This window comes from Zeus faber, assembly GCF_960531495.2.
Source record: "Zeus faber genome assembly, chromosome: 1".
Taxonomy (NCBI): domain Eukaryota; kingdom Metazoa; phylum Chordata; class Actinopteri; order Zeiformes; family Zeidae; genus Zeus; species Zeus faber.
The window spans coordinates 930,074-998,113 of NC_137193.1; the positions used below are offsets into that span (position 1 = coordinate 930,074).

The 68,040-nt window shown below is 46.8% G+C and overlaps 2 protein-coding genes across 2 annotated transcripts in view; both read right to left on the reverse strand.

Moving 5' to 3' along the window:
- Positions 1-2,469, reverse strand: part of LOC307238514 (uncharacterized protein) — a gene marked incomplete at its 3' end in the record, with an annotated part of 13,388 nt that extends 10,919 nt beyond the window's left edge. The window contains exon 1 of the mRNA XM_080011532.1: positions 2,200-2,469. The remainder of the gene's footprint in view (positions 1-2,199) is intronic.
- A 46,187-nt stretch (positions 2,470-48,656) lies between these two features.
- LOC307235205 (uncharacterized protein) lies at positions 48,657-57,518 on the reverse strand. The gene is made up of 3 exons (XM_080007229.1): positions 57,228-57,518; positions 55,134-55,532; positions 48,657-49,916 (listed from the first exon to the last, which is right to left on the reverse strand). Exons 1-3 carry the CDS (start codon positions 57,505-57,507, stop codon positions 49,054-49,056), a joined length of 1,542 nt encoding a protein of 513 aa, XP_079863355.1. The 5' UTR covers positions 57,508-57,518; the 3' UTR covers positions 48,657-49,053.
- Between the last annotated feature and the right edge of the window lie 10,522 nt (positions 57,519-68,040).

Here is a 68,040-nt window from a genome sequence, read left to right on the forward strand (position 1 = left end):
CCACAAAAGGACCTTATTAAGACCATAAAAGTCAAAGAGCTACATGATACTATGGAATTAGAGACAGGATACTCTGATGAAAACAAATTGTTAGATTGGATAAGGTTCACCGCCATGTCGTAAGCCAAGGACGACTGCTATGCATGATCTACTGCCAAGCCTAAGTTGGGGACCATAACTTTTCCACTACATTTTGAAAATTCGGACCACTGACTCCCCTGTATGGTTAAGTTATATGAGAAAGCAACAATACCTACCGACCCAAACTGTACTGATTCATATGACCTATTTCCACCAGTGACAAACACCAACACCACCACCATTTGAAGTGACTAACGGCAATTACACCCGTTTAACTAGGTTCGTAACCCCGGGACATCGAATGGAACAGCTATCAGGATGTAGCCAAGTGATCAACGTAACTACTGACACCGCTATGGGTAACCTTCCTTCTGTGTTGCCAGCCTCCCCCTTTACAAGGCTGTGCCAAGACAGGGCTGACCTCTGGTGGCTGTGTGGGGGAAGACGGCTTAGGTCTAACTTACCAAGCGAGTGGACAGGGACATGCGCCATAGTCCAGCTGGTAATGCCTTTCACCTTGATCCAGCCCCACACGGTACATGACGCTGCACAACAGCACTCTGCTAACGGACGACAAAAGAGAGAGGTAGCGCCAGGTGGATCTCTTGATACACAGGTTTACATCAACGCTATTGGAGTACCCAGAGGGTTACCTGAGGAGTTCAAAGCTAGAAATCAAAAAGGTGTAGCTTTTGAATTTGCACTGTTGTGGGGGTCCACGATAAATAAGAATGTGGACTGGATCAATTACAACCAACAGAGGTTTATAAATCACACTAGGAACACAGTTCAAGGCTTGGTAGAACAGACGGCAGCTACTAGTCTAATGGTGTGGCAGAACAGAATGGCATTAGACATGCTCTAAGCTGAGAAGGGTGGGGTATGGGTGATGTTTGGGTCGATGTGTTGTACGTTCAGTCCCAACAACACCGCTCCAGATGGCTCGGTGACCAAGGCATTGCATGGGCTCACAACATTAGCTGAGGCACTGGCAGAGAATTGCGGCATTGACACCTCCCTCACTGGCCTCTTTGAATCATGGTTCGGCCAGTGGAAGGGGGTGATGGTGTCCATAATAACCTCTGTAGCTGTCATTGCAGGTGTGATAGTGGTCTTCGGAGGCTGCATCATCCTGCATCATCCCACCCCAACTTTTCCAAAGGCTGATTGAAACTGCAATAACCCAGAAAGAACTAATGGTGGTTGATGGAACAACTCCTCTTCTCGACGGGGACGAAGCCTACGATTATTACCCTTAGCATTATGACTAGCACGTTGAAAATTGTAAGAAGTGATGTGTTACGATGTTACACGCTCAAGGGAAGTAGTGCATTAATGAAGCATTGCTATATTGTACATACATTCATCCATTAAAATTTTCATTTATGTTTTGAAGAAGAATCTTTAATCGTCACCGACACACCACACTATAACACATGCACACACACACACACACACACACACACACACACATGCTTTGGTGGTGCTGGTGAAATGGTTCCTCTGCATTTAACCAGCAGTGGGCAGCATTCGTCGACGCGCGGGGACCTGGTACCAAGTGTCCATCGCTGGTCAGACCATGATGGTGCATGTTTTGGGTGGGGGTCCTTACTGACGTGAGGTGGAGGAAACCCCATGTGAGCACGGGGAGAACATGCAAACTCCACCCAGAAAGGCTCCTATTTGGGAGATAACCCACCGGAGCACGGTGCCAACAGCGCCCCAGGCGGGAATCGAACCCAGAACCTTCTTGCTGTGAGTGTATTGCACTGTGCCACTGTACAGTGCATGTGTGCTATTCATGGCTTAATAAAATATTTTCGTTTTATTTTGGTATAAACAGGTGGGAAATTATGGGAATTGCATTCATTACTTTCTATGTTGTGAAACAATATAATCACTTTAATCACATGCGTTTTACTGCACATATCTGTATATACAAATGTGTATAAGTATGTGACATATAAACCTCTTGGATCTTAAATGTTGAGACTTTGCAGCTGAAAGTGTTGCTTGCAGGTGACGTCACGTAAAGCACAAAGAGCCTCCACCCAAGAAAAGGTGTAGAAGCCGAGTTGGAGCAACAAGAAGGAAATAAAAGCAGTGATCAACACTGACCTCAGCTGAGCTGGGCTCAAAGCGCCGCTGTCTGGCTGCGGGACTCCCCGCTCTCCGGTGCCCCCTGCTCGGGCTCCCTCTGCAGGACGGGTCGGGGCTCCGCGGCGGCCTGCTAGCATGCAGCTAATGCTAAGGGAAGCGATATAGCGCTGCTCGTTGCGTGGGAAATGAAATGAAGAAGCCAAAGGATCCACAAGTGAATGGAGCTTTTGTAAAGGTGTGTAAGCGTTTGAAAGCTGGAAGAGATAAAAACAAATAAGTAGGGATGGGAAGCTTGGTTGACTCTGCTGCTGCTGCTGCTGCTTCTTTACTCTTTATTGTGGGTTGGCAAAGCAGCTTGGAGGCGCATTACCGCCACCAGCTGGACTGGAGCGGCAAATACTGCACTGTACTGCACTGTACTACACTGTACTGCACTGTACTGCACTGTACTGCACTGTACTGTACTGTACTGTACTGTACTGTACTACACTACACTGTACTGCACTGTACTGTACTGCACTGTACTGTACTGCACTGTACTGTACTGTACTGTACTGTACTGCACTACACTGTACTGCACTGTACTGCACTGTACTGTACTGTACTACACTACACTGTACTGCACTGTACTGTACTGCACTGTACTGTACTGCACTGTACTGCACTGTACTGTACTGCACTGTACTGCACTGTACTGTACTGTACTACACTGTACTGCACTGTACTGCACTGTACTGCACTGTACTGTACTGCACTGTACTACACTGTACTGCACTGTGCTGCACTGTACTGCACTGTACTGCACTGTACTCCACTGTACTGTACTACACTGTACTGTACTACACTATACTGTACTACACTGTACTGTACTACACTACTATACTACACTGTACTGTACTATACTATACTACACTGTGCTGTACTATGCTGTACTGTACTACACTATACTACACTGTACTGTACTACACTACTATACTACACTGTGCTGTACTATGCTGTACTGTACTGCACAATACGGCATGGTTTTTTTTTTCAGGGGGTGGTGTTATTGCTGGCTTATTTTGTGTACTGTACTGGGGTCTGCATATGTGCCCCCAAAATTACCCCAAATATTAGGAACTTGAAATACCGTAAGGAACAACAAGGTGCCTCGTGGTCCGCAAATCTGCCTGAAGTGGTGCCAGCCGTGCCGTGTGGAGCCGACATCATTATACAGGGTGTACTAATTCGCTTTGGCTGATGATGGTTTGGGTTCCCTGACTGGTTCAGTTCCTGGGGTTGTCCCTTTCAGGTGCTGTGCAATCTCATGGAGAGGACGGCTGGGTTCCTGGGCTCGTGTGCAATGGGTCAAATGGAATCACAGGTTCTTTCCTTGGATACAAGCTGCAGTGGGGGTTAGCAAAGATATCTTAAAGGGTCCTCGCTGTGGGTCATCCCACTTGTACTTGTGTACTTTCAGATACACCCAGTCTCCGGGGTGGAGCTGGCTTTGGACTGGAGCAGGTTCGTCCCTAGGCTGGGTGGTCTCTCGCGTCTGGTTGTAGATTGCAAGGTGGAGAGTAGACAGATGTTTAGCATAGCTAATCAGTTCGTTTTCACATTGTTCAAGAGCTGGCCCTGGGTGGGGCCCTCTTAGATACAGGACCGGCATCGGTCTTCTAGTCATCATCTCGTGAAGTGTGAGATGGGTGTTTCGGTTTTTCTGGCTCCTCATTCCCATCAGAGCGATGGGTAGGGCGTCTGCCCAGTTCAGGCCAGTTGCCTGGCAGATTTTGGCGATTCTTGCTTTGAGTGCGCCGTTGGCTTTTTCCTCCATTCCCTGTAACTTGGGGTGGTAGACACAGCCTTTAAGGTGCTTAATCTGGAGCTATCAGAGCACTTCTTCAAAGAAATTGTTGACAAAGTGAGGTCCATTGTCTCAGCAATTTCCAAATCTTAGTATGATTTCTCGACACAGGAACTTCAGGACTGCTCCTGCATCTGCATGCTTGGATGGGGTTGCCTCAACTTATCTGGAGACATCGATGACCACGAGCATGTATTGTCTGCCTCCGATTGGGGCGATCGTGTCGATGTATTCGATCTGGAGGTGCCAGAATGGTCTGGTGGGGACCGGGATGCGTGCGATTTCTGCCTGCGCTGCTTTTCGGTTGTTGTAGGTCAAGCAGGTGACGCAGCTTGCCATGGCATGCTCAAGTGAGGCGGTCATTTTTGGGATCTTTTTAGTACTTCCCCCCTCGCATTATGGTCCTGACCATGTGCGTCCGAAATGAGGGTGTGGAGGAGCTGGCTTGGTGCGACAAACCTTTCTGATGGGATCATCCACATACCCTTGCTTGGTCCATCCGTGCCTTGGAACGCTCCATGGTGGACCCAAGAGTTATGTTCATAGATGCCAGCCACGGTTTGGATGGCAGCAAGGTCAGAAGAAGGTGGCAGGAGTGTCAGGATGCCCATGTTAACAGGCTGGAGACTCGCTGAAGCTTCTTTGGCTGCCATGTCGCCTGCAATGTTTCCATGCATAATGGCCTGGCCAGATGGGCTGGTCATTTGACAATTGCCAGTCTTTTTGGAAGAATCTTGGCAGCTAGTAGGGTGTCGATTGCCTGCGAGTGAGAAATTGGGATTCCGTCTGTTCTGCCGAATGCTCATTGTTTCCAAACAGTGCTGAAGGCGTGACATACACCGTGGGGCATAGGCTGAATCTGTAAAAATGTTGGCAATGAGTCCCTTGGCCATCTCACAGGCTTTCATCAGAACTTAAATTTCTGCCCACACGGTCTCTTGGGCTGCTGTTGTGTTCTCTTTGAAGTCAGGGTCCTGGCTTACCACTGTATTGCAAGACCGGGAAACCATGGTCGTCTCTAGAGCAGGAACCATCAATGTACAGCGTGAGGTCGGGGGTGACATCTGTGATGGTTTCGGAGTGGAGGTCAGGTCACACCATGGTGAATGTTGAGACCGTAGCTAAACATGAGAGGCCTTCATCATCGTGAGGCGTTCAATAATTTGGTGTGGTCATTCTCTCAGCCGTGTTGACCGTGGTACATCTTTTCAGGGTGATGGTGAAGTTGGCATGAAGATATGATTGTGACTGGGTGTCCCATCGTGAGCACTGAGGCTTTCTCATAGGCAAAAAATCAGGGTGGCATGCCCTGTTCCATCCTGTCTAACATGGTGCTGAAGTGGTCTATAGCGTGGGCTCCTTCCGGGTACAACTGGTTCAGCACTGAAAGGCAGTGTCCATCTCATACTCCTATGTAGAGGGTTAATGGAGTGGAGTAATCCGGTGTTTTGAAAGCTGGTGCTTGTTGAAGCCTGACTTTGGTGAGTTTGAATGCTGCGTGAGCTGCTGGGGTCCACTCTTGTGTAGGGGGTGATCGGAGCCCTGTGCCGCTTTGACAATGTCCATTACATTACATTTCACTGCGTATATGTATGAAAGTATGTATATGTATGTGACAAATAAACCTCTTGAAATGTCTCTGAGGGGATTTGTATGAGCGCGTAGTCAGCGATTCATTGATGACTGTAGCTGGCCATTTCGAGGAACAAGAGCATTTGCGTAGGAGTTTCGGGCTTGGGTGCTTTGGTGATGCCTGTGACATGTTCCACACCGATTCTGGATCCTCCTGCCTCGAGCAGGTTTCCGAGGTATGCGACTGACTTCTGGCAGGCCTGGAGCTTGGTTTGATGGTCCTCTGGTGGCAAATGTGGTGAGGAGAGTTTTAGTGTCTTGAAGGGACGTGAGCCTGTCTGGACTGCACAGGAGAAGATCATCCACATACTGCAGTCGGCTGCTGTTGGGCAGGGACAAGGAGCAGAGATCTTCCTTAAGTGCCTTGTTAAAGAGATGGGGCCTGTCCACGGGGACCACTGTGTCTTAGGTATGACAACACTGTTGACGCTCTTAAGTCATGAACAAGGCGGTAGTTTGTTGAATGGGGGTTGGTACAGGTAGGATGGGGGTCTTGCATGGGCTTCTGTTTGCATAAAGCACTCCTGCCTTGACCAGACCCATGATGACTGGTCTGATGCCTTCCACGGCTGCTGGGGTGAGACAATATTGCCTCTGGCACAGTCCTTGGGCATCAGGTTTGAGTTTAATGACAATTGGTGAAACAGGTGAGGAGCCCCACATCAGTCCTGTCCAGGTGCACAAACACATTGGGTTGGTGGTCCTGTTCCATTGAGGCTGACAAATGACATTGGCCTGGGTTTAAGGTGACACGAGGATCTGGGCGGTCAGGGTCTGGTCTTCAGTGGTCAGCTCGAGGGCCGTGGTTGGGTCATCCCAGAGAATCCTAAAGTCTCCATTTGCCATCCGGAAAGGGGTAAGGGTGGCTGTGTTCTGGAGATACAGGTGTAGGTTGCACCGGTTTCAACCATGAACAGGTGATATTTGCCCATTATAATCACTTGGACCATAGGATTGGACTAGGGGGTTAGGGACAGCTATGGAAGCATTAGCCTGTCATTCTCTAGGCCTCCCTGTTGGCGGAGCGGTGGTGCAAGGGACAGTAGTATTAGATGTGACCAGATCCACGGCAGTTGTAGCAGATGATTGGGTCACGCGGTCAAGCATTTTGCTGTCCTTGTGGTTCTGGCCCTCCGCATCCTCTTCCCCTTCCTCCTTGTGGTCTTTGAGCTCTGTGTGAGGCATTTGGTTGGTGTCTCCAGGGGTAGGGGTTTGTAGTATAGTACCTTCAACTGGAGATTGGTCACTCTTTCCTTTGGCTCTCTGGCGGCTCCTCTCAAGGTGATGAATGACGTGCTCCTTGTACTGGGTCCATGGCATTGAAGAGAGGTAGACCACGTTGTTGAGGGACTGCTGTACATCTTGGGTCGGGGTGGCTTTCACCCTGGTGCGGAACATTGCTGTGATGAGTGCTGATTTGTCTGTTTTCTGGCCGGCCACTGCCGTTGCATGTGGTGGAGATGGACTGTGGGATCATCTTTTGGTTCCAACTTCATGGCCTCCAGGCCACTCAATTTTGCCTGGTCAGGGAATTCCGCTTGCAGGGCCGTCCGCAGTCGATTTCGATAGTGGTTGAGGGGTTGAAACAGGGAAGCTGTGATTGAACTCAGCTTGCATGTTGGGGCGGGTGGCAATCTCGTGGAGTTGGCCTGTTTCCACTAAGGGTGTGAGCAGGGCTTTGATGTCTCCCAAAGCATGTCGCTGTCCTGATGTAGCTTCTTCTCGGGCACCGATCCACTTCCGGGCCTCATTCTCCAGGGTCGGGAGGCAGTTTGCCACGGTCATCATGTCCTGGTGTCCCCAGGGGACACACTTAGGGGTTCCGTGGGTGTTTCCTGACACCGCCAGCAGGGGGTACATGTTCCAGGCAGGGTCGGTGTGGGAGCGAAGGTGATAGAGGGACTTCCCGCGGGATTTCAACTTTCGGTGTTTGGTTCTGGATGGGCTGGTTTCAATGGCGAGTCGATCGAGGGCGGTGGGTGAGAGGCCTCTGCAAGTTTTGGTGAGGTTGCCGTCGTACTCGGTAAAAAGCTTCTGATATTCCTCTTCCAGGACACTGTGGGAGCGTCGAAGGGCATCTTCACGCCTTCTATTGGTGCGACGTCTTTGGTTTCATCGACGCTGCAGCTCTGCAAGTGAAGGCCTTCGTCATCTTCGGACTCAAAACTGGATGCATTGGTCTCGGTAGCAGATGAGTTGGGATCCGCGGGAGTGTACCTATACTGGGGTGGTCTCGTCGGGGGTGTACACTTGGGCCGGCCTCTGCTAATGCCTTGACCTATGGTGGCGCCTGCATCTTCTTCTTGGATGAGACGGGCAAATAGAGGTTCTGCTGGATTTTTCAGGAACCAGTCATCGGTGGGGCTGACTCATTTTCCACTTTGGGAGCATCGTCGAGCTAGAGGGTGAACAGCATTTTTCCTGACAGCGGGGCTATGCTAACTGGGGCTTGGAATGCGGGCTGAGCCAGACGAGATGGTATTTCTGCATATGGAGGGGGAGCTGTGGTTATGGAGGCCCTTCCTCATCTATCAATGGGGAAATGGTTCCTTCTCATTTCAGCAGATTCACGCACTCTATCACCGACTCCGGAGGGACACAGACTAAGCCCTCCTAGCTTTTTACTTACAGTGATGGCAACGTGGCCCCACAGTTCTGGTTGTTCATCTACTATTCCAATAGCAGTAACAATTCCATCTTAAACACTATTGTCCTTTATAATTGTTGGCCTCTTGACCGGAGCTGGATCCCAATCCTTTTCTGCTAATCTGCCCGTTTTCCATTAATTACTGTCTGTCTTAATTATCGTTAATTTATCGTCTCATCAATTATGAATTACAAATTTGGTAATCCAACCGAATTCAGAATTTAGGTTCATAAAGGAGGCACGAGATCCCCAAGATAAACTCAGTCAACAGCTCCTGACAGTCAAACATGAAAAAGGGTCTGCTCACCGATTTTTCCTAGTATTGTCGCTGGCTGACTAGACCGAAAACCAATGTGTGTCCGAGGACGGCGGCACCTCCTGGCTTAGCTCACTAGAAGGCAGCCTGTAATTTACTGCCTATACAACTGAGGAAAGAACAAAAAAAGTCAGTAAACTTTGTATAGTACTTAGGTAGATTTATTACAACAGGTACAGCAATGGTGCACTCTGGTCTGTACCAAGGTACGAGCCATGAGACACGGTTCTGTCTCATCTTATCGCCCCCCCCCACATATGGAAAACTACTGGCAGGCCAGCACAGAGTCAAGCGGAAAAGTACTGAACAATATCGAAACATAACATGACAGAGTTACAGGGTTTGTACAATATCAAAACTGAAAGTTACAGAGTTACGCACTATGAGAGAGAGAATGAGAGGGGGAGTGGGACAGAGAGGCAGAGAGAGAGAGAGAGGGGGAGACGTTTGACCGAAGCTCGAAAAGTAGACTTAACTACAAATAGAGAAACAGATCTGGCTAAAGTTCAATTCCATCTTGAATAAAGAGCTATTTTTTTATTTGACCAGTGTCTCAAAATACAATAAAATAGAAATGAACTGGAACAAAAGGAGAATAAACAGTATTCATTATTTTTTACAAGAGAATATTGAAAAGCTCTGGGTACCATGTTAGTGTTATGTTATCTGACATGGGGGTGAGTCTTGGCCGTGAGGGAGGTGTGGCAGAAAATCTGTGATGGACTGTCTCCCAGTGAACAGGATCTACTGTGGCAGCTCCTGCTGGAGTTTAACAACTGATTTTCACTTTAAGAGGACGATGTGGGCCAGACAGATCTCATCCAGCACCACATCAAAACCGGAGATGCACAGCCCATTAGAATGAGGTGCCAATGTCTTCCCCTGGCCAGGCATACAGCGGCGGACAAAGCCCTTTGAGAGATGATACGGGCTGGACCCATTGAGCCTTCAACCAGCCCCTGGGCCTCCCTGATCGTCATGGTACCCAAGAAGCTGAAGGATGATTGGTGGTTCTGCGTGGACTTCAGACACCCAACAAAGTGACCAAAAAGGATCCCTACCCCCTTTTGTGCCTTTGGCACAGTGGCAGGGTCTTCTGGGTTCTCCTCTCTGGACCTGTGCAGTGGATAGTGGCAGGCCCCTCTCGCTCCTGAGACGAGACCAAAACCTACCTCAATCACCAGCTGGGGCTTATGGTAATATAAGGTCCTTGTGTTCGGTCTCTGCAATGACCCCGCCATGTTTAAGAGACTGATGGACAAGGTACTTGACAACGACCCTGCCACGAGTGTGTTGTGTACCTAATCAACATCCTTGTTCATGGGAGTCCTTTGAGTCTGCTCTCGGGGCCCTCAGGTGAGTGCTGGAGAGTGTGGCAGAAGGGATTGAAACTGCACTCCCAGAGATTCTGCTTTATGAGACATGAGGTCACATTTCTGGGCCACAGGCTTGGAGGTGGTGGTGTCAGAATTATGGATGAAAAGATGCAAGCTGTGAAGGACTGGCCTATCTCCAGCTCTGTGCGTAACCCAAAGAGCTTCCTGGGCCTGCCCCTACTACCAAAGGTTCATGAGAGGGTTCTCCTGCATAGCTTCGCTCCTGTTCTAGCTGCTGCAAAAGGGGTGGCATTATTGCGGACAGAGGAGTGCCATGTGGCATTGGCTTCACAGATCTTTTCCCACTTGACCCCACCCTGCCTTTCATCCAACGTGTCGGCTCAGGCGCTGTGCTGGCCCATGTGATGCCTGGAGGAGAGAGAGTGGTGGCATACCACAGGAGGACATTCAACAAGGCTTAACATCACTAGTGCCACCAGGCGGGAGCTGCTCGCCGTGGTCAGTGCCATCAGACATTTCAAATATTACCTTGGGACACTCCACTTCAGTTAGGAACGACCACTCGGCCTTGCAGTGGCTCATGTCTTTGAGAGAGACGGAAGGCCAGCTGGCACGATGGATCGAGGAGCTACAGGCGTATGATTTCACTGATATCCACTGACCAGCTGCACAACATGGAAATGCTGAAGCACGAAACACCAATGGGACTGGGATACCCATGTTCCCTGGTCTGCTGCCCAGGACTCCACTTCCTGCTCCCCTGTCCTTCTCATATTAGGCAGGGAGATCCAGACCCCAGCTAAGATGATGGTGGGCAAACCTCCAGTCACCCTTGTCAACCCTCCAGGAACTGACTATGCCAAAATGCTTCAGGACCACTTGGAGTCTGCTCACGAGTTCACAAGGGGCCAACTACAGGGTGCAGGGTCAAGACGGCATTTCGAAGTAGAGGAGCTGGTCTGGGTATATAACCCCAAGAGAAAGGAGGGCAGGTGCCCGAAGTTGGACAGCCTTGGGTGAGGCCTTGCAGAATTTCTGGAGAGACTAGGCAAAGTCATGTGCAGGGTCCAGCTGCCACCAAAAGGAAGGAAAGGTTGCCCTGCATCGAAATAGGCTGGCCCCCAACTGCCCTGACCCCTGGCCCCTCCAATGACGTCAGTTTCTCATCCTGCCCCTCATGAACTGGACCTTTTTCCCCTTGCCCTGTTTCCCCCTCCCTGACCCATTGCCCTGTCCCTTCCCCTGGGGTCCGCTCCAGCCCTTTTCCCTCCTACCCCAGGACGGACACGGCCTCAGACAAACCTCAGACCCCCTGGTAATTTGGAAGACTTTATTTGCCCCCTTGGGAACGGGGTACTTTGAGAAGGGGAGGTAGTGTAACGCACTGGATGACATGTGTTATGTTATGAGTGTCACTCTGTTAAGATAGGCAGTGAACATGTAGGCTGAGACGCCAGTCAGTCATGTATAAGTCAGGAGAAATTCTTCCCAATTTTGCTGCGAATCAAACATTTTTAATCTCAATTAAACCTCAAGGGATCCGAGAGCGACGGTGCTTTCCCAGAATACCCTGTGGCAACACACTCTGCCCGACCGGAGTGCCTATGAGCAAGGCCCTGAACCTCCAGCATCGACCGTGGCAGCAAACAGAGAAAGTGAAAACATGTTCAGATAGTTGAGGTACAATGTGTATCTCCTTCCGTTCAGGATCTTTCAATCAAAACAATAACAAACAAGATGGCATCTGACGTCGAGTAGCGTGAGATCATGGGATTTGAAGTCTTCATATGTCGCATGTGTGCTTTTCAGAGACTGTTTCCACGACAGATGGCGCAACAAATGGCAATAATGATATGATGATGACATTATATGATATGATGATAATTGCTGAACAAATATACACAGGTGAGTATTGGCTCTACAACTGAGGGACCATCCCACCTCTTAAGCCTGCCCTCACCGCCTGGCTGGGATTCTAGAGGAGCTGTTAGAGGGGGAAGCCAGCCGATTTGCTAATAACAACATTCAATTTATTACATTTCACTGCATATATGTATGAAAGTATGTATATGTAAGTGACAAATAAAAATAAAAATTGAATCTTGAATCTCTTGAAAAACAAATCAAACAAAATAAATGAATGAAAGAAAAATCCTGCCACAGGGTGATACTCATGTTTTCGCCTGCTACCAGCTCACTTGCCAGGGTGGACTAGACAGAGAAATAAACCCAAACAAACCAGAAAAACACTGAAAATGAGTCCACGGCGAGAGCAGCTAATTGACCACTGATACTCAGCTGGTCCATGGATCTAGTTCCTCCCGACTTCCAGCTGCCCTCAACCCAGCAGAGAAGCAGGTCTGAAATACATGACACATTACATTTCACATTCAAACCCAAGTATAAAAACACACAAACAGAAACAGACATGCCTCATTCTATGCTGCACACTGCAGCATAGAATGAGGTGTGCACCTCCCTCATTCCGCCCGCCAGAAACAACAGCTGCAACCTGAGGTTCTCCTGCAGAGCCCTATATCTGCAACTTCACTAATTGGCACACCTCCCCTTTTGTACTTGGGGCCACCTGCCACATATAATAAATACAGTGATAGATTTAAATGTCAATGTGTTCTGAGGAGCCCGAATAGTCTGAAAAAATCAATCCCATTAGACGTCTTAATGATATTATTTCAGTTTCTGAATCTATTTGAGAACCGTGATATTGCACGCTGTCCCTCAGGCAGGAGTCCACAGGCCCGGGAGCCACATCCAAGACGACAGTCCTCAGGGGACACGGTGGTTAAAAACAATTTAATTAGACACTTTTGGGATATCGTGATTTTTTATCTCTCTTTATAACAGTGAATGTATGAGGTTGAATTATGAAGTCAATCAATCACATAAAAAATGATTAATGTAAAAAAAAAAAAATGTTTAAAGGAAACACTAAGACCAACCACACTGTGAAGGAGGAAAAGATTGAAAATCTAGAGAACAAAGTCAGAAAAGGCCATTGATTGGAATAAGTGATGCTGTGTCATAGGACTGGCTAAAATTACCAAAAAATCGATGCATTGCAATATAAATTTTCCCAATTCAATATCGATTTTGAAAATTCTGATATTGATAATTGTAACCACGTTGTTTTCCAAGTGTAGAAGAAGAAAAGATTAAATATTCGCTTGTCATTAAGATGGTTGGACATCAAGAGCTGGAAAAACCCTGTGTGGCCATTTTACAATTTTAACTAGAAAACACACAAAAAGAAAATAATCATGAATCGCATAATGAAATAAACAAAACAAACATAGAGATTCCACTAATACATAATGCTATGCAGATTAATCAATGGTTATTACTTCATAATGACAACAGCAAAATGCATTGTGCACGTAATGACTAACACATGCTATAAGTAACGATAAACATGATTAGACAAACATCTCCATATTTCAGCATCTCAGCATCTCAACCTGTTTGTTATTAAAAGGTGGTTTCCAATCATCTAGTGGTATGGAGACAAACTGTCCCGTCGCCATATTAGTAATCATCTTACGAAAGATAGGTACTTAACACACTAGACAGCAACATAGCATTTAACGCATTATCACTACAGGTATCAATATCTTTATGAACGTAGAAATCCATGGCGCCAGTGCATTTCTTAGCCAAGCAAATGGTCCCAAGTGTTAGCTTGATCTTTCATTAGACCATCACGTAACTCTTTCATAGCTTGTATGGCTAAAGACAAATTTCCTGATTCTACATCATTGGCAGGAATGTATGTACAGCACGATACCAAAATCATAGCAGATACAGCTCCCTGAGCAGCACTCATTATGTCTAGTACCATACGATTCTGGAGAACCATTAAACGGATTGAAGTTAATTCTTGTTTCTAGCTTCTTCTGCTAGGATTGTTGTATTAATTGACAGTAACAACTTATAATGTATGATATTTAGCCACTTAAAAGCTGTAGATGTACCTACGTGCGCTAATATAGACGTAAAAAATGTTCTGCTCCACCAACAATCTTATACTCTGCTGGAACCGATGTCAACGACATATATGTTCCTGATTGCCTTACACGCACATCTTGATGGGTCTTGGTCAGATTATTCATGTAAATTGGCATATCTAAACTTAACCGGTGTACAAATGCCAGTCCAATTCTTGGGCAGACTTCATACGCCATGTGTCCACATAACCAATAGATATCAGGAACTGTTGCTTATCCCATTGTATAAACTATTTGGGTTTGTTTACATGCAGTTGTTATCCCAATTGGAATTCCAGGGTAGCAGTTAACAAATGGATTGAAAACACAAGGGGTGAATAACTCTAGCACGTGAATGGACTACGTATAGTCGAGGAGGCTAGAGCATCAGTTAGAGTAGTAACCAATCTTCTCCATACATTAGTGCAGTTCAATTGTCCTACAGAAAGATTATAGTGGAATACCTTTATCAGTTCACCGTTTTGCTTCATCTCAACAGAATGTGTCGTACCTCCATCAATATGATTATATATTAGTTCAGTCATATTAATTTAAGTTGGAAAATTTTTAGCCGTTGCTAAACATCTAGATTGTTCCCATGACGTTGATATAGGTGAGAGGATGAATGGTGCACTGAGTGAGGCATTTTACTACATACATAACAGGAATGATCCGCGCCATACTCTTCTTTACCTGAATGATTCAAAAATCTCCCCCACATATCTTGTTGAAATGAATGTCCAGTCGATTCAACTTTTAACCATGGGTGGACTGTGTTAGTGACAGAACGTTCATTTCTCACTTGGGGCTCTTCTTCTGGATCGGATGTGAGTGAGAGTGAGGAGGGGCAGTGGCTATTATTTAAGTCTCGCTGCGGAACTGTGTTCCAGTAGGCAATCATGATGAGAAAGATGATCACACAGGCGTGTCCAATATTTTCCTGTTGATGGGGCATCATCCTTTTCAAGTAGAAATACTCTAGTGGCATATCCTCTTCGCGGGACAGAGGTTACTAGCACATATGCGACAAGGATCGTGATCTCAGTTCACGTCCGATGATTCTCCGTTGTTGTCGTTGATCTGGTCCCCTGGAAGGTTGCAGACTTTCTTGCAATTGAATATGTGTACCCACATTGGTCGTTCTGCCACCTTAACTGCCACTGCGATGGTCTTTCATTTCATTTCATTACATTTAGCAGACGCTTTTATCCAAAGCGACTTACAATTATTCAAACACCGACGGACGCAGCCATCAGGAGCAATGAGGGGTTAAGTGTCTTGCTCAGGGACACTACAGCATGCTAGCAGGAAGAGCCTGGGATCGAACCAGCAACCTTTAGATTACTAGATGACCAGCTCTACCTCCTGGGCTACCATCCCCTTATGGTGGTGGTGATGGTGAGGAGGATCTGGAACGGTCCCAGGAATCTGGCGGAGTTCCAGCTTTTCCTCTGGAAGTCGCCACTCAGTCACCTGGTCGGAGGTGGTGTATATGAAATTATGAATTTCCTTCCTTTGTCCTTCGAGTGGGATGGGTAGGGCTGCTTTCACCTGGGCACTTAAACAGACTTGGACTTAAACACTTGGGTGAGAGACACATTTTGACAACATTGTTTGGTCTAGGTCCATGAATGTAAAATAGGGTACGTGGAATAATTCTGTCATTTCCCATCAGTTATGTTGAATAACCGACTACTGACTCAGCATAAAAATGTATGTATGCACCCTAGTGTAACAACAATAATATTATCACAATGTCTAATATGTAGGAGACAATGTCCATAGAATCTCGATTTGGCTACAAAACAACCGACATTGTGTAAATTATGCAACGCTTTTCAAATTTTCCTAGAGCGCATTTCTCGAATGTTGCCTGAACATAATCCCATCGACAAAATCCATTAATAAAGTAAATCTAACAATGATAAATACTAAACTGGACAATCTGATCACTACTGGTTTACGTGGTGTAATTCATATGTGGCTTTTGTCGACAGAAGACAGACTTAACCGCATTGATAGTGGCGCCGCCCCTTGCAGTCGCCTGTGCCGGCGCTCCGGTTGACTTTTGCACATTTTAGTATCTTTTTCCGGTTTTATCATAATGTACGCCAAAAAAGCATCGGCAGTTACCTCATACGACCACGATGCACTCATGGATATAAAAATTTCCCTAAACGAACAACTTTGGGACTTTTTATCCATGGGAGCAGAGTGGCCGGCGGAAATCCTACGCAGGAACACGCTTAGCAACAACAACAACAACAAAAATGGAGCCGCTGTTCCACGAGCGGGCCCACGGAGGAAGCACCGAGGTAAACAAGTTCAAGTTCAAGAGATTATTTGTCACATACGCACACATACGGTCGTACATATATGCAGTGAAATGTCATGACACCCGGTGATTACGCACAATAAGCTCTATAAGCTCGAAAAATACGAAAAATTCTCAAATGTGCGTAATCGACACGCAGTGCTCGCGCAGGCGGCCGCAAGGGGTGGCGCCACAATCGCGATTCTGGGTTCTATAATTATTTAATATAATTCATTGTCTGTGTTGTATTAAATATAAATCTGAATCCTCTTAAATCCTTCAGATACCTGGCATCCTGGTGAAAGAGGAACAAGCAGAGGACAATTTTGTCTCGTGAACGCAATCAACTGTTCCAGAAATGTTTTTTAATATGTAAATTGACCAACGTGGGAGCTTCATGTGATACCAGCATTGGGTTGTGACGGAGCTCGTCAGGCCCACGCCTCCGCTGGTCCACGGGAGGAGGCAGCTGAGGAGGCGATGCTTTGGTGTCGTACATTTCCTGTTGAACCACCGTCAGGCAGAAAAGGACATGTTTGTGAATGTGAACGTGGAAGGGCCTTCCATCATTCCGTGGAGTCAATTATTTTGGTGGTTACCGTGTAAATATTCTCCTGTACCAAGACGTTGTCGTAAAGATTTTCACAATCTTTGTCGTTTGTCATTCGTCTGACAGAGATCTGCTTGGAGAAAACAAAGAATTTGAGTCTTTTTTTTTTTTTTTTTAAATAGTCATGTGTTTCTTTTGTTCTTTACCAATTTGCTCATCTTTAGATTATCCACATCATACCCTTAAGGCGGCATTCGGGTCAGAATGAGGACGCAACCTTAGCGTGCACCTCTGCCAAGCATCCTTCTTGCTAACGTCCAGTCCCTGGAGAACAAGATGGATGAACTTCATGAGCGAGGATTAAATTCCACCGTGACACGAAGAACTGTTGTGTCCTCTGTCTGACGGAGACATGGTTGAAACCACTGGTGCCGGATGAAGCCATACGTCCAGCCGAGGCCTTCTCTGTGTTCCGTGGCGACAGAACGGGGGAGTCTGGGAAATCCAAAGATGGAGGCGTGGTAAACAACCGGTGGTGTAACCCCAACAATACCAAGTTTCTCTCCCACTCCTGCTTGCCGAACCTGGAACAGCTGACCATCCTATGCCGTCCATTTTATCTTTTACATTACATTACATTACATTTCATTTAGCAGACGCTTTTATCCAAAGCGACTTAGAATTGTTCAAACACCGACGGACGCAGCCATCAGGAGCAATTAGGGGTTAAGTGTCTTGCTCAAGGACACTACAGCATGTAAGCAGGAGGAGCCTGGGATCCAGCCGTTTATATCCCACCGCAAGCGGATACCTGTACGATGTGTTGTGCGGATTTCAAAACAAACATCCCGACGCGGCTGTGGAGGTGACTGGGGACTTTTAGGGCCAACCTTAAAAAAAGTTCTGCCTAATTTCCACCAACACATCACGTGTGCCACCAGGGGACATAGAACTCTGCACCATTGTTACACACCGTACAAGAACGGAAATCTGACCACGCCAGGATCTCGCTGGTTCCTGTTTACAGGCCTCTGATCGCGTGAGAACTGGTGGTGACGAGGGAAGTGAAGCCATGGGTTGATAAATCCATCCTTGGCGCTCTGAATGCTCGCACGGCCGCGAGGGGGGGACACAAGATGCTTGTGGCAGGGGCTGCGGGTGATAACAAACTACAAGAGCAGCTCCTCCCCAGCCACGAGTGTGGACACTCCCTAGCCAACCAACTGAACTCCTTTTATGCGCGGTTTGAGTGTGGCAACAACACCGCTAGCTTGTCGGCTAATTGGAGTTACACCGCTGGGGATGAGCGCGCACTCTCAGTGTCCATGCACGAGGTCAGGAGGGCTCTGATGCAGGTGAACACCAAGAAAGCTGCGGGCCCAGATGGCATATCTGGGCGAGTACTGAAGACCTGTGCTAACCAGCTAGCTCCGGTGTTCACCACAATATTCAACATCTCCCTGGCTGAATCAGTGGTCCCGTCCTGCTTCAAGAGGTCCACCGTCGTTCCTGTCCCGAAGATCGCCTCTCCAACCTGCCTGAATGACTACCGTCCGGTGGCCCTCACCTCGGTGGTCATGAAGTGTTTCGAGAGGCTGATTAAGGATTACATCTGCGCCTCCCTCCCCCGCACCTTGGACTTATTGCAGTTTGCTTACCGGCAGAACAGATCCACGGATGACGCGGTCTCCCAGGTACTGAACACCACGCTCACGCACCTGGATGGCCAGAAGGGGCCAATGTGAGAATGCTGTTCATTGATTACAGTTCAGCTTTCAACACCATAGTCCCTCCAGACTGGCTGTCAAGCTGAAGGAGCTCGGACTGAATGCTCCGCTGTGCACCTGGATCCTGGACTTCCTCACAGCACGCCCCCAGGTAGTCAAGGTGGGGAAACACATGTCAAGCTCCCTCACCCTAAACACAGGATCCCCCCAGGGCTGCGTCCTCAGCCCCCTACTGTACTCCCTGTACACACACATGACTGTGTGGCCAGGTCCAGCTCCAACACCATCTTCAAGTTTGCTGACGACACTGTTGTCGTGGGCCTGTTCACCGACTGCGACGAGAAGGCCTACCGCGAGGAGGTGGCTGACCTGTCACTCTGGTGCCAGGACAACAGCCTCCACCTGAACGTCAGCAAAACTAAGGAGCTGATTGTGGACATTAGGCGAGGATTACAACTTGGTGATTAATGGGACTTCTGTCGACAGGGTGAGCAGCTTCAAGTACCTGGGAGTCCACATCACAGAGGACTTAACATGGACATACAGACACTCTGGTGAGGAGGGGGGCAGGGTCTACCACCTCAGGCAGCTGAGGAAATTCCAGGTCTCGGTGAGGATCCTCAAGTCCTTCTACTGTGGAGCAGTGGAGAGCATCCTTACAGGCAACATCACTGCCTGGTTTGGGAACTGTACTGCCCAGGACAGGAGGGCCCTGCAGAGGGTGGTGCATTCAGCCCAACGTACCACTGGAACTACCCTCCCCTCCCTGCAGGACTTATACACCAGGAGGTGTAGTAGCAGAGCTGCAGGATCATGAAGGATCCTCACCACCACCACAACGGACTGTTCCAGCTGCTGCGGTCAGGAAAGCGCCTCCGCAGTCACACAGCGAGAACAGAGAGACTGAGACTGAGTTTTTCCCCCGCAAGCCATTAGAACTGTCAATGCTGACCTCACCAGGGGTCCTCACTGAGCCACACGCATAGGCTCCACTACCTTACTGTACTATATGTAGCATACTGTACCGCATACTGTACTGCATACTGTACCGCATACTGTGTCACTGTTCAGGGTTGTTCGTGATGCCGTATTGCTGCGTACTGTTTATATGGGGACGGTAGCTCAGGAGGTAGAGCTGGTCATCTAGATATCTAAGGGTTTCTGGTTCGATCCCAGGCTCCTCCTGCTAGCATGCTGTAGTGTCTTTGAGCAAGACACTTAACCCCTAATTGCTCCTGATGGCTGCGTCCATCGGTGTTCGAATAATTGTAAGTTGCTTTGGATAAAAGAGTCTGCTAAATGACTAAATGTGATGTAAATGTACACTGTGCTGTATTATCCCAAACACTACCTCACTTTATTCACATCCCACTTTAATGCACATATCTGTATATACATAATTGCCTATTCTATATACATACGCATATTCCCTCTATCTATTTCATTTTATTTTTATTGTATGTTATTCTATATATTTTTATTTTATTCTATAAGTATTCGACTTACTGTATTACGTTTTAGGAGTCAGTTAGTTGGTCTATTAGAAAGAAATTTTTCCTAGGACATATTGTGTATTATCACCGGGTGCGTTGCATTACATTTCACTGCATATATGTATGAAAGTATGTACATGTATGAAAGTATGTACATGTATGAAAGTATGTATATGTATAAAGTTTGTACATGTATGCATGTATGTATATGTATGGGACGCATAAACCCCTTAAATCTTGAAATCTTGAATTGGTATCCTTGTCAGCAATTCATGCTGGGACAGTCCTGTTGCACCATGTGATCGTCCTCGCATTCCCATCATCACTAACAACAGGAATAAAAACTCAGTAGAGCTTACCTTTACTGGGATTCCATTCTGAAAAACATCTCAATTATCACCAAACAATATTTTAATCATGACAAGCGTCAGCTTGATAAGTCCATCATGAGGTCCATGCATTGTTCTAAGCACAATCATTATATTTACTTAATTCTCTAAATATATCCCTCCTTTTTGACAAATGGTACCTACCATATGTCAAACAAGTAAAACAATGAAAAAACTTGTGGGAAAGATACAGCTCAGTACATACTGTACCAAGCGGCTCTGCCACTCCAATCATTTAGTGCAGGATGCCTTTGAGTAAAGGAAAAAACAAAGTTAGTGAGCCTGTGTCATCCGTGGAGGAGACAACCATCATTACACAGAGAAAAAATTGGGTACGGCGGCTTTGTTGGTTGCATTGGCTTCAACATTTCCTATAGAGATGAGGTCAAGCACATTAATGTGAACAACACAAATAGGAAGATCAAAATGGGGGGGGGGTTATGACATCACAACATTAAACAGATGTTCTGTATGTCTCATCAAACAGGTACGCCTCACTTGCCTGTACATATTCATGCAATCAAAAATAAAAACAAAACAGTTTACCACAGATAGAAACAAAAACACAACCGGTTGTACAAAGATAGACACACACTGTATTATACAAAAACAGATGACGGACAAACGAACCAAAACAAAAAGCCCCCTTTTGTTGTACTCATGAGTTCAAATAATTGTAGTTGAAGTTTTCAAGAACTTCAGTAGCAAGATCTGGCGAAGCCACAAGGGCTATCGCTGTCAAGCAAATGTGAATCTCCATAAGAGTGAAGAAGAGAAGTTGGAGTAAGCAAAGTGAAAGTTCCACATGTCGATGATGGAGGTGATGTCTGAGAGAAACAGGCCGGTTTGCTTCATAGCAAGATAAAGGCTACAGCATGTAATCAACCCAATGACCCCAGCACCGAGTTTCCGAGCATAGTATGCAACAAGACGTAGTTCATTTCCATAAGATTGCAACAACACAGCTTACATTAAACCATCTTATTCATCCACTGTTAAAGTAATCCAGCAAACCCAACATGGAGCTGGTGCAAAAAACTTGTTTGAAAAGCAACAAAAGGTTCTACCGTGTAATGGCTTGGCAAGCATTGCCTCGTTCCATGATCCAAAAAAAAAAAAACAACAATAACCACAACAGCCAAGAACGGCCATGCCAGGGTGCGACCCTGAGGAGACAAAATTAAAATAAAATTAATGTCATGACTCAAATGATGAACGTTCTTTGGTGCCGGCTGGAGTTATAAGGGAAAAAAATAGAAACTGTAAAGAAACAGAAACAGAAAGAAACAGTCTTTATTCATCACACAACACACCACACTATAACACATGCTTGCACACACACACACACCACACACGCTTTGATGGTGCTGGTGAAATGGCTCCTCTGCATTGAACCATCCTGGCTTGTCCTTCCTCCGGGGGCACAGCCAGGAGCAGTGGGCAGCGTACGTGGACGCGCCCGGGGACCAGGTGATAAGTGTCCATCGCTGGTCACACCATGATGGGTGCATGTTTTTGGTGGGGGTCCTTACTGACGTGAGGTGGAGGAAACCCCACGTGAGCACGGGGAGAACATGCAAACTCCACACAGAAAGGCTCCTATTTGGGAGAAAACCCGCCGGAGCACGGTGCCAACAGCGCCCCAGGTGGGAATCGAACCCAGGACCTTCTTGCTGTGAGGCATCTTAAACATCTTGTTCTAAGTATTTTAGGAATTCCTGTGTATCAACGACACAAGCAGATCAACAAACTACAATATTCTAATAAGTGTGCTGCCATTGATAAATTGAAAATAAGTCAAAATAAATTTCCATAATGTGGCAGAAGAAGACATTACCAGAGGCTCCACATAACTTCAACAACGAGTTAAGCAACTAGAGAGGGTAAAGAAAAATGTGATTCACATACTAAAACATTTTAATATTTAGAGCTCAATACTATATTCCCATTTTAATTTATTATTTATTTATTTGTATAATTCTTACTTATACTCTTAAAGGTACAATTAATAACCGCAAACAATAAGCCTGAGATGTCAGCAGTCACCAATCCAATAGAACCCTAACATCATCAATCTAATAGAACCCTAACGTCATCAATATAATAGGAGCCTGACTGGCGTTGATAAATAACATTTGATCAACTATCGATTATCTCATGGTCAATTTACCTTACTCAACTCCTAAAAAAAAAAAAAAATGTACATATAATATGTGCTAAGATTTGAATTGCTAGTCTTACCTTTTGGACAGGTTGTATTTAACTGTAAGTCCCATCATTCTGCAGTCTGATTTGAAAAAAAAATGGAGAGGTTATTTGGCATTCCAATCAAGTTAACACCTTTTTCAAACAAATATATATGTATAATGACAATAACAGAGCCAGCATTCAAATTGAGACCATCCTAAAACCTAGAAGGGCTATTAATAACATACTCGTCAATCAATGAAGCAATCACTTCTGTCTAAAATCTGTGCCTAATTCGGTTTCTACTTAATAATTGAATTTACAAACTATTCAAAACCTTTTCCTAAAATTTTGGAAAATTATTTAATTTAAATTCGGCAATATTCTGACTAGAATGTAGTTTTTCTTAGAGAACATGAAATAATCTGTGTACTATCAGGATAGACAGACTGATAAAACAATGGCTGAGAAAACACAGAAGCAGTCCTTATGGTAATCACACAGATATCATTTCCAGCAGGACTTCAGGTGCTCAGTCATTCCACAGCTCTCAGCTGGAGAAGAAATTCCAATTGCAGTCATTCAGTCTCATCGTGTCTGATGCAGTGACATCATTGAATCCAGTTCCAAAGAAGCACAGTTGATGAGGCTCCTCAATTGTGCACAACATATTTTTTAATTGTGCGTCTGCTGAACTTGGAGGCCAAACACTTCATGTTCGTTGGTGGAGGGGAGGATCAGCAGGAGTCAACACTTGCATTTGATTTCCCATAACAGAAGCTTTTTCGTTGTTCAGAAAATGTCCCAAGTTATTCAGCCTGACGTTGGCCAAACTGGATCTCGTATACAAGGTTTTTCACAGACCTTCTCGGAAATGCAGGAGTAGGCAAGTCTCTCAGCAGGATATCAGGCTTTTGGGCTTGTGTGAAAAACCCTTAAGGTGCTTAATGTATTGTTCTCATACATTATCATAAGATGAAAAGAAAAGTCTACCACTGTAAGAAGCAGTGTCATAGAGAGAGTCACTCCAGGGTGCTCTGACAAGAGTGTTCCTGAGTGTTAACACTGGAATCCTTAACTTAGCTTCTGAAGTTGTTTCAACAACTAGACTAGACAACTAGAATGTCATATTAAAATAAGAGCTAATCAAGAATTATTCTGGTCGTATAATGCACTCTATAATATCTGATGCTTTTATACATTTTAACGATGGAGCTCAATATGGGATATAGAGCTCAATTCAATCAAGGTCTCTCCTTGTATATACTTGCATTCATATAATCTCAAAATAATTCCAATTGAGCCTATTACATAATCAAATTTTCAAATCAGTTAAATACAAATAGTAATAATTACAATAATGTACAAGGACCTTTGAATGCTGGACATGTTATGGCCGTACTCAATTGTAGAGCAATCCTCTTTGATGTGATCTCTTTGTCAGTCCTTCAAGTTTTCCCAATCAGACGCTGTCACATCTACATCAAAAGTCAAACTGCAGTAAGTGGATTCCTGCTTAAAACTGTGGAAATAAAACACTGAATAGATGGGTTGGTTAATTTATCAATATATAATTACAACATTAATCGAATCACAAGATATTTTCAAGTTTAAACTTAAAATTACTTAAAAACACAATCACAAATGAAATGAAAAAGGGGCGACATCACATAAAAGCAGATCTATAAAAATGTGTTTCAAGAAGTGATTTAAAAGAAGTCACCGATGCTGCTCACCATTACATTTCACTGCATATATGTATGAAAGTATATATATGTGTGACGAATAAACCTCTTGAATCTTGAACCATATCTTCTCAGGCAGGTGGTTCCAAAGCCCAGGGGCCCTGATAGAAATGCGTGGTCCAACTTTAGTTTGAAGTGTATACTTTGGAATAGGGCGAGAGGTCTGCAGCTGGACCCTTCTGGACCTCTCTCCTGAGGCCCCTGTTCTGTGAGCCATCGCCCCATCGGTCAGAGGATGTATTGTAGTAGTAGTAGGATGTATAGTTTACTAAATACAATTATATGAAAACTAGAAATTAAGAATTCTTACGCATATATTAAGAATATATATTAAGAATATATATATACTGCAATGTGTATTACAATATTAAAATACATCAACTTTATGAATACTTCCTGCAGAAGTGCTGGGATGCATCCTCAGTGATGTATCCTGGGGTTAACCATTGGGCCTCCCTCTTCGGCCAGAGCCCCTTGGTGGCCCTCTCTGATTTGATGACCCCCTTCTTCGCCAAGCCCATTATGCCTAGCTTGGTCAAGACTCTCCATAGAGACTGGCCAGCAAAGCCCAGTCATCCCAGCTCGATAGGCTCACAGTGGGTGGACCAGACCAGCCTCCTGCACTCCTCCGTCAACTCCTGGGACTTGCCGCGTTTCCGCTCTTGGGCTTTGTCGATGCGTTCTTCCCGGGGTACAGTGAGTTTCACCATGACCACTTGTTTGGTGGAATTGGAAAAGATGACCATGTCTGGACGCAGTGTTGCTTGGACGATGTGCTCAGGAAAGCGCAGCTGCTCGCCCAGATCAACATTCAGCTGCCAGTCGGCTGCTGAGGCGTGGAGGCCAGTCATTGATTTTGTCTGTGCGGTGTATTTCTCTCCAGCCTAAATGAAGTTGATCATTCTTGGGCAGTGCTGCTTGCTGGCTGTTATGGCCGAGGCTACTATCTCCACAACTCCCTTGACCACTTGATCATGCCGCCAGCAATAGCGACCATCTGCAAGTGCCTTCGGGCAGATGCTGAGGATGTGCTTGAGGGATCCTCTTCCAGAACACAGAGCACAAGATGGAGTCTCAATCTTGCCCCAGAGGTGGAGGTTTGCCAGGCTTGGTAGTCCATTGTAGAGAGCTTGGACCAGGAACCGGACTCTAGTAGTCTGTAGTAGTCTGCTTGCAGGATGTTATCCCAGGTAATCCTTCGCTGCTGTACAGATTCCCACTTTGTCCATGGTCCTTGCTGTCTAAGGCCCACCATCCTGCTTGCTCTTTCTTCCTCCACGCCTGCTTGAACCTCCTCCTGGAGAAGAAGACGCCTCTCTTTGCCTGTGGCTTTACGAGGTTGGGTCGTGGGGAAGTAACCAAGACCAGCACTGCCTCTGGCAACATTCCCCACAAGCTCCCTCAATCTCAACCGATACTCTGCCATCTCAAGTGCCTCACCTCCTTCCATTTCCTGCCCGTCCTGACCCCAATTCCTGATGCTGACACCTTTGGGTCTCTTGAGTCCCTGTACAGTAGTGCATCCCTTGTCCGCGACACCATGAACTCCTCTTTTAAAACGCTGAAGGGGAGTTGGAGGCTGTTACTGCTTCCATATAGAGCCACACAGCTGAGGCTGCGTGGAAGGCCGAGCCACCTGTGGAGGTAGCTACTTATCCTCCTCTCCACTGACTCTATTGTCATCGGGACCTCGTAGATCAGCAGCGGCCACAGGATTCTGGGCAGGATGGCATGTTGGTAAATCCAGGCCCTAAACCTCCCTGGTAGACCTGACTTGTCTGCCTTTGTGAGCCACTCCTCAAGGTCTTCGGTGGTCTTTTCGATGGAATTGGCATACTTGAGGCTTGCGTCAAAGACCTTCCCCAAACTTTTAACCAGCTGCTCAGTGATGGATGGAAAGGAGTCAGCAGCAAGTGAGAAGCGGAACTTGTCCACTACCCACCCCTTCTTCAGCACCAGCAACCTAGATTTGCTCAATTTAAAGCTCATCCTGGCCCATGCAATGAGCTTTTCTAGGTCTTGCAGGACCCATCTGGTTCCCGGTACTGAAGATGTGGTAATGGTGATATCATCCATGAAGGCCCTGATCTGAGGTTGCCTCATGCCAGATTTTGTCTTTGGGCCCGTCATTCAACCTCTGCTGATTTAGCAGCCATGTTCATGGCCAGAGGGAAAAGGGTAACAGAAATGGTGCAACCTGTTATGACTCTCTTCTCTAACCGATGCCAGCTCAATGTTTCGGACCCAGATGCAACTCTCATCCTGAAATCATTGTAATAATCCAGGATCAGCTTGCTGATGGTACTGGGCACATGGTTTCTTTGCAGGGCGATTTCGACCAAGCTGTGTGGTATGGACCCATAGGCATGGGTCAGATCCAACCACAGTACAGCCAGTTCTCCCTTCGACTCCCGGGCTTCACGGATTAGCTGAGTGACAACACCTGTGTGTTCCAAGCAGTCATGCACCCCAGGAATCCCACCCTTCTGCACTGATGTATCGATATAATTGTTCCGGAGGTTAAACTCTGTCAGGCCTCATCACAAAACGCGAAAGAAGATCTTGCCTTCCACGCTGAGCAAAGAAATGGTGCGGAACTGCTCGATGGTCTTAGAATTTTCCTTCTTTGGAATCCATACTCCTACACTCCCCCACTGATTGGCAACTCTCCCTCTTCGCCAGATCACCCTCAAGATCTTGCACAGGTGGCTGAGGAGTCCTGGACATCACTTATAAACGATATATGGCACAGAGCTGGGTCCTGGAGCTGAGGCTGATCTTGCCCTTTTCCCGCTTCCTGGACCTCCTTTAGGATGGGTTCTCTGAGGTTGAATTCAACCTTGGGGGGTGGCAGCTTGATGAGTGCATTTCGGGGCCGAGTGCCTGATCTCTCTGTGGATCGCTCAAGGTGTTTTTGAGGAACTGGTCGACCTCCTCTTCGGAGCATGAGAGGTGGCCGCTGCGCTTGTCCCCTAACAGCTTCTTGACAAAGCCAAAAGGGTTGGAAAAGAAGGCTAGTTGTTTCCTTGCTCTCTCCTTTCTCCTTCTACTCTGGTGAGAAAGGCGAGGCAGCGTCTCTACCACCTCAGGCAGCTGAGGAAATTCCGGGTCTCGGTGAGGATCCTCAAGTCCTTCTACTCTGGAGCAGTGGAGAGCATCCTGACAGGCAACATCACTGCCTGGTTTGGGAACTGTACTGCCCAGGACAGGCGGGCCCTGCAGAGGGTGGTGTGTTCAGCTGAACGTACCACTGGAACTACCCTCCCCCCCTTGCAGGAGCTATACACCAGGAGGTGTAGTAGCAGAGCCCGTAGGATCATGAAGGATCCTCATCACCCCAACAACGGACTGTTCCAGCTGCTGCGTCAGGCAAGCGCCTCCGCAGTCACGTAGCGAGAACAGAGAGACTGAGACGGAGTTTCTTCCCTCAAGCCATTAGAACTGTCAACGCTGACCTCACCAGGGGTCCTAACTGAGCCATGCACTAGGCTCCACTACCTACTGTACTGTATGTAGCATACTGTACCGCATACTGTATCACTGTTCAGGGTTGTTCGTGATGCCGTATTGCTGCGCCGTACTGTTGTATACTGTGCTGTATTATCCCAAACACTACCTCACACTATTCACATTCACATGCCACTTTAATTCACATGCCACTTTAAATGCACATATCTGTATATACATAGGCATATTCCTTCAACCTATTCCATTTTATTTCAATTTATTTTTTTATTGTATTTTATTCTATATATTTTTTATCTTATTCTATAAGTATTCCACTTACTGTATTACGTTTTAGGAGTCAGTTAGTCGGTCTATTAGAAAGGAATTTTCTACTTTTTATTTTATTTTATTTTTGTACTTTTTCCTAGGACTTATTGTGTGCTATCACCGGGTGCGTTGCATTACATTTCACTGCATATATGTATGGAAGTATGTATATGTATGTGACAAATAAAAATCTTGAATCTTGAATCTTGAATCTCCTGTGTCCCTCTGCTCTACATAAAGTCATGTTTCTTCTGCAAGATGACCCTTGGTTCGGCAAGAGGTTCTTTCTGATCCTCCATTTCACTCTTGTGTTGCCTTTTAAGTGCATGAAGCTCATGCCGCAGTTGTTGGATCTGGGCAGCTCTACGGTTCTTGCTGTAGGAGGCTCCATGTTTATCCCATTTCATCATAGCCGAACCACTCTGCAGCATAGCTGATGATGATTGATGTCATACTGTGTAGCCAGCTGTCAACGTCACACTTGGATGTGTTCTGGATGATGCGGCAGATGTCCTCGTCAAACTCCAGTCTCCACCAATTATCAATTATTCAAATATTTATTGATGTTCAAAAACAAATGCCCCTGTATTCATCTCATGAAAGTATTAATATGAATGAGGGACTTTTAAATCATTTGTAGTTTAGTTTCTTGATGGGTGTGATGTGCTGAAGAATGAAGGAGTGACCGCTGACACTGACTTGAATAAAATAATAATTTTATTACACAAATCAGCATCAAACCAGACTTGCCATGGATGTCCTGGGAGAGACCCGAGCCGGATGGAATCTCTGCCAAGTGACGCTCTGCACTCGCTTTTAAAGCTGTACAGAGATAACATACCACATCTGGTTCCAACCCATAGGTGCCCGCTCAGCCTATGTCCTGTCATAAATCGAAACATTTCCTCCTCTGGTCGAGCTGGAGGAATAAACAAAATTCCTCTCCCATAGGACCTCTGAACAGAACCTTGACGTTCTCGTTCTTGAGCAATAAATCTAATAATAACATAGTTAATATTATGACTGCACTATATCTCAGCTTTGGGAGCTCAGTGACCTATTCACCTCAAACCTTCCAGACACCTCACATTCCAAACAACAGGGCATAAGTATGATCTCTGAAGCGCCACAAACGTCCATTACATTGAAAATTGTCACCCAGTTAAGTAAAACAGAGTAAAAAAATTACAAATTTTAGTGTTGTTGCAGGCGGTTACTGTTGGTTCAAAGGAGAAAACATTCACAACACAGTGGGTAGGCTCATGGTTCCCAACTAGTTTATTCTATGGCCTTTGAAAGCGTTCTCCCATTGCTGTAAATGGGTGGTTCCAAGTCCTTGTCTTACAGTGCATTGGTTTCAAATGATGTCCTTCAATTTCAGAATGCTCTCTGCTTGTGCTAAAACATCGGACCCACGGGAAACCCCTCCATCCAGTTCATCACAGCGGAAGAGAAACCACGGGCCTCCACAAAGACCTGGGCGAGCCTCCTGCAGGCTGCTCCATCATGGGAGATGAGGGTAGATGTGGGGAAGAAGCCACACTTTCCCCAGGTCGTCCAAACAACCGTGAGATCAGACATAGTCATATGGTCAGAGGAGGCAAAAAAGATCATCCTGATTGAAATGACGGTCGCGTTGGAAGACGGTTGCGGAGCTGCCTGGGAGAGGAAGAACACCAAATACCAGGACCTGGTTAGAGATTGCAGGGATAAAGGGTGGCAGGACTGGCAATTTCCAGTAGAGGTTGGTGTCGCCCTAGCAATGCCATGCCATGTGAGGAAATCCCTAATAGGATGGACCCCAGTCAGCGAATGGCTGCTTACCACCCATTTCCACCACCAACACGGCAAGTTAACAGTCATTGTTGCCTATGCACCAACAGAGGTTGCAGACGACCAGGCAAAGAACGCTTTCTTTGATCAACGACATCTGGTCATCCAGCAGATACCCCCTCATGACATCACTATTGTGCTAGCAGACTTCATCGCCACCGTCTCCTCTGCTTCACGGGACTCGCAGACCAAAAACATCATTGGCCCAGAATCACCAGATCCCAACAACAATGGTGACCGCCTCCAGCATCTATGCACTGCTGGGGCCCTATCTATTGTAGACACGTGGCTCCCCAGGAAGAACATACACAAATGGACATGGTATAGCAATGATGGCAAAACCCGCAAGGCCTTAGATCACATCATCATCTCCAGTCGCTGGAAATCCAGTGTTACCAACCGCCATGTGTATCGTGGAGCCCAGCTAGGCAACACGGACCACCGATTATTGGTTGCCCAGTTGAGACTGAAGTTAAAGGCTGTTCCATCATCACGACACCACCTCGACTGAGATCCTCTCATCTCCAGGATCCAACCATCACCTCAGTGTTGACCATCTCCATCTCCAACCGGTATAATGCCCTGGCCGAAGAAGAACTCACCAACTCGAACGTGTCCACAATTAACCAGGCAGCTGCTGACTCCATCCGACGCCCTCACCATACACCTAGGTGCCCCTGGATAACACCAACAACACTAGAAATCATAGAGCTCCGTAGAGCAGCACATCTTAGGGGCGACATGACTGAATACCGTTGCCTAAATCGCATACGCAACACCGTGATACAAGAAGACAGGGAGAGATTCTGGCAAGGAAAAGCAGAATGCCTGGAGTCTGCCGCCGAAAATAACAACTTCACCCAAGTGTATCGAACCCTGAGGCGAGTGAAATCAGGCCCCCAACAGAAGGCAGTCCAGGTAAAGGACGCACAGGGTATCATACTGGACTCTGAGGATGAATGCATCAGCCGCTGGAAGGAGCACTTCAGTGACCTTCTGCATCACTCCGCACCCCAAACCGACCCCACTCTCACCCTTTCATCTGAAAATGCCAGCGCAAATAACAACTGCAGCATAGACCCTGTCACCAAAGTAGAGGTCGTGCAAGCTCTGACCAAAATGAGAAATGACAGAGGCCCTGGTATCTGCAATATGACAGCTGAAATGATGAAATTGGGCGGTGACAACACCATTGACTGGCTCACCGAAATCATCCATTATGTCTGGATAACTGAGCACCCCCTGGAAGACTGGACCAGGGGTATCATCCTCCCCTTCTAGAAACACAAGGGTGATAAAATGGTTTGCAGCAACCACAGAGGCATCACACTCCTGTCTATCCCAGGCAAGATCTTCACCCGCATACTTCTCACCCGGGCCCTTCCGGCCATTAGAAGGGAAAGACGCCCCCAACAGGCGGGCTTCATGCCAAACCGCTCCACAACGGACCAGATCTCTGCCCTCCGCCTCATCATTGAGAAGGTACACAAGTTCCTGGGGTTGAACTACGCAGTTACACCCTTACAGAATTGGAATACACGAACCACACCACACTATTCTGCTCCACTCTTGACCAGTTAATAGAAGCCTTGGAAACCTACCAAAAGGAAGTCAACAAACTGGGTCTGAAGGTCAGCTGGCCCAAAACAAAATTAATGCACATTGGAGGTGCCGCCCCCCCTCCGCTGCATATCAGTGGAGAGGAGGTTGAGTTTGTGACCTCCTTCACCTACCTCGGGTCCATCATCACCAACGATGGCAACATTTCACCTGAAATAAACCGGAGACGTGCCCTGGCAGCCGGTGCCATGAACACACTTTGGAAGCCGCTGTGGAGACACCACTCCATATCAAGAGCGACCAAACTAAGGATTTATAACACCTCGGTCCTCTCCATCCTCCTCTATGGAGCAGAAACCTGGCTTCTCAACAAGACCCTGGCTGCCAGAATCGATGGCTTTGACACCAGAGCACTGCGCTCAATAGAGGGGATAAAGTGGCAAGATAGGGTTTCCAACATCATGCTGCGGGAACGCACCCAACAGCCCCCTGCGTCCCACCTGGCAGCACAGCGTCGGATGCGGTGGTACGGCCATGTCAAAAGGCTCCCCTCAGAACACCCTACTCACGCTATCCTCCACTTCCCACATAAAGCTGCCGGCTGGAAACGCCCCCGCGGTGCCCCCCGCACCCGATGGATGGATGCCATCACCAGGGGCCTACACAAAATGGACCTGTCGCTTGCTTAAGCCGAGTCCCAAGCACTGGACCGACCCAAATAGAGAAGATGGGTGAAGCTGATTGGCTCTACGCATGGCGTCACCCCCGTCGCCGAGCAAGAGACCTGATGACGATGATGAGCTGTGTGGAAGATACTCACAGACCTGGGAATAGCAGGAAGGGAGAGGAAGACTGCAGCTCGCAGTTTGGGGGAGGCAGCAGAAAGAGCCTCTTGCTGGCTCTGGAATAGGAGGAGTTGGGCTGGAAGCTAGCAGAAGATGGGCAGTGATTTGGCCACCACTGCCGACCCAACCTGAGGACGTTGTGGTTAAGGGTCAAACCGCCAGAGGGTTGGTCACCACCTGATGACATCTTCTCCTGGCCGAAAGCTAGTCACAATGTGACTGAAGGTGTTGGCATCTGGAAGCATCTAGATGTAACTAGCAGTCAACTTATTTGGCTGCTCCCGGCAATTAAAGAAATACACGACAATGTGGGTTTTGCTTAATGTTAAGTAATGCAAAAACGAAATCACATTAAGGCAATTCCCTGGATGCAATTCAATTTCCCTGGAGAAGGAGACGTCATAGTTGGCAGCATTTATGGATACATACATACATAATGCATTACATCAGAATACATAAAAAAAGATTACAAAAAGCCTTTCAACATGGATGACAGTCTTTCCATTTTGCATCTCAGACTTTTGTAAAACTGCAAGTCCTCCAGCTCTGAAAATGAGAGTAGGAAGCTTCAACTAACTTATTGTTACTCCTAGTTAATCTAACAATGTGATTCCTAGGAGAGGTTCTCAGACCTTTGAGTACAGGCCCTGATCTACTGTGGAGGCCCAAGCACTTGAGAGTGGACAGTTTGGATACAACAACGTCCTTCATGTAAGATGAGGAAGCGATTTATCACCTGTGTGAATACGTTGATGTCTTTTGAGATGACTACTTGTACTAAACATCTTCCCACACTGGTCACAGTAGTACGGTTTATCACCAGTATGAAGACGGTGATGTCTTTTGAGATAACCACTTGTACTAAACACCTTCCCACACTGGTCACATGGGTACGGTTTCTCCCCAGTATGACTACGCTGATGTATTTTGAGATCACTACTTGTATTAAACATCTTCCCACACTGGTCACAGGGGTATGGTTTTTCTCCAGTATGAATACGATTATGTATTTTGCGACCACTACTTGAATTAAACATCTTCCCACACTGGTCACAGCTGTACGGTTTAACTCCTGTGTGAATACTTTGATGTGTCTTAAGAGTTTCTGATCGACTGAATCTCTTCCCACACAGTTCACAGTGGTACGGTTTATCACCTGTATGAATACGTTGATGTATTTTAAGATAACCACTTGTACCAAACATCTTCCCACACTGGTCACAGTTGTACGGTTTCTCTCGATCATGGCTACTTTGATGTCTATTGAGATTACGACTTGTATTAAACATCTTCCCACACTGGTCACAGGGGTACAGTTTATCTCCTGTATGAATACTTTGATGTGACTTAAGAATTTCTGATCGATTGAATCCCTTCCCACACTGGTCACAGTGGTACCGTTTATCTCCAGTATGAAGACGCTGATGTATTTTTAGATAATCACTTGTACTGAACATCTTCCCACACTGTTCACAGTGGTACCGTTTCTCCCCAGTATGAAGACGCTGATGTACTTTGAGATTACTACTTGTACTAAACATCTTCCCACACTGGTCACAGCGGTACATTTTCTCCCCAGTATGAATACTGTGATGTCTTTTGAGATTACTACTTGTATTAAACATCTTCCCACACTGGTCACAGCGGTACAGTTTCTCTCCAGTATGAGTAAGCTGATGTGTTTTGAGATGACTACTTCTATTAAATCTTTTCCCACACTGGTCACAGTGGTACCGTTTCTCTCCAGTATGAACACTCTGATGTCTTTTGAGGTCGCCCGAGTAAAGGAAACTTTTGTCACACTGGTTACAACAATGTCTTGGTGTGTGCTTCTGTTTCCTGGTAGTTCCAGAGGTTCCGATTGGCTGAGAGGCTGCAGAGGGGAGGAGACTCTCTGCTCTGATCTCTCCACTCCTCAGCTGTTTGACGTGAAGCTCGCTGTAACTCCTCTTAATGTGCTTAGGACTGGAAAATCCACGAGTCTTCACCGCTGGAAGAACAGAGGGAGAGAAAGAAAAGAGCTGATGACAAAGAAGGTAGGTCATGGCAGAAAGATGGCCGACTGTTGTTGTCGTGCCGTACCACCGTGCTGTGCTGGGACCCGTGAACCCGCTTTGTTTTGCCAACTGAGCCGAGCAAAAGTACCTGTGCTGATTTTAGCTCCTAGTTGGCCTCTTATCAAGTGACCAAATCGGCGCCTGTACACTAGGGATGCTCAGGAGGAGAGAAGGTCCTCATGTTACCGGGGGGGGGGGGCACAAATCAACAACCTCAAAAGCAAAGGTGGAGGAGGTCCCCTGGTGACAGTGGTTGAGAGAGATGAGTTGGATCTGGAGATCCCAAATTCTAATATTCAAAATCCACCTTCCCTTGTGACAGACATCTTTCACAGTGCCAGAAAGCAGAGGTCACTGCGGTGCAACATCCAATCCAAGAGGGGTGTGGTTGGGTGAAGGGAGGTGTGGTATCTGGGGTACCACCTAGGCCCACGGCTGGACAGCGCAGCGGTGGCTGCGGCTTGTCCAAGGCCCAAAACAACAGATCAGGTCGGGGGGTTCTTGGGGAAGACGGTGTGAAGGGGGCGGTGGCAGGCGGCCGGACCGCTCCTCGGGCAGTGGTGGTATGGGGGTGTAGCGGGGGTGTGGCTTTTAATGTGCTGCAGGTGGGGGAGGGAGCGGTGGCTCAGCTGTGAGTAGACAAACTGATTGACGGGGGATTTGAAAACTGCCATGTTGCTCATCTCTGTCTCACAGCCAAGCCGGGTCCTGACATCCCAGACGACAAAACCAACATTACTGACAAGTAGTGAAGGCCAATAGCTTGGCACCGCCCCCTGTGGTCGCCTGTTCTAACACTTTGTGTAGATTAAACATCCTGACGCAGCTGTGGTGGTGACTGGGGACTTAAACAAGGCAAACCTTAAAAAAGTTCTGCCGAATTTCCATCAACACATCACGTGTGCCACCAGGGGAGATAAAACTTTTGACCAACCCTACACACCGTACAAGACCGTCTCGCTCTCTTCTTCCGGGAAATCGGACCACGCCACCATCTTCCGGTTTACCAGGTATGCATCGTACATGGAAAGGTGGTGAAGAGGGATTTAAAGTGGTGGTCGGACCAATCAGAGGCCGCGCTACAGGACAGAGTGAGTGACTGGGACTGGGACATGTTCCAATCAAGTTGCAGTGATGTCAGCGAGTTTACGGAAGTCGCTACGAGTTCCATAGCCACGACAGTGGACAGCATAATTCTCACAGTGAAAGTTCAGATATTTCCGAATCAGAAACCGTGGGTGGATTAATCCATCCATGGCGCTCTGAATGCTCGCACGGCCGCTTACAACGAGGGTCTTGCATCAGGCAACATGAACAACCACAAAGTGGCGTCATACAAACTGCGGAGGGCAGTGAAGGACGCTAAATGGACTGTGGTGTGTGGATGGGATGGCTTGAGCAGCCACACCTGATGCTCGATGGTTGTGTTAATGAGCAGCAGTTAAACCACCATCCACACACATACTCAGGAGGAGTCCTGTCATGACACGTTCCATCTGCTCCTGGCTTGTTCCACCTAGCCTCCTGTCTACAATAAACTGATGATCTACAACTCATCGTCATCTGTGTCTCTGTGCCGGAGTGCCCTAAAACACTACTTGGAAGGCGTGTGGTGGCGAAACTGCCACATGGACGTACAAACCAAAAGGTGCGTATGAAACGGCATGGAACAAAACTGTGCGTAATGGGGACACTTTCCCTGTGACTCTCTCCCCGATCGCCCCCTCTCTATGTGTTATGAACAGTCGACCAGTCGTGCTCCATTCCTCCGTGTCCCGTCACCATATGGGTTTAGTTGTTTTATTTGGAGGAACGAGGCACAAAGATCAGGGCACACAGAACCCTGCTCACATTTGTGTCCCGACGATTCACACATATAAAAATATATTTATGATTCACCTTAATTATAATTCCCCATTAAATTGATATGGCTGACTTTTGTAAGCTTCTGTTTTATTCTGTAATCGTAATGCACACTGAATGACAAAAATAAAAAAAGGAGTCAACTTGAAGGACCTCAGGTCGACGGACATGTTTATGATTCAACTGGTCCACTTTTAGGGGGCAGCCCTAGTAGTGCTCATATCATTTGCTTATTTTATTGAATGAATGGAATCAACAATTGATGAAGTTGTTACTTGTTGACATTCATCGAGTCAACAGCTTGGAAGGATAAAAAATAAAAACTTACCTGACGGAGGTTCCGCGGTCTCCTCCCGACCTCCATCACTGTCCTCAGTGTCAGTTTGAGAGGAGTGTGAAGAGAAGAGCTGCTCAGCACCAGCTGGTTGTAAAGCAGCAGCTGGATCTGAGCTACTGGCTGCTTCTGACACTCCCCAGTCCTCTCCATCAGCTTGTGTTTCCATCTGTTGAGTTGAGGTGCTGGCTACAGCTTCTGCCTCTCTCTCCTCCTCAGTTTGGCGCTGATGAAGCTGGGACCACTGAGCGCACTCTTCATCATGTTCAGTCTTCACGGGGAACTCCTCCTCTTCCTCTTTAATGTGCGGGGGCCCCGGCTCCTCCTGGCCCAGACCGGGGCCCTGCTCCTGCTGCTCAGGGGGAAGCTCCTCTTTACAGACAGAGAGCTGCTGGAGCTCTGGAGGCAACGCTGACAAACAAACACAGAAAGATGACTGAACCAGACCTGCCATCATTGGGGCAATACTTGGAGTACCAACGGCATGAAAGAAAACCATGTGTAACGGGGAAGCGTTCTCTGCGATTCTCTCCCCGATCACCCCCTCTCCGTGCGTAACGCGCAGAAAACAATATTAAAGGTGTCCACGAGTCGTGCCCGGTTCTCCGTGCCTTCACCAGATGGTTTTAGTTGTTTTATCTAGAGGAACGGGGCACGGCGATCGGGACACACGGATAACCCCGCTCACATTTGTGTCCGGACAATTCACACATATAAAAATACATTTATCATTCCTCTTATTATATAGTGTTCAACTGCTGTGAGAACAGTCTGCAACCTGCTCTGTTTCATACCAGATCATATATGGTAATTATTTCACATAACTGTACATGAATAACATGTCATACATAAACCTTTAATTTCCTTCATGCTTTTAGACCACGTACATAGCACCAAGATGGCGGCCGTTGAGGAAAGACTTTGTTTCCGTGGCTGATAATTCATTTGTAATTGCCATGTGGTAGATGTGACATCAGCTTTTGAAAATGTATACGAAGGGTCCAGACCTGCTCTGCTCAGCTGGACTCCAGGCCTCAGGATGGAAGCCAGCACTCTGTACAGCCTCCGCATCTCCTGCTCCGAGCGCCTCCGTCCGCTCTCCCAGTGCAGCACAGAGCCTTCAAACTCTCTGAAAACGTCTCCTCCTGCCGCTATCACCTTGTCGCTCAGCGCGTCTCTCACTTCTTCTCTCACCTTCACCTTGTCGCACAGGAACAGAAGCTCTCCCACCGCCGCAGAGATTCGCTCTCGTACCGAGAAGGTGACGAGTTGGAGCCGCTCCGCCATTGTTGTTGTCGTCGTGGAGCTTCTGGTCACGTGTCTGTGTCGGAGGCGGCGGGAGAGTGAGCGCTGTGATCTACTTCCGGGTCAAAGAGCCTCCACCCAAGAAAAGGTGTAGAAGCCGAGTTGGAGCAACAAGAAGGAAATAAAAGCAGTGATCAACACTGACCTCAGCTGAGCTGGGCTCAAAGCGCCGCTGTCTGGCTGCGGGACTCCCCGCTCTCCGGTGCCCCCTGCTCGGGCTCCCTCTGCAGGACGGGTCGGGGCTCCGCGGCGGCCTGCTAGCATGCAGCTAATGCTAAGGGAAGCGATATAGCGCTGCTCGTTGCGTGGGAAATGAAATGAAGAAGCCAAAGGATCCACAAGTGAATGGAGCTTTTGTAAAGGTGTGTAAGCGTTTGAAAGCTGGAAGAGATAAAAACAAATAAGTAGGGATGGGAAGCTTGGTTGACTCTGCTGCTGCTGCTGCTGCTGCTTCTTTACTCTTTATTGTGGGTTGGCAAAGCAGCTTGGAGGCGCATTACCGCCACCAGCTGGACTGGAGCGGCAAATACTGCACCGTACTGCACTGTACTACACTGTACTGCACTGTACTGCACTGTACTACACTGTACTGTACTGTACTACACTACACTGTACTGTACTGCACTGTACTACACTGTACCGCACTGTACTGTACTGTACTACACTGTACTGCACCGTACTGCACTGTACTACACTGTACTGCACTGTACTACACTACACTGTACTGTACTGCACTGTACTGCACTGTACTACACTGTACTGCACTGTACTGTACTGTACTACACTACACTGTACTGTACTGCACTGTACTGTACTGCACTGTACTGCACTACACTAAACTGTACTACACTGTGCTGTAATACACTGTACTGTACTACACTGTACTGTACTGCACTGTACTGTACTACACTGTACTGTACTGTACTGCACTGTACTGTACTGTACTGCACTGTACTGCACTACACTAAACTGTACTACACTGTGCTGTAATACACTGTACTGTACTACACTGTACTGTACTACACTGTACTGTACTGCACTGTACTACACTGTACTGTACTGCACTGTACTGCACTGTACTACACTGTACTGCACTACATTACATCACATTTCATTTCATTGATCAGACACTTTTATCCAAAGCATCTTACAATTATTCAAAGAGCGACGGACGCAGCCATCAGGAGCAATGAGGGGTTAAGTGTCTTGCTCAAGGACACTACAGCATGCTAGCAGGAGGAGCCTGGGATCCAACCAGCAACCTTTAGATTACTAGACCACCAGCTCTACCGCCTGAGCTACCATCTCCGCATCCCCTACCATACTACACTGTACTGCACTGTACTACACTTTACTGCACTGCACTGTACTGCACTACACTATACTGTACTGTACTGTACTACACTGTACTGCACTACACTGTACTGTACTGCACTGCACTACACTGTACTGCACTGTACTTTACTACACTGTACTGCACTGTACTGCACTGTACTACACTGTACTGCACTACACTGTACTGTACTGCACTGCACTGCACTGCACTACACTGTACTGCACTGTACTTTACTACACTGTACTGCACTGTACTACACTGTACTGCACTGTACTACACTGTACTACACTGTACTATACTGTACTGCACTGTAATACACGGTACTGTACTACAATGTACTACACTGTACTGTACTACACTATACTGTACTACACTGTACTGCACTGTACTACACTGTACTGTACTACATTGTACTGCACTGTACTGTACTACACTGTCCGGCACTGTACTATACTACACTATACTATACTACACTATACTATACTACACTATACTGTACTACACTATACTATACTACACTATACCATACTATACTGTACTGTACTACACTACACTACTATACTATACTATACTACACTACACTATACTACACAACAACACTATACTATACAACACAATACAATACAATGAAATTCAATGAAATAAAACAAAATAAAATACAATAACACAAAATCAAACGAAATGAAATTCAATGAAATAAAATACAAAGAAAACTCAATTCAATTAAAAAAATAAAAGAAAATCCAAAAAATAAAATAAAATGAAATACAATAAAAAAAATAAAATAAAATGAAATACAATAAAATAGAATAAATTAAATTCAAATAAAATAAATAAATTAAAATAAAGTTTAATTAAATTATAAATACGCCATGGCCAGCTCATCTACTTCAAAATGCCGTCCTCTCGCACGCACGTCGTAGTTTCTTTTCAGTCTTGACCCTGCACCCTGTAGCTGGCCCCCCCGCAAACTCATGAGCAAACTCCAAGCTGAAGCTTTTTGGTATAGTCGGTTCCTGGAGGGCTGATAAGGGTGACAGGAGGTTTGCCCACCATCATCATAGCTGGCTGTCTGGGTGGCTGCGGTGGGGCTGGCCTTGCATGGGTGGGCATGGGGGTCCCACTGGCTTGCCTGCAGGGCGGGCAGTTAAGGCCCTGGGCCGGGCCTGCAGGCTGTCTTGGCGCCCGTGGCCCAGGTTCTGTGCCTGCGGCTGTGACTTGTGCCTGCACTTGGGGGTGGGTTGTATGTGCACCTGGGAGTCTCCTCGTGCTCCTTGGGACTGGGTTATGCTCCTCTGGGCCGTGGTGGTGGTTGCTCTGTGGCCCTCCGGCTTTTCTGGGGGTCCTGGGGTCTTCGGTGGCCGCAGGGCAGGGTGCTCCGGGCTTTCCTGCAGTTGTAGGTTGTCTACACTGCGGAGCTCGGGGGGACTTTGGGGCCCTTTCCGCTGCTCAGAGGCACCACAACATAATACCAAAGATACACCAGAACCAATTGGGATAAGTTCTGTACACTCACCGGTGGACACACACACACACACCCCAGCACCCTCCTGGTTGCATTCCTTTCCTTTACTCCCTCATTTGCTACCATAACTATGACAGGAAGAGGCCACGTGACCAGTTGTGGTTCTAGTTTTCCTGGACCTGATTGACTGTTTTTTAATACATGTTGTCGTCCGATGTTTATGTTTTTGTGTAAATGTTGTTTATTTCTATGTTTAATTGTCTCACCTGTGGTGAATCTCCCCCTCTTGGAGTAGTGATCAGTTGTTTATAGACCCAAACATGAATGACTATATATTGTTTTTGACCCACAATAAACCGTTGGACTCAGAGAGCTGCTCCTTAGCACATCTCTGATCCGACCCTTGTACAAGTAAAACAAATGTCTGTCTGCCTCTTTATTTAAGACCAATGTCTGTCTGCCACCGTTTTATTTCTTTAACACTGGTATTGGTAAACATCTCTAACCTTATACCTCAACTTAACCATCTCTAACCTGAGTGACTTTTCTGGTTCCGGTGACGTCTTTGCATGTGCATTGCTGTTGTTGTTTTTTAATGTTGTTTTGCTGTTGTTGCTGCTGGGGTCAATGTTGCTGCTGCCCTTGTTGTTGTTTTCCGTTGCTGCTGCGGTTGCTGTTGTTGCCACTGTGGTTGGAGTCACTTTTATTTGTTGTTTTTTTTGGTCTTTGTTGTTGCTGTTGCTTTTGTTGTTGCTGTTGTTTCAGGGGCATTCTTTTGTAATGACTGGCAAACAAATACGTTCTCTCTTTCTTTTTTGTATTTCTTTGTAAAGCGCATTGTGTTGCCTAGGTATGTGTTGCAGGTGTTGCCCACTTTATAAATAAAGTGTGACTTCACTTGACCTCACCCTGTATACCTCAGACTTCTAATACAACTCGGAGTCCTGTCATCTGCAGAAATTTTCTGATGACTGCAGTTGTGGGGTGTATCACTGGTTGACAGGAGACTGAGTACAGGGAAATGGTGAAGCGCTTTGTGGCATGATGTGGAAACAACCACCTCCTCTTGAATGCGACCAAGACCAAGATGATGGTTGTGGATTTCAGGAGGACCAGCACTAAGCCGAACACTGTTTCCATCCTGGGAGAAGAGCTGGAAGTGATGGAAGGTGACAGGTACCTGGGCGTTCACCTGGACTAGAAATGCAACACTGAGGCTTCTACAGGAAGGGACAGAGCAGACCCTACTTGTTGAGGCAGTCAATGTGTGCAGCAGGATGTTGTATATTTTCTACCAGTCTGTTGTGGCTGGTGCAGTTTTCTTTGCCGTCGTCTGTTGGGGCAGCAGCTTTAGAGCCAGCGACACCAAGAAACTGAACAAAGTGATAACGAAGGAGGCTCTGTGCTGGGGGCCGCTCTGGGGCCCCTAGAGCTGCTTGTGGAGAGAAGAATGTTGAACAAGCTGCTCAGCGCATGACAACACTATACAGCCCCTACACGACCTGCTGCTCAGCGTCATGACAACACTGCACAGCCCCTACACGACCTGCTGCTCAGCGTCATGACAACACTGCACAGCCCCTACACGACCTGCTGCTCAGCGTCATGACAACACTGCACAGCCTCTACACAACCTGCTGCTCAGTGTCATGACAACACTGCACAGCCCCTACACAACCTGCTGCTCAGCGTCATGACAACACTGCACAGCCTCTACACGACCTGCTGCTCAGCGTCATGACAACACCGCACAGCCCCTACACGACCTGCTGCTCACACACACAGTGTGTTCAGCCAGAGGCTCCTTCAATAAGGACGTTACAGGAGCTCATTGCTGCACCACAGCAGCAGCTACGATGACTCCGCCCTGTTCCAGGACAGGAACCTCCTCCTCTGAATGGCAATGCACAAGACACATTTTTATTTTACATTTAACTTCCACTTTTAAGCTTTATCTTCCCCAAAGTTAAATTGTATTTTATTCATTTATTTTATAGGGCACATTCGTTTTTTTATATGTATGTATGTGTGTGTGTGTGTGTGTGTGTGTGTGTGTGTGTGTGTGTGTGTGTGTGTGTGTATATATATATATATACACACACACATATACACATTACTCACAAAAAGTTTGGGTTATTCAGCTTTCGGGTGAAATTTCAGGATGAAGCTAAAATGCACTATAACCTTTACAGCTGAACTTAATTTGACCTTCTCTAAACTTTTGAATGCACATGTCCAACTGTTCAATGTTTCAGTACTTTTTGCACAACTTGCTGTTCTCTAACAAGGAGCTGAACGGAAACTACACTACACATGGATCAAACAGGTGTTTGATCCATGAATCCACCAATACATTTCCTGGTTCAATTAGAGTTGGTATTTAAAGTCCTCTTCATCATGCTGTTGACATGTTGACATCATGAGACCAAGACCACACCTAACAACTGATCAACAGCACCTTGCCTTGCGAGGCTTCAAACAGGATGTTGTCAGAGGGAAGTGGCCACTGAGCTTAGAGTGTCACAGAGTGTCATCAGCAGGTTGCAACAGAGATGCAGAGACTGGAAGAGTCACAGAAAGGCATAGAAGTGGACGTCCTTTGGCCACATCCCACACTGATGAGCGCTTCATTGTGAACAGTGGCCTGAGGAACCGCATGATTATGCCACTCAACTCCAGGCACATTTAAGGGAGGTGAGAGGCACCAAGTGTCACGTCAGACCATTCAAAACCGTTGACATCAGCGTGGTCTGCGTGCTAGACCACCTGCAAGGGTACCTGACCACACCACCAGGCACAGCCATCATGGTCTTGCAGGGGCCAGGGAGCGTTGACGCTGGACGAGGGACCAGGGGCCTCAGTGCTGTTCTCTGATGAACGTCCATTCACCTTGAGCAGAAATGATGGAGACGTCAAGGAGAGCGCTACGCATCAGCCACTGCTGTCACCAGACGAGCCTTTGGTGGTGGTGGTGTTACAGTGTGGGCAGGTGTGTCTAGTCAATACAGAACTGCCCTACACTTTGTGAATGGTACAGTGACAAGCCCATACTACCTGAATGACATCATTCATCCAGTCATTGTGCCTCTGCATGAACAACACAGGCCTCATTTCATCTTCATGGAGGACAACGCTCCAGCTCATGGAGGTGGCATCAATAGGGAACGGCTGCTGGAGACTGGGGCACCTCAAATGGAGTGGCCTGCACTTTCTCCAGACCTGAATCCCATAGAAAACCTATGGGATGAGCTGAGTGGCCGTGTAGAGGCTCCTAACTCTGTACCCCAGAACCTCAATGAACTGAGGGCCCCCTTCAAGAAGAGTGGGGGGCCAAGGCCTCAGCAGACAATAAGTTGACTTGTGAACAGCATGAGACGTCCTTGTCAAGCTCTAACTGATGCTCAAGGCCACATGACAAGTTATTGAGACTTTGAATATCCCGAACTTTTTGTGAGTAGTGTGTGTGTGTGTGTGTATATATATATATATATATAGAGAGAGAGAGAAATTGATTCAAAAACATGTTTTTGTACATGATGTGTTTTGTTATGTATGTCATTGCTGCTGCAACACTGGAATTTCCCTTTGGGGATTAATAAAGTATCTTAATCTTATCTCAAGAATTTACACTTACACTAAAGATTTATTCCATAAAACTTTCACTTCTATCAGTGTACTTTTAACTGATTAACAAAAATAGAAAGATGTGTCATCAAAAGAAAAGACTGCACAGAATATGAAAATAAGGCAAGGCAAGTTTATATAACACATTTCAACAAGGCAATTTAAAGTTCTTCACATAAAACAATAAAAGCCTTAAGGAAATTTAAGAATTTTATACATAGAATGCATTAAAGTAACAGTGCAAGAAATTAATCAAAGAAACCTTGTTTTACTCTTTGTTAACATTATTTGGCCTATTCTCCGAATAACCTTTTACCTTGTCGAGGGGATAGCCTAGCCCCGGAGAACCGGTCTGGAGATCTTCTTTGTAACAATTATTCAACCTATTCCCAGAATAATACAGCTGTAAGGAGGACAGACAAAACAAGCATACAATTAAAATATTTTATTGATTGCATCAACAATGAGGTGAAGACGATCATTCAAATACTAAAAGCAATAACTAGAATTTAAACTGTGAAAAAAACTGTTGTTTGGGTCAGTTGTTATACACAGGTCATAGAAACCACAACCAATTACTTTATGTTGACAAGGGGGAGAAGACGACAGCCTTCACGAGGCCTCTCCTGTGAGTAGTGAGAAATGGTGCAAGACCAACTCACGAAACTAATGTCGCCAAAGAATCATCGAGCTGGCAGACCAAGGTACAAGCCAATGCCAAAACCAAGGCAGAGAACATCCTCTTTAGGACGGGCGGACACCCCCACTGTCGAAAACCAAGGTCTGCCGGTGCTCCAACTCAATGTCGAGGGCCTTACCATCGCAAAACTCGAAGTCATCAGGCATCTCGCCGATTCCAACAAAGTGGCAGCGGTCCTCCTGCAAGAGACACACTGGGTGTCAGATGAAAACCTCAAGCTTCCTGGGTTCTCCCTCGCTGGATCCATCCACAGCAAGAAGCATGGAATGGCAACCTTCGTCCGAGATGGTTTGAGCTGGGCAGCCACCAGCCAATCTCCACCTGGCTGCAACATCGAGTGGCTGGCCACTAAAATCCAAGAAACATCTGTCGTGAACGTATATAAGCCCCCACCAACAGCGCTGACTGCATCATCACTTCCATCCGTGACTGCTCCTGCCATCTATGCAGGTGACTTCAACTGCCAACATACGGATTGGGGTTACCAACACACATCACAGGATGGAGAAGCACTGAGTGAGTGGGCCTCTAACATTGAGGCACTACTGCTGTACGACCCAAAGGAGCCCCCAAGCTTCTGCTCTGCACGTTGGAACTCTTATACCAACCCAGATCTGGCCTTCGTGCCGCAGTAACGACCTGCAACCGGAGAGACGTGTCTTGGACAGGTTCCCTCGCTCACACCACCGGCCATCCATCATCAAAGTACCATCCCTAGTACAGCCGGTAGCTGGCAAACCGGTCAGGAGATGGAACTTCAGGAAGGCGAACTGGCAGTCATTTACGGTGGAAACAGAAAGAAGAACTGCTGGTCTCATGGACCCAGAAGCAGAAGACGTGGATGCTGCATACATTGCCTACTGTGAAGTCCTCCTAAGGGCAGCAAAGCACAACATCCCACGTGGCTACAATAAAAACTATATCCCAGGCTGGGATGAGGAGTGCAGCTGCCTGTTGCGCCAACACCAGCAGGCGATCACCAGGGAAGAAATGGACGCAACAGCAACAACCCTACTGCAGAAGCTGGATGACACCCGAAGGGCTAGGTGGACGGAAGTAGCGGAATCCATCGACTTCACCCACTCCAGCCGGAAGGCGTGGCAGACCATCAACTTGCTCTCAGGGAGAAAAACAACACCTCGTAGGTGTCCAGTGACTGCAGATGCTATTGCTTCCCAGCTCCTGAAAAATGGTCGCTTCCCTGATGCGGACAAAAACTTCGCACGACTGACATCGTGTGAGGTATCATCCCTCTCCAGAGCAGCCAGCGCTGATGCTAATCTCTCAGGAGACTTCACAGCAGCCGAGCTAAAGGCAGCAATTAAAAAACTGAAGCTGGGCAAATCACCAGGTCGAGACAATATCCACCCAGAGTTTGTTATGCACCAAAGTGAAAGAACATCTCAATGGCTACGCACATTCTTCTCATCATGCTTCCGGAGGTCCAAGCTCCCGAAGACCTGGCGCCGTGCTTCCATCATAGCCTTTCCAAAGCCGAACAAACCCGCCGAAGACCCGAAGTCCTACAGGCCCATATCCCTGCTCTGTGTCCCGTACAAGATTCTGGAGAGGCTGATCCACAGCCGCATTGAGCCAGTGGTGGACCCTCAACTCCCACCGGAACAAGCCGGCTTCCGCAGAGGCAGGTCAACGGTGGACCAGGTAACGCTACTCACCCAGGACATCGAGGACAGCTTCCAAGATAATGAGAAAGCTGGAGTAGTATTCCTGGACCTGACAGCCGCTTATGACACCGTGTGGCACCGTGGACTACACCTGAAACTGTTGAGAACAATCCCGGACCGGCACATGGTGAGATTTATTATGGAGATGCTATCTAACCATAGCTTCATCCTACAAACCAGCGATGGCCAGACCAGCAGGCTCAGAAGGCTGAAGAACGGTGTCCCGCAAGGCTCTGTCCTCTCACCAATGTTATTTAACATCTATATTCACGACCTGCCAGACACAACATCCAAGAAGTACGGCTATGCGGACGACCTGGCCATCATGCTTCGATGCCCAACATGGAACACTATGGAAGAAGGCCTCAACCGAGACATGGGCATCCTGGCAGACTACCTCCAGAAGTGGCACCTTCAGCTCAGCATGGGCAAAACAGTGTCTGCAGCTTACCACCTCTACAACCGGGAGGCAAGAAGGGAACTGGACGTGCATGTTGGCAACATCCGCCTGGAGTTCCAGCAAGCCCCCAAGTACCTCGGCGTATGCTTGGACCGGACGCTGTCCTACAAGCAGCACCTGGATGAAGTGAAGGCCAAGACAACCGCAAGGGTCTCGCTCATCCGCCGCCTTGCAGGCTCGACTTGGGGAGCTTCCCCCCAGACCCTACGCATATCCACGCAAGCCCTGGTCCTACCCGTAGCGGAATACTGTGCCCCTGCCTGGAGCAGAAGTCCACATGCGAACAAGGTGGATACTGTCATCAACAGCGCCCTCCGGATAGTAACTGGTTGTCTGAAACCCACCCCTGTGTCCTACCTGCCAGTCCTAGCTGGTATCGCCCCACCCAGTCTCCGACGGGAAGCAGCTACCCTCGCCCTGGCAAGGAAAGCCCAGAAGAACGACTGGCACATCCTACACAAAGCCACAACAACACCGGCACCACCATGCAGGCTCAAGTCTCGCCATCCCTACAACAAGGCAGCACAAGAGATGCTACAGTCGATCCCTGACGACTTGTCCAAGGACGCCTGGCTGGCAGCATCCTGGAGACAATCGTGGGAGTCAGCTGCGCCCTCCCGCATCCAACGATACATCCGGGACCCAGGAGGAGGTGTAAAAGGAGAAGACATGCCACGCCACCTATGGACCTCGCTGAACCGCCTGCGTACTGGCGTCGGGCGCTTCAAGTCCTCTCTAAAGAAGTGGGGCCTATCCGACAGTGCGTCATGCGAGTGTGGCGAACCTGAACAGACTGCCGAGCACATAATCACCAGCTGCCCCCTATACAGCCCACCCTCAGAAGCTGGCCTTTTTGACCTAGGACTGGAGACGAGGGCGTGGCTATATGACACTGAGTTGGCCATCTGATGATATACGAAAGAAAAAAAGATGTTGACAAGGAACACGTCCCGGTGTTTGAAAGAATTCCTTCGGGTGAATCCGCATTGCAATGGACACTTGTGATAACCTGGTGCCAGACAGCCTCTCTGCATCGACCAGTCTCCTACACTCACCAGGCCGGACATCGCCTGCTGCTGTTGTGGTATCGACGATTGGGGTGACGATCTGTTCCGTGTCCCTGGATGAAACAGCAGTGGATATTACTGTATGTCTGTTTCTTATGTGTTCATCTCTCTCTCTGCAGAGAAGTGGGAGATAAAACCAAGTGATTTGACCTTCATGAAGGAACTGGGCAGTGGCCTGTTGGACCGGTCATATGGATTGCGGAAATGTCCTGCATCCTCCTCTGGTTAATGGGACGGACCTGCCACAGCTACCTCCGTCTTCAGGGAGACCGTGAACTCATGCCAAGCGGAACCCCCCCCCCCCCCCCTGTGGTGTGACAAACTCAGAACACAACTTATTTTCACTTTACAGATATTTTAACACTTAATGTTAAGAAATCAAAAAATAAAACACATTAAGGCAATTCACTGGATGCAATTCAACCTTACTGGAGATGTAGGTGTCATAGTTGGCAGCATATTAGGATACATACATACATACATAATGCATTACACAAGAATACATATGTGAAAAAATATCACAAAAAGCATTTCAACATGGACGACAGTCTTTCCATTTTGTATCGCAGGCTGTTGTAAACCTGAAGTCCTCCACCTCTGAAAATGAGAGTAGGAAGCTTCTCAACTAACTTGGGCCCTACTCTGAAGTAGTACTGTTACTCCTAGTTAATCTAACAATGTGATTCCTAGGAGAGGTTCTCAGACCTTTGAGTACAGGCCCTGATCTACTGTGGAGGCCCAAGCACTTGAGAGTGGACAGTTTGGATACAACAACGTCCTTCATGTAAGATGAGGAAGCGATTTATCACCTGTGTGAATACGTTGATGTTTTTTGAGATAACCACTTGTACTAAACATCTTCCCACACTGGTCACAGTGGTACGGTTTATCACCTGTGTGAATACGTTCATGTATTTTGAGATGACTACTTCTATTAAACATCTTCCCACACTGGTCACAGTGGTACGGTTTATCACCTGTGTGAATACGTTCATGTATTTTGAGATCACCACTTCTATTATACCTCTTCCCACATTGGTCACAGCGGTACGGTTTATCTCCAGTATGACTACGATGATGTATTTTGAGACTACTACTTGTATTAAACATCTTCCCACACTGGTCACAGCGGTACGGTTTGTCACCTGTATGAATACTCTGATGTATTTTGAGAAGACTACTTCTATTGAATCTCTTCCCACACTGGTCGCAGTGGTACGGTTTCTCCCCAGTATGAAGACGCTGGTGTATCTTGAGATAACTACTTGTATTGAACATCTTCCCACACCGGTCACAGTGGTATGGTTTATCTCCAGTGTGAATACGTTGATGCGTCAGAAGAGTTTCTGATCGATTGAATCTCTTCCCACACAGTTCACAGTGGTACAGTTTCTCTCCAGCGTGAATATTCTGATGTCTTTTGAGATGACCTGAGTTAAGGAAACTCTTGTCACACTGGTTACAACAATGTCTCGATGTGTGCTTCTGTTTCCTGGTAGTTCCAGAGGTTCCTATTGGCTGAGAGGCTGCAGAGGGGAGGAGACTCTCTGCTCTGATCTCTCCACTCCTCAGCTGTTTGACGTGAAGCTCGCTGTGACTCCTCTTAATGTGCTTAGGACTGGAAAATCCACGAGTCTTCACCGCTGGAAGAACAGAGGGAGAGAAAGAAAAGAGCTGATGACAAAGAAGGTAGGTCATGGCAGAAAGATGGCCGACTGTTGTTGTCGTGCCGTACCACCGTGCTGTGCTGGGACCCGTGAACCCGCTTTGTTTTGCCAACTGAGCCGAGCAAAAGTAGGGCCTGACGGGAGGAGCTGGTACTCAGAGTGGAGGACATGTGGAGGGTCTCCAATTATTTTCTGTGCCTGTCTGATAAAAAGAGCCTGATGGGTGGGATGTTGCCCCACTCCCAGAATCTTCATGGCTCTGTGTGAGGAGTGTAACCTGGGTTTTTAGCTGGACACACTGAGTGGTTAAGTGTCTTGCTCAAAAACGCTACAGCATGCTAGCAGGAGGAGGCGGCGATTGAACCAGCAACCTTCTAATAACTAGAGGATCCACTCTACCTACTGAGCCACTGCCCCATTTAGTCACCAAAGTGAATGCCCAGATATCTGTAAGAGCTCATCTGTCCTATCCACTGGTCATGGATGACCACAGTAGAGTGGTCACCAATGGATTTGGGGTCAAACACTATCTTCTGTTTTATTAAGTTTGAGGAGAAAGTGTTCAACACACCACTGATCACACATCAGCAATGTGATTGACTGAATAATCTGTATGAACCCAGATACCTTGAGAATTTTGTTACAGTAGAAAGCGGAAAGCCTCTTTCACACCACAAGGTTTTAATAAACACTCAATGATTGTGACTGATTGTGATGTGGTGCCACCCGTTAGAAACCTGCACAGGCGCTGCTTGTTGATTATGCACATTTCTCAGAATGAGAATTGTCGGGGATGGTAGATCAGGAGGTAGAGCTGGTGGTCTAGTAATCTAAAGGTTGCTGGTTGGATCCCAGGCTCCTCCTGCTATCATGCTGTAGTGTCCTTGAGCAAGACACTTAACCCCTAATTGCTCCTGATGGCTGCGTCCGTCGGTGATTGAATAATTGTAAGTCGCTTTGGATAAAATTGTCTGCTAAATGTAATGTAAAATGAGGACGCAACCTTACCGTCCACCTCTGCCAAGCATCATTCTTGCTAATGTTCTTCAACTAAATCTGGCAAAAACGGAACTGCTGGTCTTCCCAGCCAAACAAGGTATTTATCACAACATTGATATTAAAATCGACTCCCTATCTCTTGTTCCTACCAAGGTTGCAAGGAATCTTGGTGTCATTATTGATGACCAACTGACATTCTCGGACCAGGTGGCCACCGTCTCCCTGTCCTGCCGCTTCGCACTACTCAACATCCGAAAGGTCAGGCCGTACCTGACCCAATATGCCACTCAACTGCTGCTACAAACCTTGGTGATGTCCCGTCTCGACTACTGCAACGCCCTCCTAACAGGCTCTCCGGCCTGTGCGGTGAAGCCACTACAGATGATACAGAATGCGGCGGCGCGACCGGTGTTCAACCAGCCAAAGAGGGCACATGTCACTCTGCTGCTCATCGAGCTCCACTGGTTACCTGTAGCCGCCCGCATCAAGTTCAAGTCTCTTATGCTGGCCTACAGAGTGACTGCTGGGAATGCTCCCGCCTACTTAAATGCTCTTGTAAGAGCACATGTTGCCCCCCGGATGCTGCGCTCCTCAAATGAGCGTCGCCTGGCTCTGCCGGCCATACAGCCACGGCAATCCAGGCTATTCTCATTTGTAGTTCCACGTTGGTGGAACGAGCTGCCAAAAATGACCAGAGCGGGGACCTCCCTCTCTGTCTTTAAGAAGCACTTGAAGACCCAGCTCTTCAGTGAGTACCTCCTGTCCTAACCTACAATTACTTAGCACCACCTAGCAGTATTTATTGTTACACTAATGTTGTTGTTACACTAATGTCTCTGTCGCAATGTAGTTTGAATGTTATTCTCCCTTGTAAGTCGCTTTGGATAAAAGCGTCTGCTAAATGACTAAATGTAAATGTAATGTAAATGTAATGTTCAGTCCCTGGAGAACAAGATGGATGACCTTCGAGCAAGGATTACATTACAACGGTGTCCTTGAGCAAGACACTTAACCCCTAATTGCTCCTGATGGCTGCGTCCGTCTGTGATTGAACAATTGTAAGTCGCTTTGGATAAAAGCGTCTGCTAAATGAAATGTTATGTAATGTAACGGGACACGAGAAACTGCTGCGTCCTCTGCCTGACGGAGACACGCTGAACCCACTGGTGCCGGATGAAGCCATTCCTTCTCCATTCTTGAGTCCTTCTCCGTGTTCTGCGCCGACAGGTCGGAAGAGTCGGGAAAATCCAAGGGTGGAGGCGTCTGCCTCATGATCAACAGCCGCTGGTGTAACTCCAACAACATCAAGACTCTCCCGCTCCTGCTCGCAGAACCTGCAACAGCTGACCATCTCAAGCCGTCCATTTCATCTCCCCCGGGAATTCAGCATGGTCATCATCACAGCCGTTTATATTCCACGCAAGCGAACACCGACACAGCACTGTCGACCTGTATGATGTGTTGCGCAGACTTCAGAACAAACATCCCGCACGGCTGTGGTGGTGGCTGGGGACTTCAACAGGGCGATCCTTAAAAAAGCTCTGCCTAATTTCCATCAACACATCACGTGTGCCACCAGGGGAGATAGAACTTTGGACCACTGCTACACACCGTACAAGAATGGGCACATGACCGTCTCGCTCCCTGCTTTCATGAAATCGGACCACACGGCCATCGCTCTGATCCCTGTTTAGAAGCCGTGCATCGCGCTTAAGGACACTCTTACTGACGTAGACTGGGACATGCTCCAATCCAATTCCAAGTTCCAGTGACGTGAGCGAGTTTACGGAAGTAGCTACGTATAGCTATATTAGTGGAAAGCATCGTTACCACGGTGAAAGTTTGGATATTTCTGAACCAGAAAACGTGGGTCGATAAATCCATCTGCGACACTCTGAATGCTCGCATGGATGTATAGGGACAGAGTGGAGCGATAGATAGAGCAACAGGACACCAGACACTTGTGGCAGGGGCTGTGGACTATTAGGATCTACAACAGCAGCTTCTCCCCAGCCACAAGTGTGGACGCCTCCCTAGCCAACAAACTGAACGCGGTTTGAGTCTGGCAACAGCACCGCGACCTCACCAGCTAACTGGAGTTACACTGCTGGGGATGAGCGCACACTCTCAGTGTCTGAGCATGACGTCAGGAGGGCTCTGATGCGTGTGAACACCAGGAAAGCTGTGGGACCAGATGGCATATCTGGGCGAGTACTCAAGACCTGTGCTAACCAGCTAGCCCCGGTGTTCACTAGGATATTCAATGCCTTCCTGGCCGAGTCGGTGGTCTCGTCCTGCTTCAAGAGGTCCACTGTCATTCCTGTCCCGAAGATGGCCTCTCCTACCTGCCTGAATGACTACCATCCGGTGGCCCTCACCTCGGTGGTCATGAAGTGATTCAAGAGGCTGATTAAGGATTATATCTGCGGCTCCCTCCCCCGCACCTTGGACCCACTGTAGTTTGCGTACTGGCTGAACAGATCCACGGACGATGCAGTCTCCCAGGTACTGCACACCACGCTCACACACCTTGATGGCCGGAAGGGGGCCTTTGTGAGATTGCTGTTCATAGACTATAGTTCAGCTTTCAATACTATAGTCCCCACCAGACTGGCTGTCAAGCTGCAGGAGCTAAGACGGAGCACTCCGCTGTGTGCCTGGATCCTGGACTTCCTCACAGCCAGGCCCCAGGTGGTTAGGGTGGGGAGGGACATGTCCAGCTCCCTCACCCTGAACACAGGATCCCCCCAGGGCTGCGTCCTCCGCCTCCTACTGTACTCACTGTACACACATGACTGTGTGGCCAGGTCCAGCTCCAACACCATCATCAAGTTCGCTGACGACACCGTAATGGTGGCCTGATCAACGACTGCGATGAGAAGGCTTACAGTGAGGAGGTGGCTGACCTGTCACTCTGGTGCCAGGACAACAGCCTCCACCTGAACGTCAGCAAAACTAAGGAGCTAAGGGATTATAAACAAGGACACACGCGCCCTTGGTGATTAATGGGACTTCTGTAGACAGGGTGAGCAGCTTCAAGTACCTGGGAGTCCACATCACAGAGGACTTAACATGGACTTTACAAACAGACACTCTGGTGAGGAAGGCGAGGCAGCGTCTTTACCACCTCAGGCAGCTTAAGAAATTCAGGGTCTCGGTGAGGATCCTCAAGTCCTTCTACTGTGGAGCAGTGGAGAGCATCCTGACAGGCAACATCACTGCCTGGTTTGGGAACTGCACTGCTCAGGACAGGCGGGCCCTGCAGAGAGTGGTCAGCAGCATCATGAAGGATCCTCACCACCCCAAAAACAGACTGTTCCAGCTGCTGCGGTCGAGCAAAAGCCTCCTCAGTCACAGAGCGAGAACAGAGACTGAGAGGGAGTTTCTTCATCAAGACATAAGGACCGTCAACGCTGAACTCACCAGGAATCCTAACAAAATTCACGGAGTCACTCACACTGCCTTACTGTACTGTACGTAGCATACTGTACTGCATACTGTATCACTGTTCTGGATTACTGCATACTGCACTGTATTACTGTTCTATTCACTAACTGCATTACAACTGCAACTATAACTGTTTTAGGAATCAGTTAGTTAGCTGGGTAGGAATTTGTTTAGCTATTATGTTCGGTTTAGTAACTATCGTGCATTATCTCTGGGTGCGTTGCAAAAACATTTCACTGCATATTGTATAAAAGTATGTATATGTATGTGACGAATAAACCTCTTGAATCTTGAAATTATTTGAACAAACTATGAATGTCAATGAAGTTTAATTAGCACGGTTTCAGTTCTATTTAGAGGAACGAGGCATGAAGATCAGGGCACACAGAACCGTGCTCACATTTGTATCCCAACGATTCACACATATAAAAATATATTCATGATTCACCTTAATTATAATTCCCCATTAAATTGATATGGCTGTGACTTTTGTAAGCTTTTGTTTTATTCTGTAATCGTAATGCACACTGAATGACAAAAATAAAAAAGACTCAACTTGAAGGACCTCAGGTCGACGGACATGTTTACGACTGATGATTCAACTGGTCCACTTTTAGGGGGCAGCCCTAGTAGTGCTCATATCATTTGCTTATTTTATTGAATGAATGGAATCAACAATTGATGAAGTTGTTACTTGTTGACATTCATCGAGTCAACAGCTTGGAAGGATAAAAAATAAAAACTTACCTGAGTGAGGTTGTCTGGTCTCCTTCCAATCTTCATCACTGTCCTCAGTGTCAGTTTGAGAAGAGTGTGAAGAGAAGAGCTGCTCAGCACCAGCTGGTTGTAAAGCAGCTGCTGGATCTGAGCTACTGGCTGCTTCTGACACTCCCCAGTCCTCTCCATCAGCTTGTGTTTCCATCTGTTGAGTTGAGGTGCTGGCTACAGCTTCTGCCTCTCGCTTCACCTCAGTTTGGCGCTGATGAAGCTGGGACCACTGAGCGCACTCTTCATCATGTTCAGTCTTCACGGGGAACTCCTCCTCTTCCTCTTTAATGTGTGGGGGCCCTGGATCCTCCTCCTCCTGCTGCTCAGGGGGAAGCTCCTCTTTACAGACAGAGAGCTGCTGGAGCTCTAGAGGCAACGCTGACAAACAAACCCAGAAAGATGAGTGAACCGGACCTGCCAACCTCGGGAAAATATTTTGAGTCCAACAATAGTGTAACACGGAGTCTCCGTTGCTCTTACTTGCCGATTCCGATTTTGGCCGATTCAGATTTTAATTAAATTGTATTTTCATAAAACATTGACTATTAAATAACGTTTTGAGTTCATGCGGGTATTGCACTGCACTGCTGCCTCACAGCAAGAAGGTCCTGGGTTCAATTCCACGCCTGGGGAGCTGTTGGCACCGCACTCCAGCGGGCTATCTCCTGATCAGGTTCCTTTTTGTATCGAGTTTGCATGTTCTCCCCATGCTCACATGGGGTACACTTGTAATTGGTCCCCGACCACGTCGCTATATGCTGAATGTCACCAAGTTGTAGTATAATACAATCTGTAACTGGACACAACATATAACTAAAATGGAAATATCCAGTTCGAACTTCAAATGAAAGTCACTTTTAAGTGCAAATATACCTTTCTATTATATGTATTTGGAACTTGAGTTCTAAAATAAAAGTAATAATAAATGATTCTTCTCACTCTCGTTCACTGGAAGTCCTCCTTCCCTCACGTTGCAATAAACCAACTGAACCAAATGAATCAAATAGAACGACTCGTTTTCCTGAGTGACTCGTCCAGAACCAAGTCTCAAAAAAAAGACAAACATTTCACTGATCAAGATGAAAAGCGGTCGATAGGTTGGTGCATCTCTATTCCCAACGTTTTATATGTTTACATTACAGTCACATTTCTGATCTGACCTCAGCACTGCAGCGTCGCTGGATAATAAAGTACTGCTGCCCATCAGTGGATGTTGAGTGAGAGAGGAGGGGGAGGGGGTTAGAGAACAACAGGTCGTCACCTCTGGTTAAACTGCAGGGATGTAGTTTCAATACCCAATAAATGTACGGTGTTTTGTATTGATTGATTTCCGTAATTAAATTAAAATATATATTTTATTTATCTATTTATTTTTAACCAAGTATTCCGTGGTTGGTACACAAAATGCGTGCAGTTTGGCAGGTCTGGTGAAACCACAAGATTGGTGCATTCTACTATATACACTCAAAATGCCCAGAAATTCAAATTGAAATCGAACCAAGGTTTAAAATAATGATACATTAAATTTAAAAAATTTACATTTAGAATGAATTACAATCAAAATTGTCATTTTTGAAGGTGAGATTCAAGACAGCTTTCTGTTTATTACATATTGGAAAGGTAGAAAGGGTACAGTCTGTGCAAATACTACCCATTTTAATTTTTAGTAAACAAAAAACGATGCGCATGCCAGAGTTGGGGTGCCCACAATGGTTGTTCGTCTCCTTATGGAATGAAACAGGCAGAATGGTATGGAACAAAACTGTGCGTAATGGGGACACTTTCTCAGAAACTGCCCCCCGTCATTGACGATACAATGATAAACGGCGATAAAAGCATCTATCGTGAAATTTGGGTGGGGCCCAAGCCTAGCCACAGCACATAAATAGCGCAGCAATCTTGCTGCAGTGTCCCACTGCTGTAGGAAAAGTTTGTAACTTGCACTGTTTCATACCTAGCACTAAGATGGCGGCCATTAAGGAAAGACTTTGTTTACGTGGCTGATAATTCTTTGTAATTGCCATGTGGTAGATGTGACATCAGCTTTTGAAAATGTATATGAAGGGTCCAGACCTGCTCTGCTCAGCTGGACTCCAGGCCTCAGGATGGAAGCCAGCACTCTGTACAGCCTCCGCATCTCCTGCTCCGAGCGCCTCCGTCTGCTCTCCCAGTGCAGCACAGAGCCTTCAAACTCTCTGAAAACGTCTCCTCCTGCCGCTATCACCTTGTCGCTCAGCGCGTCTCTCACTTCTTCTCTCACCTTCACCTTGTCGCACAGGAACAGAAGCTCTCCCACCGCCGCAGAGATTCGCTCTCGTACCGAGAAGGTGAAGCATTCGAGCCGCTCCGCCATTGTTGTCGTCGTGGAGCTTCTGGTCACGTGTCTGTGTTGGAGGCAGCGGGAAAGTGAGCGCTGTGATCTACTTCCGGGTCAAAGAGCACTGCTGGGAGCTTCTCCTTGTTCTAGAATGAGAAGAAAATGTAAATGTTTATTTTATATTAGGAATGTTTATTATTGCCGATTATAGCCTTCTCTCCTCCTGTGATAAGTAGACTCCACAGCACTCCACTGTGCTATGCGTGCAAAAGCGCCAGACTTGTAGCGGCAGAGTTAGTATTGATAACACACTTAGGCCCGAACACCGTGTCCACCCTTACTGATGTTATTCATATATGAATGTCAATTAAATGAGGTGATCTATTCGGATAACTAAATGTTAATTTTTTTTAATTTTACTTGTTTGTCATCTTTATTTCCAATTGAATATGAAAAATATACATAAATAGATTTGTTGGTACCCTTACAGCTCATTGAAAAAACTATAGTATATACTACTATATTCAAAAATGGCCTGGACAAAAATTATGGGACCCATAACCTAAAATTTGTTGCAAAACCTTTAGAGGCAATCACTGCAATCAAGTGGCATGTGTAGTCTCTCAATGAGACTTGTGCACCTTTCAACAGGTAATTTGGCCCACTCTTCCTGGGCAAACTGCTCCAGCTGTCTCAGGTTTGAAAGGTGCCTTCTCCAGACTGCATGTTTCAGCTCTTTCCAGAGATGTTCCATAAGATTCAGATCAGGGCTCATAGAAGGCCACTTCAGAATAGTCCAATGTTTTGTTCTTAGCCATTATTGGTGCTTTTAGCTGTGTGTTTTGGGTCATTAGGTCATTATCCTGTTGAGGAGCCAGGACCTGCGACTGAGACGGAGCTTTCTGACCCTGGGCAGTACGTTTGGCTCCAGAATGCCTTGATGGTCTTGAGATTTCATTGTGCCCTGCACAGATTCAAGGCACCCCGTGCCAGACGCAGCAAAGCAGCCCCAAAACATAACAGAGGCTCCTCCATGTTCCACAGTAGGTGTGATGTTCTTTTCATTTAAGGCTTCACATTTTCATCTGTGAACATAGAGCTGATGTGACTTGACAAAATGCTCCAGTTTTGACTCATCTGTCCAAAGGACATTCTCCCAAAGCATTGTGGCTTGTCAATATGAATTTTAGCAAATTCCAGTCTGGCCTTTTTATGTTTCTCTTTCAAAAGTGGAGTTTTCCTGGGTCTTCTTCCATGGAGCCCACTGTCACTCAAAAAGCCACGGAGGGTGCGATCAAACACTGATGTACCTTGACCTTGGAGTTCAGCTTGTACCTCTTTGGAAGTTGTCCTTGGCTCTTTTTCTCCCATTCGCACTATCCTTCTGTTCAATCTGGGGTCGACTTTCCTCTTGCGGCCTCGTCCAGGGAGGTTGGCTACAGTCCCATGGACCTCAAACTTCTTAATAATATTTACAACTGTAGTCCCAGGAACATCAAGCTGCTTGGAGATGCTCTTATAGCCTTTACCTTTGACATGCTTGTCTATCATTTTCTTTCTGATCTCCTCAGACAACGCTCTCCTTTGCTTTCTCTGGTTCATGTTCAGTGTGCTGCACACCATGATACAGCAGTGACTACTTTTCTCCATTTAAATAGGCTGAATGACTGATTATAAGACTGAAGACGTGTGATACCAATTAAAGAAAACTATACTTTATATACTATAAATATCACTATAATCCAATTATTTATAATGTTTTCTAAGGGGTACCAACAAATCTGTCCAGGCCATTTTAGAATATAATTGATATTCTCTTTTGCAATAATTGATCTCTCTTCACATGATATTTACAGTAAGGTGGAGGCAGTTTAGAAACTATTCTGCCATTTATTTTAATTCTATTTCCTTTAGTTCATCTCAGTCTCACAGGGTTTGGTCATTGTTGCCAAAAGCCAGAACTGAATCTTCCTTGTTGTGTCAAATAATAATAATCTCAAGTTCATTGTGACCAGTTCAGAATCTGAATTTAGCTCGTCGTCTGTTATTCAGAGCCTCATCCATCGGTAAGCAAATGTACGACATATTAGAAATTATCAGCCTCAGAAAATCATGTGTGTGTGTTGAGAGACAAGACAAAAGATAAATAACAAATTTAAATATTCCATCAAAAATGTTAATGTTATATATATATATTTATATGACTACTTTATATATATATATATATGTGTGTGTGTGTGTGTAGAATCAGACTTTGCAGCTGAAAGTGTTGCTTGCAGGTGACGTCACGTAAAGCACAAAGAGCCTCCACCCAAGAAAAGGTGTAGAAGCCGAGTTGGAGCAACAAGAAGGAAATAAAAGCAGTGATCAACACTGACCTCAGCTGAGCTGGGCTCAAAGCGCCGCTGTCTGGCTGCGGGACTCCCCGCTCTCCGGTGCCCCCTGCTCGGGCTCCCTCTGCAGGACGGGTCGGGGCTCCGCGGCGGCCTGCTAGCATGCAGCTAATGCTAAGGGAAGCGATATAGCGCTGCTCGTTGCGTGGGAAATGAAATGAAGAAGCCAAAGGATCCACAAGTGAATGGAGCTTTTGTAAAGGTGTGTAAGCGTTTGAAAGCTGGAAGAGATAAAAACAAATAAGTAGGGATGGGAAGCTTGGTTGACTCTGCTGCTGCTGCTGCTGCTGCTTCTTTACTCTTTATTGTGGGTTGGCAAAGCAGCTTGGAGGCGCATTACCGCCACCAGCTGGACTGGAGCGGCAAATACTGCACTGTACTGCACTGTACTACACTGTACTGCACTGTACTGCACTGTACTGCACTGTACTGTACTGTACTGTACTGTACTGTACTACACTACACTGTACTGCACTGTACTGCACTGTACTGCACTGTACTGCACTGTACTGCACTGTACTGTACTGCACTGTACTGTACTGCACTGTACTGTACTGCACTGTACTGCACTACACTAAACTGTACTACACTGTGCTGTAATACACTGTACTGTACTACACTGTACTGTACTACACTGTACTGTACTGCACTGTACTGCACTGTACTGCACTGTACTGCACTGTACTATACTGTACTGCACTGTACTGTACTGTACTACACTGTACTGCACTGTACTGCACTACACTATACTGCACTGTACTACACTGTACTACACTGTACTACACTATACTGTACTCCACTGCACTACACTGTACTGCACTGTACTGTACTGCACTGTACTGTACTGCACTGTACTACACTGTACTGCACTGTACTACATTACATCACATTTCATTTCATTGATCAGACGCTTTTATCCAAAGCCACTTACAATCATTCAAACAGCGACGGACGCAGCCATCAGGAGCAATGAGGGGTTAAGTGTCTTGCTCAAGGACACTACAGCATGCTAGCAGGAGGAGCCTGGGATCCAACCAGCAACCTTTAGATCACTAGACCACCAGCTCTACCTCCTGAGCTACCATCTCCGCATCCCCTACCATACTACACTGTACTGCACTGTACTACACTTTACTGCACTGCACTGTACTGCACTGCACTACACTGTACTGCACTGTACTACACTGTACTACACTTTACTGCACTGCACTGTACTGCACTGCACTACACTATACTGTACTGCACTGTACTACACTGTACTGCACTACACTGTACTGTACTGCACTGCACTGCACTGTACTACACTGTACTGCACTGCACTGTACTGCACTGTACTACACCGTACTGCACTGTACTGCACTGCACTACACTACACTGTACTGCACTGTAATACACTGTACTGTACTGTACTACACTATACTGTACTCCACTGCACTACACTGTACTGTACTGCACTGTACTGTACTGCACTGTACTACACTGTACTGTGCTGCACTACACTCTACTGCACTGTCATACACGGTACTGTACTACACTGTACTGCACTGCTCTGTACTGTACTGTACTGCACTGTACTGCACTGTACTATGCTGTACTGCACTGTACTACACTGCACTATGCTGTACTGTACTGCACTGTACTGCACTGTACTACACTACGCTGTACTGCACTGTACTGTACTACACTATACTGTACTGCACTGTACTACACTGTACTGCACTACACTGTACTGTACTGCACTGCACTGCACTGTACTACACTGTACTACACTGTACTGCACTGCACTGTACTGTACTATACTGTACTGCACTGTACTGCACTGCACTACACTACACTGTACTGCACTGTAATACACTGTACTGTACTGTACTACACTATACTGTACTCCACTGCACTACACTGTACTGTACTGCACTGTACTACACTGTACTGTGCTGCACTGTACTACACTGTACTGCACTACACTGTACTGTACTATGCTGTACTGTACTACACTACACTGTACTGTACAGTACTGTACTACACATACTGTACTGTACTACACTATACTGTACTATACTACACTATACTGTATTGTACTGTACTATACTATACTACACTGTACTACACTATACTATACTGCACTACACTATACTACACTATACTACACTACACTATACTATACTAAACTGTACTATACAATACAACACTACAGTACAATACAATACAACTCAATACAATACTATGCAATACAATAAAGTTAAAATAAATTAAACAAAAAAAAAAAAATACAGAATAAAATAAAATAAAGTTTAAAAAAATGAAATGAATTAAAACGTAAACAAAGAAGAAAATAAGAAAGAAGAAACAGTCTTTAATCATCACACGACACTCCACAACACATGCACATGCTTGATGGTGCTGGTGAAATGGATCCTCTGCATTGAACCATCCTGGCTTGTCCTTCCTCCGGGGGCACAGCAGGAGCAGTGGGCAGCGTACGTGGACGCGCCCGGGGACCAGGTGATAAGTGTCCATCGCTGGTCAGACCATGATGGTGCATGTTTTTGAGGAGGGTCCTTACTGACGTGAGGTGGAGGAAACCCCATGTGAGCACGGGGAGAACATGCAAACTCCACACAGAAAGGCTCCTGTTTGGGAGATAACCCACCGGAGCACGGTGCCAACAGCGCCCCAGGCGGGAATCGAACCCAGGACCTTCTTGCTGTGAGGCAGCAGTGCAATGCACTGCGCCACCGTGCCAAACAACAACAACAATGAAGATGAAGAGTGAAGGGAAGGTGTACAGGACGGTAGTGAGAGCAGCCATGTTGTACGGTTTAGAGGCGGTGGCACTGACTAAAAGGCAGGTGGATGAGGTGGAGGTGGCAGAGTTGAGGATGTGGAGGTTTTCATTGGGAGCGACAAGGATGGACAGGATTAAGAATGAGGACATTAGAGGGACAGCTCAGGTTGGACAGTTTGGTGGAAAAGTGAGAGAGGCCAGATTGAGATGGTTTGGACACGTGTGGAGGAGAGATGAGAGTTACATTGGGAGGAGGAGGCTGAGGGTGGAGCTGCCAGGCAAGAGGAAAAGAGGAAGCCAAAGGGAATCTTGATGGAGGTGCTGAGGGAGGACATGCAGGCGGGTGGTGTCAGGGAGGAGGATGATCCGCTGTGGCCCCTAACGGGAGCAGCACAAAGAAGAAGAAGAAGTTTATTTTAAAAACATAATAATTTCACAGTATTTCTTTCCTGCTGTTTGGAGACCTGACAATGAAGAGCAGCGTTGATGCTACAACTTCCGGTGCAATGTGGGAAACACCGGATGTAACGCCAGAAATCCCGACGTCACACTTATTTCAAAACTTTTTTTCTCCTCCATTATTGTTTGTTTGAAGACTACAACTCCCATGATCCCACGCTACTCCTGACGTCATCAGACGCCATCTTGTCTGTTTTTGTTTTGATTGATTGATTTGAGACCCTGAGCGGCAGAAGTTACGTCATCTACCTCTGACGTCTTTGTTCATATATTTCAGGTCCAACGTCTCTTGTTAAGAGTGAACGTCACTGTCAGGTCAGTAGATTAAAGATGTAATAATTCATTCAGCAGCAGTTGTCCAAACAGTAGAAAGCTGTTGACGAAGAAGACGATGATGATTAAGAAGATGATGAAGATGATAATGACAACGACGATGATTAATATGAAGATGATGAAGCATTGAAAAAGGTCAACAGTCTAAATCTAAATAAAATAACAATAAAGAAAAAATACGCGTACGTGCATACGTGAACATAAATGTAAAAATAATGAGTAAAATATATAAGAATATGTCAAATAAGGCTGACCCTGGGAGCTGTGTTGTCGGGGGCATCAGCCCCTGGTAGGGTCTCCCAAGGCAGAGTGGTCCCAGGGGAGGGACCAGACAAAGCGAATCAAAGAACACCAATGAAAATACACCAATGGCAAAATGGTACCTCGCCCGGGATAGGGAACCAGGGCCCCCTCCTGGAGCTAGATCTGGGAGGGGACTCGCCGTCAAGCGTCTGGTGGCCAGGCCTTGACCCACGGGGCTCGTCCGGGCACAGCCCGAAGAAATATCATGGAGCCGCCAACCTGTGGACCTACCACCTGCAGGGATAGGCGTTGGGGTCGGGCGAAATGCCAGCCGGGCGGCGGGCAAAGGCGGGGGCCTTGGCCTGCTGATCCTCGGCATCGCAGACTACTTCTAGGGACGTGGAATGTCACCTCTCTGGCGGGAAAGAAGCCGGAGCTGGTGCGGGAGGTGGAGCGGTACCAACTAGATATAGTTGGGCTCACCTCTACCCACAGCACTGGCTCTAGAACCAAACTCCTGGAGAGGAGCTGGACTGTCTCCTTTTCCGGAGTTGCTCAGGTTGAGAGGCACCGGGCGGGTGTGGGGATACTCACGAGCCCCCGGCTGAGTGCCGCTGTGTTGGAGTTCTCCCCAGTGAAGAGAGGGTCGCCTCTATGCGACTACAAGTTGCTAAGTGGAATGCTCGGACTGTTGTGTGCTTATGCACCGAACACCAGTTCAGAGTATTCGGCCTTCTTGGAGTCTCTGGGTGGCATCCTGATCACCACCTGGTGGTGAGTTGGATCAGATGGCGGGGGAGCGTGCCAGACAGACCTGATAAACCCAAAAGTGTAGTGAGGGTGAACTGGGAACGCCTGGTGGATGACCCTGTCCGCGAGGTCTTCAACTCCCACCTCCGGAAGAATTTTTCTTGCATCCCGAGGGAGGTTGGTGACATGGAATCCGAGTGGGTCATGTTCAAAACCTCCATTGCAGAGGCGGCTGCTAGGACCTGTGGTCGGAAGGCAGTCGGTGCCTGTGGTGGCAGTAACCCAAGAACCCGTTGGTTGACACCAGCAGCGAAGGAAGCCGTCAAGCTGAAGAAGGAGGCATTTCGGGCTTGGCTGGCCCAGGGGTCTCCCGAGGCGGCAGACAGGTGCCGGCAGGCTAGAAGGGTTGCAGCTTCGGCGATCACTGAAGCAAAAACCCGGGTGTGGGAGGAGTTCGGGGAGTCTATGGAGAAGGACTTTCAGTTGGCCTCAAGGAAGATCTGGCAAACTGTTCGGCGACTCAGAAAGGGAAAGCAGGGCTTGGCTCAGGATTTAGCCGGGGAAGAAAACTGCTGACCCAGACTGGGGATATTGTCAGGCACTTGAAAGAGCATTTTGAGGAACTCCTGAACCCGATCAATACGTCCTCAGGGGAGGAGATTTGCCCTGAGATGCATTGTTGGGCTGTCTTGGTTGACACTCCTCTTTGGTGTCGCGTGGATGTCGGGTACGGTACCTGTGGAGTGGCAGACCAGGATGGTGGTTCCCATTTTTAAAAAAGGGACACACTGCTCAGCCTCCCCGGGAAAGTTTACTCCAGGGTGCTGGAAAGGAGGCTCCGGCTGATTGTCGAACCTCAGATTCAAGAGGAGCAATGCAGATTCCGTCCTGGACGTGGAACAGCGGACCAGCTCTTTACCTTTGCAGGCTTGCCTGGGCGGTCGTGGGAGTTTGCCCATCCAGTCTACATGTGTTTTGTGGACCTGGAGAAGGCTTTCGACCGTGTCCCTCGGGGATCCTGTGGGGGTACTGAGGGAGTATGGGGTACCGGGGCCGTTGGTACAAGCCATCCGGCCTTGTACAACCAAAGTGAGAGCTGTGTTCATATTCTCGGCACAAAGTCAAACACGTATTCAGTGGCTGTTGGACTCCGCCAAGGTTGCCCCATGTCCCCGATTCTGTTTGTGATATTCATGGCCGGGATCTCAGGGCGCAGCCGAGGTGAGGAGAGTGTCCGATTTGGGCACCTCAAAAATGCATCTCTGCTTTTTGCAGATGATGTGGGGTGGGGATGGTAGCTCAGGCGGTAGAGCTGGTGGTCTAGTGATCTAAAGGTTGCTGGTTTGATCCCAGGCTCCTCCTGCTAGCATGCTGTAGTGTCCTGGAGCAAGACACTTCACCCCTAATTGCTCCTGATGGCTGCGTCCGTCGGTGTTTGAACAATTGTAAGTCGCTTTGGATAAAAGCGTCTGCTAAATGAAATGTAATGTAATGTAATGTAATGTGGTTTTGTTGGCTTCATCAGACCGTGACACACCAGCCGTGTGTGAAGCGGTCGGGTTGAGAGTCAGCACCTCCAAGTCTGAGGCCATGGTTCTCTGACGGAATACGGTGGATTGCTCCTCCAGGTTGGGAGGGAGTTGCTGCCACAAGTGAAGGAGTTCAAGTATCTCAGGATCTTGTTCACGAGTGAGGGGAAAATGGAGCGTGAGATAGACAGACGGATCGGTGTGGCGTCAGCAGTGATGCGGGCGTTGTACCGGACCAGTGTGGTGAAGAGGGAGCTGAGCCGGAAGGCAAAGCTCTCAATTTACCAGTTCACCTACGTCCCAACCCTCACCTATGGTCATAAGCTTTGGGTAGTGACCGAAAGAACGAGATCGCAAATACAAGCGACCGAAATGAGTTTCCTCTGTAGGGTGGCTGGGCTCAGCCTTAGAGAGGGTGAGGAGCTCGGACACCTGGAGGGAGCTCGGAGTAGAGCCGCTGCTCCTTCGCGTTGAAAGGAGCCAGTTGAGGTGGTTGGGGCATCTAGTGCTTACCTTGATATGCTGTATTTCCTGCTGTCCCCAATAAAGGTTTATCATATCTTATCTCATTTTATCTTATCTTATCTTCCATCCATCCATCCATCCATCCATTTTCCTCGGCTTAACCGGGGCCGGGTCGCGGTGGCAGCAGGCTGAGCAAGGAGCTCAAGGCCCCCTTCTCCCCGGCAACGTTTTCCAGTTCCTCCTGGGGGACCACGAGGCGTTACCAGGCCAGCTGGGATATGTAATCCCTCCAGCGTGTTCTGGGTCTACCCCGTGGTCTCCTACCAGTTGGACGTGCCCGTAAAACCTCAGAGGGAAGGCGCCCAGGAGGCATCCTGATCAGCTATAAACAATATAAGATACTAAGAGAGTACTAAGTGTATTGCACATATTTGACACATTGAACAGAGAGACTGAGACAGAGTTTCTTCATCAAGACATAAGGACTGTCAATGCTGAACTCGCCGGGTGTCCAAACAAAAAGTACTGAGTCACTCACACTGCCTTACTGTACTGTATGATGCATACTGTACTGCATACTGTATCACTGTTCTGGGTTACTGCATACTGTATCACTTTACTGGATTACTGCATGCTGTACTGCATCTTGTATCACTGTTCTGGGTAACAGCATACTGTATCACTGTTCTGGGTTACTGCATACTGTGTCAATGTACAGGGTTACTGCATACTGTATCACTGACCTAGAGATCTGGGTTACTGCATACTGCGCTGTATTGCTGTTCTGTTGGGTGTTACTGTATTGCTGTGTAGTATTGTTGTATACTGTACTGTATATCTCCATACTCACTTTATTCGCATGCACTTTACTGCACATATCTGTATATACAAATAGCCTATCACATATACATAACTCTATTCCCTTCTACTTTGTACCCCCGCTTTGTATTATCTTTGAGTGTTTTTTTATTGATGTCTATGTATGAAAGTATGTAGATGAATAAAAGTATGTATATGTATGAAAGGATGTATAATAATAATAGTATAGGCAGTATAGTAATAATATTCATATTCTTATTCTCATAATAATAATAATTATGATTACTGTTTATTATTATTATTATTATTATACTAGTATTAATAATATTATAAATATTATTTATATTATTTTGAATATTATAATAACGATATTATTATTATTATTATTATTATATAAATTGTATTCTACTTATTCACACTGGGTATAAGTTATTTTGTCTGTTATTATTCATATTATTTATGTTAACATCATATTCATGTTCATATTATTATTATTATTATTATTAAAAATAATAAAAATCACAATCAGGTTATTAATGTTGTTACTGTTATTATTAATATAAATATTATTATTGTTATAATTATTATTTTTACTAATGTTCTTATTTATATTATCGACATTATTAATGTGATTTTAATATTATTATTATTATTATAATTATTATTATGCTACTACTACTACTAATAATGTGATAAGAGAGCTCCACCTGGCGGCCAGGTGAGGGACGGACCCAATCCCTGACGCCGGTCACCTTGTTGACACGGCGGTCACCATGGTAACGGGAGCAGCTCC

Bases quoted from the DNA above. Each gene is read 5' to 3' on its own strand.
- LOC307235205 (XM_080007229.1), bottom strand. From the start codon at position 57,507: ATGGCGGAGCGGCTCGAATGCTTCACCTTCTCGGTACGAGAGCGAATC. The intron at 55,533-57,227 runs GTCTGGACCCTT...TTTGTTTGTCAG, and splicing joins AGTCCAGCTGAGCAGAGCAG to CGTTGCCTCTAGAGCTCCAG. The intron at 49,917-55,133 runs GTAAGTTTTTAT...CTGTTCTTCCAG, and splicing joins GACCAGACAACCTCACTCAG to CGGTGAAGACTCGTGGATTT.